Source organism: Peromyscus leucopus, chromosome 2 (genome assembly GCF_004664715.2).
Source record: "Peromyscus leucopus breed LL Stock chromosome 2, UCI_PerLeu_2.1, whole genome shotgun sequence".
Lineage (NCBI taxonomy): Eukaryota > Metazoa > Chordata > Mammalia > Rodentia > Cricetidae > Peromyscus > Peromyscus leucopus.
In genome coordinates this window covers 72,328,325-72,400,413 of record NC_051064.1, presented here as the reverse complement: position 1 = coordinate 72,400,413, position 72,089 = coordinate 72,328,325, and the positions used below count along the sequence as shown (strand labels likewise).

General features: G+C 44.1%; 1 protein-coding gene across 1 annotated transcript; it reads left to right on the top strand.

The window, feature by feature from the left end:
- Positions 1-37,917: 37,917 nt before the first annotated feature.
- On the top strand, positions 37,918-61,695 carry Tnfsf15 (TNF superfamily member 15). Its single transcript, XM_028892658.2, has 4 exons — positions 37,918-38,215; positions 52,987-53,029; positions 54,116-54,154; positions 57,794-61,695. The coding sequence occupies exons 1-4, from the start codon at positions 37,967-37,969 to the stop codon at positions 58,246-58,248; spliced, it is 786 nt and encodes a 261-aa protein (XP_028748491.1). The 5' UTR covers positions 37,918-37,966; the 3' UTR covers positions 58,249-61,695.
- The last annotated feature ends 10,394 nt before the right edge of the window (positions 61,696-72,089 follow it).

Sequence of the window (72,089 nt, the reverse complement as noted above, 5' to 3'; positions counted from 1 at the left end):
CAATAGTGCCTGCAGGAGGTGGAGTGCTTTGACTACAAATAGCTTAGTTACCATGCAGCTTCCTCAAGGTGTCCACGGGGTGTTCAAAGCAGGTGGTGCTGCCAGAAGGGCAGAAGAAGAGCAACTCCATGGCCTCTCCAGCAGCTCCTGCCCCAGGTTTCGGTTCCTCCCCTGACTTCCTTTGATGATGAACAGTGATATGGAAGCATAAGTGAAATAAACCCTTTCCTCAGCCAACTTGCTTTTGATTGTGGTATTTCATCACATTAATGACAACCCGAAGACAGATACGGTTTTGGATTGTTCTCTATGCATAACTGCCTCTAGATCAGTGGTTCTCAACCTTCCTAAAGTTGTGATCCTTTAATACCGTTCCTCACGTTGTGGTGACCCTCAACCATAAAATTACTTTCATTGCTACTTCATGACTGTAATGAGTCACAATGTAAATTTTTTTGGAGATAGAGATTTGTCAAAGGATTTGCAACCCACAGATTGAGAACCCCTGCTCTAGATCGTAAGTTTCCTAGAGCTACTCTTCCTTGGTTCTCTTTGTGTAACCCAATTATCAACCTCACAACTACAAACACAATGCCCCTTAAGGTCTACATGAAACTGACTTGAAATTCCATCAGTGTCCCTCCTAAGGAACTGGCATCACCATGATAGCCTGACTCCATGCTAACACCAACTCCATCAGTTGAATTACACCTTACCCTTCTTTCCACTACCCACTCCTCTCTGAAAAGTAGCTGAAGGTCTGGAACTTTTATCCCTTTCCTTACTTGTAGAACACAAGCTCCCAGGCAAGTCTACAGGTCTGGATTCTGGATTCACCTCTATTCCAGTCATGGCTCCATATCCCAGGCAGGTGTGATCAACACTGAATGAAGACACCTGGGATAGCCGAACTCAATGATCAACATGATGAGATTTAGAATTATCATAGAAATAAATCTGTGGATATGTTTTGGGAGATTATCTAGATTGGGTTCATTGAAGAGGGAAGACCCAACCCAAATGTGGGTGGCACCATTCTATGGGTTGGGATCCCAGACTGAAACAAAATGAGGAAGTGAGCTAAGGATAAAGATCCATCACTCTCTGCCACCTGGCTATTAAAGCAATGTGACCAATCACCTTCTGTTCCCTGTCATGCTGGACTGTATCCCCTGGAACCTTAAACTAAAATAAACTCATGCTCAAGTTTCCTATGTCAAGCACTTTGTTTCAGTAATGAGACCAGTAATTAACACAGCATCCATTATAGAGCATTCCACTTGTATTCATCAGGAAATGTCTCAAACCAGGCCAAATCTTAACATGAAAAAGGGAGGTGGGCACAAAGTACTAGAGAGTCCAGTGAGTATCACCTGTGTCTAAAAATCAGCCAGCCCTGGATACACAAAGTAGCGATGTTTTCCTTCTCAGAATACCAATATACAAAAAAAAAAAAAGGTTTGAGCCCAGCTAAATACACAACATTCTATTAATACACATAAACTAGTTATTTTTACTCAAAATACTCAATTTACCTATTTTTAACACTTTATGTAAAACCCCATCCATGTCAAAATAGTGGTATTTTCCCACTCTATTATCTTGCAATAGTCTTACTCAAAAATCTTCATGTGTTTCAACATCTTTGCCATCATTAGAACCATTTTCATTTCAATTAACTAATTCTAGTTAGCGTGTATTCACTGTAGATTGTGACATTTTCATGCAATGCTGCCATGTGCCCTGATCATATTCACCCCCCTTAACCCACTCTGGTTTCCACTTCCTCCTCAGTTGATTTCCCGCCTCCTCAGAGAGCCCTACTTCTAGATTCATGTCAGGCTTGTATACATCCTTCATTAAATTCTTCCTATGAGAAAAAACATGCAATGTCTGTCTTGCTGACATGATCTCCAGTTCAGTCTTTTTTTTCTGGAAATTTCACACTTTCTTCTTTATGGCCAAATACAGCCCTGGTTTGTACATGTGTTGTGCTTTCTCTGTGTATCTGCTCATGAACACATAGGATACTTCTATTAACTGGATCTGTAGAAGCCTTTTGTTTTATTTTGTATTATTTTTTAGCTAACATCAAAAATAATCAGTTTCATCATGATTTTCATACACATACACCCATTGTACACGGTTTTTATGTACCCCCACTACATGCTACCCTCCCACACAATTCCCAGTCTCTTTTCTCCCTCTGACTCCTGTCAGGTACATGCATGTATTTATTGATATACGTGTATGCATATATATGTGCATAGATAGACATAGTTACACATACACATTCTGCATATGAGGAAAGGGTGTGATGCTTTAGCTTATCAGAGCCATTTTGAGTTATCTTATTTAGTCTCTTAAAGACTAATCTACTGTGTTTCTGCTTAAGAGTTGAGAGAATCATGAACTGGCTTAATGCTACAAATACAATCCCAAGCAGCGAGTGCCTATTTTCAGAATAGACAACTATATTTTTCTCACTTGTCTTCTCTCATATATTTGAATCTCCAAAGCATCACCACTTAATTTTATTGTTTGAAAAAACCATCTGTTAACAGCACACTCATGGTTTCACTATTTACATTTGGGGAACAGCCAAAGGAGGATGAGAAAGAAAGGGGATGGGAGGGGAGAGGGAAGGAAATGGAAGAAAGGGAGAGGAGAAGGGAGAGAAGGGAATGGGAGGGCAGAGGAGGAGGGGGAGGGCAGGGGGGAGGGCAGAGGAGGACAGGGGGATGAAAGGAGGAAAGGAAGATGACCTAGCTTAGATTCCTTCATCTCAATCAAGCTGACTGTTTCAGGCCATCACTCTAATCACCTAAAAGGAGCCATGCAGGCTGAGGATATAGCTCAGCAGCGGCGCGCTCTCTCGGCACTGGCCATGTCCTGGGTTTAATCCCCAGTGCTGAGATTTTTTTTTTTCTACTAAAATCAACAGGACCTGAGAAGTTTCAGGCTAATTGTGTTCCTCCAAAATGACATCAAAGATGAAAGTAAGTAGCAAGATCAGCACATCACCTGAGATACTCCACAGGGACCGAAGAAACTCACTTTTCTCAAAAGCCATCAGGAAATTCAGTGAATAAGGATCTTGCTTTGTGTTTGAACACAGAAGACATGTTTTTAATGTTTTGCTCTATGACTACCATAAGCATATACTAAAAATTTTAGTACTGAAAGTTTTATGTTGTTTTTATATTTAAAATGATTTATGTAGATTCTGCCATTCATTTTTAAAGTGTTTCATCTGTGAGTGTGAGGGAGAGGGAGAGAGGGGTTATGGGTGCACACACATACCACAGCTCACGTGTGTCAGAGGACACACGTGCAAGTTTCAAGTGTGCATAGCTGCCTTCTGCCTCGTCTGAGATGAGGTCTCCTGCTGTTGGCTGCTGTGTGTGCTGTGCTGGCTCCCGACCTGCAAGCTTCCAATTATCCACCTGTCTGTCTCCCATTTCCCAGCAGCGATGCTGGGATTATAGATGCATGCTACTATATCTAGCTTTATATAGGTTTGGGGAAATCCAAAGTCAGGCCTGCATGCTTGTGTACTGTAAGTGCTTCACCCAGTGAAGTAAAGTGTCTCCCCAGCCCAATTTGTATTTGTCTTTGTTATTTTTAAATTTTCATTGTAGTGGTTTGAATGATAATGGCCCCATAGGCTCATAGGAAGTAGCACTATTAGGAGGTATGGACTTGTTGGAGGAACTGTGTCACTAGGGGTGGGCTTTGAGGTTTCAAGTGCTCAAGCCAGGCCCAGGGTCTCGGTCTTCCTGCTGTCTGCAGATGTAGATGTAGAACTCTCAGTTCCTCCAGCACCATGTCTGTCTGCCTGCGTACCATCATGTTTCCTGCCATGATGATAATTGACTGAACCTCTGAACTGGAAGCAGCCCCAATTAAATGTTTTCCTTTATAAGAGTTGCCATGGTCATGGTGCCTCTTCATGGCAGTAGGACACTGACTAAGACTCTGGTGTTGGGCATGAGCCATGTGTGCACACGTACATGTAATGCGTATGTGTGTATGTAGAGGTGTGGAGGCCTGAGATCAGGCATCTCTGTTCAACTGCTCTCTACCTTTATTTTTTACTTATTTATTTATTTATTTATTTATTTATTTATTTATTTAAATTTTAATTAAAATATAACTACATATCTTTCCCTCTTCTATTTCCTCACTCCAGCTCCTCCCATGTTTCCTCCCTTTAATCCTTCCCATACCTCCCTCTCAAATCTCAAATTTATAGCCTCTTTTTCACACACACACACACACACACACGCACATGCACACACACACACACACCACACGCACAGCACACATGCACACACATATCCCACTGAGTCATTTTTTATCTATGTACAAATGTTACAACTTTGTGTTGGATAACCAATCAGGGAGCTCACCCACAGGAGAGGCTAATTCTCCCTCTCTCAGCTGTTACTAGTTGCCTGTTGTTCTTTGTCTAGGGATGGGACCCTGTGAGATTCTCCCCCAGTCACACAGCAGACCTCCTGGCATTCTGGCTCTTACAGTCTTTCTGGCCCGTCTTCTGTGATGTTCTCTGAGCCATAGATTAACAAGCTGTGCTGCAGATGGGTGCCCTTGAATCCAGTGGTCTTTGCTTTGTGTCCAGTTGTGGTTTTCTATAACTGTGGCCATTTGCTGTAAAGAGGAGTTTCCTTGATGAGAGATGGTAGCTACACTTATCTGTGGGTATAGGGTTTAGGGTGTAGTTAAGGAATTTTACCGCTCCAGGAAAATAGTGGTAGTGGACTCACTTCTGAAATAAATGGTCTCACTAGCCTCAGGTAGTTGCTTAGGTTTCTAGTACCAGGCATGATTTCTCTCCTGTTGGGTGGACCTTACGTCCACTTAGACAGCTATTGGTTGCCACCAACATGTGAGTGCCATTATTGAGAAGCATCCAAGGGCACCATCAATAGCCAATATTATTTTAAGAGTCACTCAAAAGGAGGTCTCTTGTTGCTTGATTCTGGGGTTTTTGTTAGTTTACGATTTTTGTAGGGAATATTGCAATTTTTTGAAACAGGGTTTCTCACTGAAAGGTGAAGCTCATCAAGTTGAGTAGGTTGATGGTCAATGAGTTTTGAAAACCCACTTGTCTCCACACATACCCCACCATGACACCCACACAAGGTTTTGATCAGAGGCACATGCCACCACACCTAGTTTCACAGGGGTTCTGAATCCAAAGTTGGGTACCAGTGCTTGAGCAGTAGACACTTTCCAACTGGGCCATCTCCCCAACCAAGCTTTAACTTTTTAATTATTCTAAAACCCATAAGCCTGTGAATATGTTAGTGAAGCCTACCTACAACCTTTCCTCTCCATGTGTAGAGGAGCCCTCCATTCTTCTTGTCTTTCTGCTTTCTCATTTATCATACTGAAATCCACGCATTTGCAAACTGCAGCCATCTTCAGATTCTGTCACTTATGAATCCAAAAAACCCAGGCTGACTTCTGGTTACCATAAGCCATGGCATGAAATGCAAACCTATTTCACAATATTTGTCATTTGTATTTGTCTTAGTTACTTTTCCTGTTGCAGGTGACGAGCCGACAATTCACACCGTCACACCATACAACTTACATTTTTTTTCTTGTTCTGATTTAAGGAGAACTAGGTAGTTTCTTTTGTTCTCTAGACCAAGTGTAAATCAAGTTTCTTTAGTAGTCTCAACTTTCAAATCATTTTCAGCATGACCAAAAGCAGAAAGATTGGAACCAACCAAGTATTAAAGGGGAATTCAAGAGCCTGGCCTGGCCCAAACCACTAGTTCATGCTATAAACTGGCCAAGGAAAACTAGAGAACTTAATATGGATATGTCTTTTTATGTAATGAAAAGTCATGGAGTCTTTTTAGCGACTGACAAACGATGATGTTATAATTTGAAAGTCTGTGTCCCCGCCAAGCTTCACATTAAAGCGCAATCCCTAGTACAATAGTACAAACATGTCCTCTGAAAATAGAAGAGGAAATGTTGAGAGTGGTAAGGCCCAAACAGGGATGAGCTGGGAATTTGGGGAAGAGAAGAAAGATAGAAGAAGGTAGAGCCATCAGGAATAGGATCAGTGCTCCTACAAAATAGTCTCCAGCAGCCAGCTCCCTGATTCTACCACATGAGAACACTTGGCTCTGTCCAGGAGCCAAAGAGCAGGCCCTCACAGGAGCTTGCTGGCATTTTGATCTCAGACTCCTTTTCTCAGCCTTCACACCACCACCACATTTACCACCCAGATTATGCCATTATGTGACGTTTTGTTTTTTTCAATCTGAGTTAGCTAAGCAAAGGAGCAAGAAGCTAGAGGCAGAAAAATGATTGTAATCTACAGGAAGACTGAGATACGTCTTAGAATCCTTCCAGAATTGATGATGAAAAACGGAGAGGAGAAAACAAAGGATAAACTGAAGATGATCCAGAAAGTCAGGCTAGCTGAGCAGTTAAGCAAGGAGTGATCAGCACCATTCAGAACGGATGATAGGACAAGGCAAGGAGAAAACTAAGCTTCTTCTGTACACTGTGAGTTTACAAGGATGGTGGCACAACCCTCATCATGGTCACTGAGAAGCCAGAATCGGGGAAGTCTCTAGAGGCAAGTCACATGATAAAAGGGAGCTTTGGAAAGGCTTTCAAGAAATGAGTGAGGGAAGATAGTGGGAGCAGAATTTTTCACAAAGTGGAGTACAGAAACCACATGGAATCAGTGGGGCAGGTGCTTCCACAGTGCTCGGTGTACTCTGATTTGATCTTCTTCCCTGCTCAATGTGAAGATCCAAGAGAATCTAAATTGAGCAGGAACATTGGTCATTGCATTCCCAGATAGAATGGATTCCTTTGACTATTTGCTGGGTGCATTTGTTGGGACCTCAGATAATTGCATACACTTTGAAAGTTCTAGTTACCCAGTATGTACCTCAAGTGAAGTAGGAAAATACGGTTAGTGGAATCCATCTTCCAAAACAGAGTTTTTCAGGCAGACCAATTGTGGAACAGTAAAAATGTCTCTTATGGAGGGATTGATGGCTCTTTATAGAAGCTAAGCAGCCAAGAGTAACACAAAGTCAGGAGACCTAGAGAATAGAGACACTGCTGCTTTCTGTGTAGAATTCTAACTTGGGAGCATCCCACTGTCCGGGATTACCAGAGTAAGACCTTCTTCGGGGAGCTCTATCAAGGAAGATCAAGCCATGTCCATGATGGGAGTACGAAGAATGCTGGCTTACCTTCTCCACTCTGCACCCCTCCCTCGCCAGTTGGGGACTCTCCATGCTCACACCTCACAGCCTCTCTCTTGGGTGCTTTCCCCTGTGACATTCTAGACTCCTGGCGTGACATTTCCTACTGCCAACGTGAATTTCTCATCATCCCACTGGAATGGATGCCATCTGCTGGGCATACTTTCCAAACACAATCAATTATCACCTCCCTTGCAAGTGGCAAGAGGAAGAGAGAATGCAGCCATGGAATGTCCAACCTTCACAAAACTAGAAACCAATCACATTTGAAAATTCCATGGTCAGACATGGTCGATAATCAGGTTTCCCAAGGGACTTTCCTCTGTGGGCTCCCAGGCTTCTCAAGAGGTTTCTACTACCATCATGATATGAGGAGTAACTCCAGCTAGCCTAAGCAAATCAAGGTGGCATAGATCTGCCAAGAGAGTCCCACTGTCTATTTCCCAGACAAAGTGAAGGCTCAGTAAGTATCACCACCCGGCAATCTGAGTATGAGTAGAATGTGGTGTTCTAGAATGTCCTGACATTTCTCTTGAAAAAGTAAAACAAAACTACTGGCTTTGATTCCCCTCCCTAAGACAAGGATGAAATTAGATGCCTCCTCTCTAGCATCAAAGCCAGGTCATGAAAGGAATTCATCACATGCTTGACTGATCTATGGAAGAGGTCTGCCAAAAAGAAAAAAGAAAAAAACAGGAATTTAAGCCACACAGCTAAAGAAAAAGCCACAACTTGAGGAAATTATGTAAACCCCTCTCTCCATCCCCTTTACCCCAAAGAGGAAATAATCCCTGGGCCTAGCCCAGGACCATGTTTCCTTTCTTACAGAAGTAGTAACTTAAACAGCTAATGACCAATCTTACTAAGGAGACGAGAGAAAAGACATTTTGTTAACTCTAAGGGTGGAGATTGCCAGGTCCAGACAAGGTCTGGTGATGACAGGAGAGGACATGATGGTCCCTCCCTCCCAGGTGGTTCACCCAGTTTGTTGAACATAATCTCCAAGCATGCTCTGAGATCTCTGGGAAGGTGCCAGCTGTTTAGATGTCTCATCAAGCTTAAGACTCCCTGACAGCCCCAAAGCAACTCAGAAACTAAGGATCTTGTCTGCTATGCCTGCTTCTGGGCTCCAATCACTTAAAGTAGTGCAAGGTACACAAAATAGGGACAAAAGTATTTGAATAAATAAGTCGCCCAAATCTGGCTTCTATTTGGAATTGGCGATTTATTTGGACAAGAGATAACTGACCCATTGTTTATCCATGGCCATGAATGAGATTCTGGAGCCCACGGTGCTATTAAATAACTTATACCATTGCTGCCTTTATCAGCACCACCAACGTGGAAAAAGGGAGGCGTGAATCACTTCCTCTCCATTCTCCAGTAGATACCATTCTCTCTCCTACCCAAGTTCATGCCAGCAAATAAGACAGGAAAGTAAGGCATTCAACTCTTAACCACAGTTCTTTAGCCATAACTGGGCTGGTAAACATTTAACAGATGGCTGCCTGAGGGAGAAAGGAGGCCTGTGTTCATAGCTTTTGCCAATTTCCAGAGTGTAAATATTTTTCTTGTAGCCAATTCCAACTCCCAGTAGGACATCACTGGACTCAGATCTAGGAAGAGGTAAGCAAGAGGACACAAATGTTCTTACTTTTTCTGCTCGCATACTACATGTCAGCCACTCAGGACTACAAGAGGTCATAGTGGCAGTCATAAATTATAATAAAATAATCAAGAAATAGTGAACTTAAGATACCTCTGATCTATGTTCTTAAAATAATTCAATTATTTACAAATGATTTGATTTTCAGAAATCTGCTTTGTTCAACCAGCAGCTCACAAAACTCCTGAAAATCTAACAAATGAGCCAGGTAATGTTGGCTCCAGACTCTAAGCCTACCTACCTGTATGAACAGTGTCATATCCTAATGGTCTTAAACATCAGATGAATTCAATGACTTAAAGGAGGGCTTCCTCATAATTCAAGATAAGTTTCAAGAAGAGAAATACTCCTTTGTTGTTCTCTAGAAAATCTTCTTAGGAGAAAGCAGCTATTCTCTGGGGTCCTTGAACACAAAGAAGGTTTGTTCCCTATTCAGGGAAATGTGCAAGTTGTCATGTTTGATTCCCTGTGACTTGTAAAGTTGGAAGGAAAAAAAAAACACAAGACACCATCTTGCCTCTGCCTCCCCATAGCTATGTGGCTTCAGGCAAGTGATCTCATCCTTCTTGGCCTCTGTTTTCATCATCTGCAGAATGGGGACAGCACCGATCTCCATGTGTGACTGTGAGGTTGATGAGATCATATATCCCATTTGGCTTTGTGACCTGTGAAACATCATAGAAGTGTAAGGCTTTGCTTCTATGTGGGGAATGAGACAGGAACCTGGAGTAAGAAAGAGCTGGGTGTGGAAGGAAGGAGGAAGAAGGCAGTTAGGTACATCACAATGGGAGAAACTAGGAAGAGGTTTGGAGTAGGAGGAGGATAAGGGAAGCAGGGCTGACATAGCCCATCATGCTTAAAGTCATCGCCACAATGCTTTTCCATGCTCAGGTCACAGTCACTGCTACAAGTTCCTTATTTCTTAACTGTTTCCATGTGTATACCATTGAGAATTATCATGCATTCTAGCAGTCATGAGTATATCCCTGTTCATGCATTGACATCACACACACACACACACACACACACACACACACACACACACAAAAAAAAAAAAAAAAAAAAAAAATTGACTTTTCTCAGCCCAGGCCCTGTGCCTTTTCTGCCCACATGGACTCTTCTTTCTGGATGCAGCCATTTCGACTCCACCATCAGCATTAAAATTCTCTGCTGCCACAACACTATGCAGATGAAAATTCTTGAGTTCAGTTATGTTTTTGCTTTGTTTGACAAGCACCTTGAAACACTATTGAGCCTCGGATGAGAAAAAAAATTAAAATCAATTTCAATCTAGGCACTGGCTTGCTCTGATAATGCCATCATTAATCACTTATTTTTGTGCAAGAATTCTTAGACAACTCTTTGAAAGACACAGCTTTCTCTGGCTAAGACAGGCCAAAATTGGATTGGTTGGTGGATATTCAGTATTAAAAGTTTTCAGCACCGACAGTCCATCTGGGAGGTGGCCTTCTTCTTGCAACAGGAGGAATGTAAGCAAAGAGTGGACAGCTGTTTAGTGACCATGTGGAGAGGCATTGAGAAGACTCAATGTGAGATGGCTATCTCAGGCCAATCTGTACTACTATAACAAAATACCTGAGACTAGCCCATTTATAGAGGCCAGAAATCTATTTCTGAGAATTCTGTACATTGAGAAGCACCAACAAGTTCAGATATCTTATAAGGATGCTCTCTGCTTAAAAGATGCCCCTTCACCAATGCTTCCTCTGGAGAAGATGGACTCTGTATCCATACATAGTGAAAAGCTGAAGGGCAGGAGCTGAAAACTATGTGAGACCTCTGTGGTAAGCCCTGCACCCACTCATAAGGAATGTCTCAAGATTTAATCATATCTTAAACAATCCACTTAACTACCACGCTGACCTTTAAATTTCTGTAGGAGGGGACACCAACATTCAAACCATAGTAGCTTCCAACACTCTTCCACATCTGAGGTCATTTTGCCAAGATCAAAATCTCCAGCCTCAGGCCTCATTCCTCAAGTTCCTTAACTGAGTTTCCCCATCTTCAGCAATTCTCTTACAGAGATTGTAATATTCCTTGCTACTAAATACACCCAGTTGTGTTGATTAGTATTATGTCAAATTGACACAAGCCAGAGTCATCTGGGAAGAAGGATTCTCAATTTAAAAAAAAAAAAAAAATGTTTCCATAAGATTGGCCTTTGGCAAGCCTGTGTCTTGACTGATGTGGAAGGAGCCAGCTCACTGCGGAAAGTGCCAGCTCTGGGCAGGTAGTCTAGAGTGTATAACAAAGCAGGCTGAGCAATGTAAGGGGAGCAAGCCAGTAAGCAGCATTCCTTGAGCTCTTGCCCTGAATACTCTCAGTAATGAAGTGTGACCTAAGACTTTTAAGGTGAAATAAACTCTTTCCTCCCAAAGTTGTTTTCATTGCAGCCATAAAAGCTCTAAGACAACAGCCAACCGAATTATAGAGAACTCATAAAATGGCATTCTCCTTGAGGTCTCTCATTTCCCAGAGCATCCCAAATCCCAGCCATGGCTATGCTCCAATACTCATCTTTGAGGCCATTGTAGAACTATTCAGGAATTTTAAAATTAAATATTTGAGATACTTCTTCCTTCTGTTTTGTTTGCTGCCTCTCCCACATCCCAAGCCGCAAGTATCTGCATGGATCAGGTCTTGACTGGAGAAGGGGATCAGCTTTACACAGGGAGCATCACTCCAGCCTCTCTCACCACCTAGTAATTGCTACAGCTGCTAGAGTGACATGTTGAGATGCATCTGTCATCCATCCCAGTCACCTAGCATGTTCCCGGCTTATTGCTGACCACAAGGACAGAAGTCCTTCTGAGCATGATCCATTGGTTCCTAGGGTCTGGACACCATCCTACTCCCTTTGTCCACTCTCTTCTCCATGAAGCTCTCCGTTAGCTGTGCCAAGGCACAGTCTGCTGCCTGATAACTCAGGCTGCCTGTAGACATGCCATTCCTTCCTTTAAGAACAATGTCACCTGACCCTTGTAATTCCTCTCCTCCTTGTCCAGGTCTCTTCTGTCCCCTAAATCTCATCGCAAACACCATCACTTTTGTAAGACTTTCAGTTACACAAATCTACATGATTCAGTGTAATCATTTAATACCTGTATGTAGTATGTAATGGCCAATTTGGGGTAGTTGCATTTCCATATCATTTTCCTAGATTTTTGTTAGCTTGAGGTAGTTAACAGTTCATGGTTTATCATTTCTTTAGCTTTAGAGGCTTCCGACTGCTGTGGAATAATGCTTTTGTGCACTGGTTTAATAAAACGCTGATTGGTCAGTAGCTAGGCAGGAAGTATAGGTGGGATAAGCAGACAAGGAGAATTCTGGGAAGAGGAAGGTTGAGGCATGAGATGCCAGCCTGCCATTCAGGGAGCAGCATGTAATGGCACACAAGTAAAGCCATGGAAAACATGGTGACATATAGATTAACAGAAATGGGCTGAGTTTAAGTGTAGGAGCTAGTCAATGGTAGTCCTGAGCTAATGGCTGAGCAGTTTTAATTAATATAAGCCTCTGTATGTTTACTTGGGTCTGAGTGGCTGTGGACCCAGCAGGAAACAGAAAAACCTCCAACTACATCCAACTCCTTTTTATTTATTCCTAGTCATTCATTGAGTATAGCATAGATTTCTACAAACCACACTCCCCTTCCCCAGTTCTAAATGACAAAGCATGAAATTAGCTCTTTTGTCTAACTGTATTGGCATCTAACCATCACTACCCAGGTCTCCCTCCTCCCTGCCTCTAGGAGTGACTGCTGTAATCTATGTGAAAATTATCTTTCTCTTCCTGACATTTCACCTAACATAACATACTTCACTTCCATTCATTTGCTGCAAATAATGAAATCTTTCTTTTTATATGTGAATAATTTTCTATTGTATATACAGACCGCATTTTCTTTGTCCATCTACCTATTAATTAAAAGCTAAGTGTATTCTAAATTTTAGCAGGTATAGATAGTGCAGTAACAAGCAGGTCTCTCTAGTAAACTAATGTCACTTCTTTTCCATGTGCACTCCAAAGTGAGGCTGCTATATTCCATAGTAGATTCAGCTTTAGTTGCATAAAGAACCTCTATACTGTCCTCTGTAGTAGCTGTATAGATTTACAACCTCGACAAGAGTGTGTGAGTTCCTTTCACTCCATGTCCTCACCAGCATTTGCTCTGTGTATGAGTGTGTGTGTGTGTGTGTGTGTTGTGTGTGTGTGTGTTAGAGAGAGAGAGAGAGAGAGAGAGAGAGAGAGAGAGAGAGAGAGAGAGAGAGCAATAGGAGCCTTTTGAAACTGAAGTAAGATATTATCAAATTATGGTTTTTGACTTGTATTTCTCTAACAGCTAACAAAGTTGAACACATTCTGTAATGTATTGGCTACTTGAAATTAACCCTTCAATTAGTGTTCAATCATATCTTAAGTATATTTTGTTGTTATTTCTAGATTGCTTGCATAGAGTGTTAATCTATTGCCAGATAAATCATATGAGTTTTTCTGTATCTGTAGATTATTTATTATTTCTTTATTCTCATGAATGTTTTTTCTTTTCTTTTTTTGTTGTTTATTTTTTTGGGATGGGGGTTAAATCCTGACCAAAGTTTCCCCTCCCTCCTCTCCTCCCAATACCTCCCATCCACTCCTCCTCCTCTGTTTCTCTTCAGATACAGATGGGCATCCCATGAATATCAGCGAGCCATGGTATATCAAGTTACAGTGAGACTAGGCACCTCCTCTTCCTTAAGGCTGGATGAGTAACCCAGTAGGAAGAATGGGTCCCAAAAGTATGCAACAGAGTCAGGGGCAGCCCCTGTTCCCACTGTTAGGAATCCTGGAAGAAGACCAAGTCACATAACTGTAACATATATACGGAGGGCCCAGGTCAGTTCCATGCAGGCTCCCAGGTTTTTGGTTCAGTCTATGACTTCCTATGAGTTGGTTGGTTCTGTAAGTTTTTGTGCGGTGCCCTTGACACTCTGGCTATGAATGGTTATTTTAACAATATAGTCTGATTTGTTATATGTCTACTTTTTCTTTCACTTCTTGCATTTATATTCTTATTCAACTATTTTATTGCATTTATCTATTTTTGAGTGTGTGTGTGTGTGTGTGTGTGTGTGTGTGTGTGTGTGTGCGCGGCGCGCCCGCCCCCCCCCGCGCGCCACAGAGTACATCTGGAGGACAGAAGACCACTTTAGGGGCCTATTCTCTCCTTTCATCATGAGAGTTCCAGAAATCAAACTCAGGTCACCAGACTTAGCAGCAGGCATTTTTATCCACTGAGCCATCTCACTATTTTGATACTTTATTACTTTTGCCTGACCTGATTTTCTCCATGTTTTCTTCTAGCAGTTTCATAGTTTCCAGTCTCACATTTAAAACTTTGATCCATTTTTTTCTAATTTTAGTTCTTTGAGAATGTCATACAATGCATTTTGATCATATTCACTTTCTTCTGACAACTCCTCCCAGAACCACACACCCCTTCCCTACTCACCCAACTTTGTGTCCTTTTTTCCTATCATCAAGTCTACTTTGTGCTGCCTATACAGTCTTGGATATATGGCCTTCCACTGAAGCATGATCAGCTTACCAGAGGCTCCACTCTTAAAGAAGACTGTCTCCCCCTCTCCTAGCAGCTATAAATTGCTATTAGCAGCTCTACTCAGGGTGAGACTTAGTGCCTACCTACTCATTCCATACTGGGATTTGATCTGTCTTGGGCTTTCAGAGGTCTTACACATGATGTCATAACTTCTGTGCATGCATATAGGCAGCTGTCCTCCTGTGTCTAGAAGACATTGTTTCCTTGTGGTCATCCACTACTTTTTCTGCCTTCTCTTTCATAACAATCCCTGAGCCTTCCGAGGAAGGGGTGATCAATTAGCTATAAACATGCTGCTCTTGGACCAATCTTGATCATTTGTCTTGTTGTTGTTGTTTATTTTTCTATTGGATGAAAAATAAAGGTCGGATTTCAATACTCTGCATGTAAATATCTAGTTCCTACATACACAAACTGTTTATTAAGAGGTTGTCTTTATTCAATGTTCTTTTTTGTGTTTTTCAGGAAATTAGCTGACTATAAATATGTGGGATGAGTTCTGGGTAAGCTATTCTGTTCCATTAATTCATGTTTCTATTTTTGTAATAACCCTATGGCATCCAATCACTATAGATTTTCAGTGTATTTGATGTAAGATGATGTGATGACTCTAACTTTGTTCCTTTTGCCTAAGATTATTCTGGCTAGCCAGGGACCTCTGTGCTTCCATGGACATTTTAGAGTTGTTTTAAAAAAAAAAAACTGTGAAAAATGCCAGTATTTTGATGCCAAATGTATTAAATCTATAAGCTGCTTTAGGCATATGATATATTAATAATGTTGGTTCTTCTGGTCCATGACTATGGGTGTGTGTGTGTGTGTGTGTGGTGTGTGTGTGTGTGTGTGTGTGTGTGTCTGTGTCTGTGTCTGTGTGTCTGTGTCTGTTCCTCTTCAATTTCTTTCATCTGACTTTTGTAATTATAGAAATATTTCAATTTCCTTGGTTAAATTTATTCCTAGATATTTTATTTTATAGCTACTTGTGAACAAGATTCCATCTAACAAACCCACAACCAACGTCATAGTGATATCTAATCTACTAATCTAAGATACAAAACAAAGAAAAATGTCCTCTATCACTATTTCTATTCAACACAGTACTAGAAGTCTTATTAAGAGAAACTGGACCAGAGAAAGAAATGGGGGGAAAGCATGGGAATGATAAAAAACAAATTATCCCTATATGCCAATAATACAATTCTATAAATAGAAAATGTGTTATACCCATTTTTGTTTCCCAGAGAAACAGAAGCAGTATTTGGTTCTTATAGTAACATCTTATCCAGCATCACATAACTCTAAGAAGTCAAGGGTTAAGCAGTTCCTATAAACTCTTTTTTTAAAAGCTGGTTCTCACCAGCCTTCAACCCCAATATTCTTTCATTCTCCATTTACTTCCCACCCTTTGTGAATAATTTTGGCTCAAATTCTCAACTTGCAATCTTTCCAAGATGTTCATCCAGAATAAGACTACCGGCCCAGCAGCTCTCTCGTAGCCTCTCTGTACATGACATGGGTAGTACCTACCACATCAGAGAAGCACACACACACATCACTAGTCTCAGTGTAAAGTTCTTGAAAACCCCTCCACCTTGGCCACTGGACACATATGTAACCGATCAGTCGTCAGCCACCCAACAGTGGTGAATTTGCCTTGATGAAAAGTTTACAGTCCAGTGCTTTGTATGTGCTCCATCTCATGAAGCAGGCCTTAAGTTCATTTTTAAGTGGTTGGTTACTCCCATAACATCCATGTCACTACTGTCCCAGTGAGCATATTTTACCAGGGGCTTGCAGGATTCACAGCTGGATGAGAGTGATGATAACCTCCCAGCACTATGGACGCTACTAGTCAGAAGGAACAGAGTTTCCAGCTAAGTATCAGCTAGGTTTCTCTGTGGTCTATGCTTTAGGTACCTTCAGCAATATGGTCTTACCAGTTGACAGTTCACTATTATCCAGAAACAAATATCTCCAAGAAAACTGATGAAAATGTTATCATAGGCTTTTTGGTCTTCAATCCTCTTTATAGCTGGTCACCCCACTCACATCATTTTGCAGATGAAGTAGTAATCCAGAGAGGATAACTATGATGGCTCTCTTCAACTGTCAACCTAACTGGATTGGAGTATGTCTGTGAGGGTGCTTGAATAGCCATCCTGAATGGAGACGGCACCGTCCCCTAAGCCAGGCTACCTGACTAAATAAAAATGAAAGAAAGAAGAAAGCCAGATGTGCACAAGTTCTGTGATTCCTAGTCTTCCCAGATGTGTTGCGCTTTCCCATAAGCCAAAAGAAATTTCTTCTTAAGTTGCTGTCCGTTTTCTTGTCATAACAATGTAGAAAAATGACTAATATAATTACTATATTTGCTTACTGGCCCTGAACCTTCTTCCCCTTTCAGACTCTGATTAGCTCAGCCCTGAAAGTCACAAGACAGCAAGAGAGTCGAGCTGAACTCAGTTCTGATATGCCACATTGAGTCAGTATTTGTCAACCCAGCACTGTATAGGTATCAGGTTCTAGATCACCTTCTATGAAAAGGAAACTAAGATACTACTGTTGACCACCATGAGACTAGACATTTTTTCCCTCCCAGAGCCTTAGTTTCTCTTTTTATGACTGGGTAGGTGTCATCTCAGCTGGGAGTTAAACATTCTGCCGGGCAAAATATTTCTGGAGTTTATATTCAGGTTTTTAGGAGGTATGTGTTGGCTACTGGCTCGCACCTGTTGCTCTGCCAAGTGATGATAGAGGCTCCACTGAGATTGAGGAAAAACCATCTCTGCCCTCACAAGCTAACTCCCACATATTTCTCCCTGAAGCACAACAACATCTTCTTCTTCCTAAAGTTGTCTGCTCTGTTCATTCACAAAATGGCAACTTACCAATCAAGTCTATGAAACGTGTTCTGGGAATTCAACATTTGAGTCTGTTCTTCAAGCCTCCATTTTTCAAGCCCTCAATTGACAGGAGGACACACACGGAGAACACACACACACACACACACACAGTGAATCACAGGCAAGCTAAAAAGTGTTCAGTGACTTAAAAAGATACAGTAAGAATGACATACAGATCAAAGAAGAGCAGCATGTAGTAAGCCTCTGTCCACACCTCACTGGGATATCATGGTGCTTTTGTGAAAAGGACCACTGTAACCTTTAAAAATCACATAGCTTTTCACAGTTCACCAACAACTGAGGCTCAGAAGGGTTTGCTATAATTTGTCCAAGATCACAAAGTTTATAAATACTGGGAGCCATACCTATCTGACTCTCCAAAGCACCTGCTTTTATGTGACATGGAGTTTTCTGATCTTTCCTTAGGTGACAAACCACACCTGCTGTTTGGGGGCACCATGTTGGCCTGGTACAGATACAAAGAGAATTGGCTTTCAGTGTTGAAAGTTTTGATCTGCAAAATATGACTATTGATGCCGTATATTTCCCATGGTGCAGACATGGCTTTGGAGAGAAGAAATGTTTGAATCAGGTGAAGACAGGTCTAGAAATGCCAAACATGGGAGCCTCCTGGATTAAAGAAAGGAATCTGAAAGTCAGGGAAGCTATGAGTCATTAGGGACTTGTGGAGGGGAGGGCATAGGGAAACTGGAGCTGGCTGTGTGCTTTGGGGCCACACCAGGAAAAGCTTTAATAAGATTTTACCCCATTTTCACTGAAGATTAGTCAGAAGTTCTAAGGTCATATTGGGGCATGGTAATAGAGATATGGATGTAAGTCTAAATTAGAAATCACCAGGAATAAAAAAAAAAATGACTTTAGAGTCCTCTGGGCTTAATAGAAATCAGATGGCCCTCAAAGAACTAGCCTCTAAAGCCAGAAGAGGTCTGAGTCAAATAAACATTCAGCTTATTTTTATTTGTAAAGGTACAAAGCATGTTCAGAGAAGACTTAAGAATCTGAACAATTCTAAAGCTCAAGTGAGGCTTTCAGTACGTAGAGGATAAAGTTCAGCCTGGGAACCAGTGGGCCCCTTTGGAGTCAACTATGATGAAAGCAAATTCTGGCTCGGCAAGTCTTTGATGTTTGAATTTGAGTAGATCACTGACTCTTTCTCTCTGCCTCCAGTTCCTCCCTGGAAATGAAAACAATACTGATATTGCTTTGTTGTATGCTAAATCAAATGTAACAACATCTATATGTCCACTTATTAGTTTGCCTATACCAACATCGCACTTAAGACATCATAGTTGGTATTAAATTCAATGTGTTGAAGGAAGGAAAACTGAGTATTTGCTGGACACTGAAGGGTGCCAAATACTACCCAAGAATTATCTTTAGCCTCTGGGGCTGTAGAGATGGCTCAATGGTTAAGAACACTGGCTGCTCTTCCAAAGGACCAAGGTTCAATTCCCAGGACTCTCATGGTGTCTTGAAACCATCTGTAACACCAGTTCTGGAGGATCCAATGTCCTTTTCTGGTCTCTATGGGTACCAGACACTCATGTGGTACACAGACATACATGTAGCTAAAATACCCATACACATAAAATTTAAAATTTTCAAAATATTTCTAAGAATTATTATCATTAACTCCCACAGGGAGGTATCATTAGCTCAACTCAATAGACTAAGAAATTAAAGCTTAGAGATGTTAGGTCACACCTAAATATTTAATACAAATCTCAATTTAGGTATCTCCAGTGTGGAGTCAGATGACCTGTGCTCTACCCTGACTCTTTGACTTCCAACTCTGTTCCTTATTATCCCCTTGTGTTTTAAACTCTCCATAATTCAATGTTCTCATCTAAAAATTGGGGCCCCCCCCTCTTGCCATAGTTGTGAGATTGATCATCTAGATAGCAGGATCAGCCCACAGGGAGCATTCAGAAATGGAGCTATCTCAGTGGTGAAGACATGAAGTGGGAGAGCTAGATTTGGAACTGGAATCCAAAGCCCAGTTTCATTCCTCTAAATCACATGATGGAAACAACCCCAGTGCCCAACCCTGCATGATAGAAGACTGCATGTCCTCCAGACCCAGGGGAGTTTCCCAAAGGGTCTAGCTTCTCCACAAGTCTCTTTAGGTCTAGCCCAGTCCCTCAAATTTCTTCCTATTAGTTTTATTTCATTAAACTACATCTCAGTCAACAGCCACAGTGTCATTTGAAAGGTGACATTAATATACCATTCCTTTCTTTAATTATTTCTTTCATTTTTGAGATTATAATATAATTACATTATTCCCCCTTTCACCCAAATCTTTCATATGCCCCTGCTCACTCTCTTTCAAATCCATGACCTCTTTCTCATTAACTGCAGTTACACACACACACACACACACACACACACACACACACACACACACATATATATACTTGATAGATATTTATATATATATACTTGATATATATATATATATATTGCTAAATGCATAAATTCAACCTACTCAGTCTGTATAATGCTTTTATGACTGACCAATAAGTATTGAATAGCCAATCAGTATAATATTCTTGGGAAAGTTTATTTCTCCTGCCTTCAGCGTTCTTTAGCTGACTGAGGTTCTTTGTGTAAGGGGAGCATTCCCATTTCCATGCTAACATGTTTATTGTTGTCATCCTTGTTTAATCTCATGTTTTAGGGAGACTTAACGGGTGTAGCTTCTGACATCCTTAGGAGACACAGTCTCACAGCAAACTCCCCGATCCTCTGACTCTTACAGTTTCCCCCCCCCTCCCAATGTTCGTGAGCTTTAGGTGTGGGAATTACACCATTTGCTGATCTGTCAAGGTCCTGCTTTTGTGTAAGCTCCCTATAAGCAAACAAAAAGCAAGAGGCAGGATGTGTAACTGAAGTAGCTTCAGTGAAATAAGATGAAACACTAGCAGAAGTTCACAACAGGGTTCAGCCGAAGCCTTGATAGATGTGAGGTGGACTGTCCTGGTAGGAAAAAGAATGCCAGAAACAAGTTAACAAGGATCCAAAGACGATATAGCCTTAGCCAAATCACTTCACTTTTCTAAGCCTAAATTTCCCTCAATGTGACAAAGGGCTCGAATCCTTTTCCAGGTCTAACAGTCTTAGCTGCTGGGAAAAAGTACAGCTAAAAAGAGACTGAATGAGACAAGAGTCCTTCCAAGAACCTCTTAAGCTCATGGGAGACAGTGATGTCAGTCTATAGAGAGAAGCCATGCCAAGCAAGCAAGGGCCTCACATCTTATCCCCTTATCACCCAACTGTGATTGCTAAGTAACTAGTCCCTGACCCAAGGTCTGGGCTTTCCCATCCTCCATCTCACTCCTAAGACCAAAGCTGAACTCAGAAGAACCCACACACTCTGGACTTGCATTCTTCTATTGCTTAAAGAAAGAAAGCTATAATCCATGGGAAAGGAGGGGAAAGTGCCGAGCTATTTTTATTGAAGTCAAATTCAAATAGATCTTATTAAAAATAATCTTCAGTGAAGGGCAGCCCAGCTCTCCCTCGGTGCTCCTACAGCTACGTCATAGGGCCCCACTTCTAACATCTCTAAGACAGAGGCTCTCGGTTAGGACATCTGTATGTGTCTGAACATACACATGGTTGTTACTATTAGAGCAACGAGGATACTATTGGCATCTAACAGGTAGAAGCTGAAGATGCTCCCGTACATAGACTAGCTCTTATGGGGAATTCTCTGACACCAGATGCCATGCTGCCGGCTCTGGGAAATCCTGCTCTAAAGCATTGCGAACACCTTTTCTTCAAGTTATTTCATCAAACAGATTTGCCAAGCTAACGGCTAAACCAAGCATGACTCATAGGTCATATGGCCCGTGGTTCTTTGGCCCTCCCAGCTGACATTTAGGCCACAGAGGGAGAACACGGTCATTTCTTATCTACCTTAGTATCAAAGGTAGTTTACCTGAGTCACATTTCTACTGAACAGGATCACCTTCCAGTTAAGTTATGGAAGATCTCATGTGGGGAGAGGGAGACCTGAGCCATTTCCAGAGTTGACTTCAGTCACTCACTTGCTGTATCCTGAAAAGCTTGAAAACAACTGGTGCCTTGTTTCCACCATCCTTTCTACAGTATCTTTTACATCATGCAACACCAGCTGCCATTCATGTGTGCTGTGAACATTTATTCTAACAAATGTCAGTGCTAAGTATGAGGAATTATCTATTTATTTGTTTATTTCTTATTTACGGTGTGCCCATTATGGAGACATGATGGAGGCCAGAAGACAATGCTCAGGAGTCTGTTCTCTACTTCCACCCTAGGATGAACCTCAGGTCTTCAGGCTTGAAGACAAGTGTCTTTACCTACTGAGCTATCTCCCTGACTTGGGATTATGTATTTTAAAAAGGAATACTAAATGCCTTTAAAACATGGCAATATGGTGAGGCAGACAGACAGATCAAGAGATAGATGAGCTCAGAGCAGTATGTGGAGTAACCCTAGTGAGTTGCCATACACAAACTTAGGGATCAGAGGGTGTCCCCAAGGAGAAATTACTAGTAACCTAAACCAAACTCAGTGTCACAGAGAGGTATTCTAGATGAGGCAAAGACAAACTCAAATGACCAAAGAGAATCATGAGCATGGTGCCTTCAGAGAAGTCTTGAGTCATTACATGGGCCTAACATGGAGAAAAAGAAGAGCAAAGACAGATGTGAGAGTGAAGAAAGATTGAAGACTGAATGAAAAGAGCTTCATGTCCTACTTAGGAAGATGAGCTTTATCCTAAGGACAGGAAGTTGGAGGCACAGCAAGGATAATCTTTCTAGATGGATGGGCAGAATAGATGGTTAAAGTCAAAAGTCAGTGAGGAAGTAAGAGGTGTGGCAGCCCAGCCTAGAGGAAAAACAATAGGGATCAAAGAGGCTGAGACAGCTTGGCAAGTTGGGAGGACCAGTGCCTGGTAACTGCTTGATTATAGGAAGCAAAGAGCTTGGAGAAGCCAAGAATGACCACTAGATTTGTGCCAGGACCACTGTGGTGGCCCCTGAGAAAGGAGACATAAGAAGAATTGCGGATGGGGTCAATGTGGTTCTTCCAGTCCTCCATGTGTTAAGTATAGGTTTTCCAGCTGCCTGCTGTTCATACTGGACTTTAACTCAGAAGAAAGGTCTAGAAATCCAGGAAAACGTGAGACCTGGGATGAGGCGATACTTCTGTTCATTCCATAGCATTGATGCCATATCCAGGGCTGCAGGGAATGAATGGAAACCATAGGTTCCAGGTCTGATTCTGTCTCCAGCCCATCCTAGCACAACTTGTGTGGCCAGTATTTCCCCCACTATAATGATGGGAAAAATAAGATCACTCTGGAGATAGAGATGAGCTCATAGGTCTCTGAATCAGCTCTGCCAGGCCTCAGATCCAGTGCTTTTTTTTAGCAAATAAACCCCATTGTCTTACTCTGCAAAAGATTATTCATCTATTACATTGAAAGTAGTGAAGCAATCAGGCTCTGGAGTGGTGAAAACTCAGGTTTATATCCCAGCTTTATGGTTTATTAGCAGTCTATTGCCCTCATCTGCAAAATGGAGGCTATCATGCGCACTTCAGAAGGATACCATGAGGCCTGACTAAGATGAGCACATGGGATACTCTTACACAGCAGTGGCATGAAGTGCTGGATAAAGGCTATCAACACTATGGTGTTTAGTGCTCCTAAGGCATGTTTTTCATCCAAGTCAGTGATATTCTCCAGGGGATAGGTGGCAATATCTAGAGGCACTTTTGGTTGTTACAAGTTGAGAAAGGGATGTTACTGGCATCTAAGGGGAAGAGACCAGGGACATTGCTAGGTAGTCTCTATACATGGGACAACAGAGAATTGCCTTGTCTGAAAATTCAATGGGAGTTCCTTGTTACATAAGCCTGAGGGACAGAGTTGTATCTCCAGAATCCACGTAAGAAAAAAGCCAGGTATAGCAATGTGCCCTTGAAATCTCAGCACTGGGGAGATAGAGTCAGGTTGATCCCTGGGGCTTGATGGCAGCCAGCATAGCTGAACTGGCAAGTTCCAGGTAACAGTGAGAGACCCTGCCTCAAAAAATCAAGGTAAACTGTGTCCTGAGGAACAACACCTGAGGTCGGCCCTTAGCTTCTATGCACATGTGGTTGTACACACACACACACCTACACACTTGTACCTATGCACACATGTGTACACACATGCATGACACATACAAAGTCAATTAGTTAGTAAGAGACTGAGAGATCCTGCTTTAATTGAGCACAGAAAATCTAATCTAGGATGGGGCAGAAGTCAATTATGTTAGAGATGATTTCATCTTGCACTTACTGGTTTCACAGAGGAGACTATGGAAACTAGAGAGTGGAAAGAGCCGTGTCTTGAAGAGAGACAGGATGGAGAAAGAGGTCAGTTGCCTCGCCAGCAGCGCTATAGAGTGACTCAGCCATCTGGAGGTCTTCACGGCCATGGCGAGAGACATCGACTGTCCATGTCCTCATTGTGACCATCCATTTTTTTTGAAACTCACTGGGATGTGGGGTCAATTGTTAATTATTCTCTGAACTGATGTCTAAGAGAGAAAAAAAAAAAAAAAAAAGAAGAAAAAGGACCTCTCAGTCAGTCAGTGGCCACGGTGAGGGCACCCAGGCTATGTGAGCCGAGGCTGCCCCATTAAGGGAAGAGATGAGAGGCATGCATTGTACAGTGCACTCAGCACTTTATGAACATGATGCCTTTTGTCTTCACAGCATATGGCCATATTGTTGTCACCTTGTCGCTGTCTAGAAGAACACATGGAGGCTACAGTAGGGATCAACAGTTAGGAGAAGGTCCCATACCTGAAGGTGGTAAGGAACACATCCAGGAGCAGAAGCACTCCAGGTCATATGCTTTGACCCACTAACCAAGACTGCTACCAGCGGGATCCCAGGATGGGCCTCCACATCCATGCTTAGAGGAAACAACCAGTTTCTAAACATCGGGCTTGGTGTCACCACAATCAGCCAAGCTCACCAGGAAACACATTTCCCCACAATAGCCCACTCCCTTCATGCCCACATGAGAACCCTTGTTTTCCTGGAGATGGGTGCAGGGTGGCGGGGAAGGAGTAATGCTGATGGCTTGAAGTCACACAGCAAGTTTGTGACTGGTCTCCTGACATCTTGACTGTTTCATATTTGGAAATAGAAAAGCAAAAGTAAAAACCACCCACTCTGCATGCTGCCTTCTCAGGACAGACAGACGTCTGGGGCAGCGATATTTGCATCAAGCTATTCCCCCTGCAGACCTTACAGAAGGCGTTTTCTAGTGTTCTTTCTTCCCCAGCTAAAACTGGTCTATGGGTTGCTGAACAGCAATGGAAAGGGACTGAGTATAGAGTACACAAAAGCTGTCTGAAGGTCCCAGGCCCTAGTGGTTTCAGTTCTTTAAATCTTCAAGCCTGAACCTGAAGCACCACTTTTCTTTTCAGAGAAGGAAGGGATCACTTCTCTCCCACTGAATTCACGTGCTGGCCAGAAGGCTTTTCCTCATTCATGGCGTTTAAAGCTCATCCCATTCAAAGACTATTAAAGAAACAGACAACAGTATGGCCACGACAGTAAGACAAGGTTTCCAACTGTGTTTCCATTGGTGGCCACTTTTTGCCCAAGGAGAAGGAGGGACTTTTAACCATTCTTATTTAGTGTTTTATTAATAGTCATGCACTCATCAATCCAGCTAGACTTGGAGTAGAATTGAGAACAAAAAGATTATGGGAAATTGAGAACAGATAGGGTGGGAGACTCCCTCCTGAGGGACAGAAGAAAGAGAAACTAGTGGTTAAGATGCAGGCAGGTGAAGGTATCCAAGCTGTCCACAGTTGGCAAGGGCAATCTCCATGCCAGTCTTACTGTTCCTGGACCCAAAGAGATGCAAGGCTTTGGTGATGCTCACGCCATCTTTTACTTTCCCGGAGACCACAGACTTGCCATCTAGCCACTCAGGCTTGTTAGTGGGATGGAAAACTAGCAAGTATTTGTGTATGGTCCAGCATTTGCCATGGATTGAGACCTGCCAGCTTAAGGATGAAGTTTTCTGCCTCAGGATTCTCCCTGACATGGACTTGTAGCCAGTAACATGATGGCATGTGACGTCACCACCCTGGCACATGAATCCTGGAATGAAAGGAGTAGATCTTACAGGCAACTCTTTTCTCTTTAGTACTCAGAGCACCAAAGTTGTCTGCTGCCTTTGGAAGTGGTCTACAAACATCCAGGAAGAGACGCAGCCAAGGGCTTGCCATCAGCAGAAATATAGGGAAAACATGGTGAGGTTGGCCATGGTTGAGAGCAAACAGCTGGAGGGCACAGTGGCATCTGCAATGGGTGCCTGTAAAATTTTTTATGAAACCCCAAGTGTTTATATAAGCATATAAATCAAATATCTGTTCACGGTAAGACATAATTCGTGTGAGAACAATTCCTTGCTATGCCTATAATTTTACCATTTATTAAAGGTGAAAGAAAGTTTGCCTCCTGACAAGATGGATATGTTTGCTTATTCTTAGATAAATCATTAAATCTCAGCTGAATGTGTGGCACCGCGTGATGGAACATGTCTCCAACATTTTTCGAGGTTGACTGACATTTACGGCTGTCAGTGTTGAGAAGGTCATTTCACACAATGTTACAGCACAGCAGAAGCACGTCTAGGGCCACTCCAGAAGTTGCCCAAAATTCTGTCCTAGTCCTGAGCCAAATTCATTGAATAGTTTTTTTAATGAGACTCACCAGCAATTTTTTTTTTAAGTCAAATATCCTAATACAGCATAACCCAAAGAATACCAGTGTGATACCTACAAGCTGAGGAATGATGGCAGGAAAGTATTGAATGTCTGTTTTCTGTAATTAAGTCGTCCTGCTTCTAAAAGCAAAACACCTTTGTAAGTACAGCAACAACACAGTAACTCATCACATACAGCTCTCGACTCCGAGCTGAGCTGCTTCAGGCAGAGCTCGACTCAGTTGCCCGTTGTGATGGTATGCACAGTGCAAAGTGCACGCATGTTCAGAACCAAGGCTCCAGGGTTATTAGCAAGTTTTTTGTGACCCCCACTCCCAAGTTCAGTTACCTGAGCCTATGCGGGGTTGGAGCCAACAGTTTTAGAAGCAGTGTAGCTAGCGAGGCGGCTCAGTGAGGGAAGTGCCTGCTGTACCGAATGAGGACCACACACACCGCCGAGTTAGATCCCCAGAACCTAGGTAAAAGCTGAATGTGATGGTCCATGCTGGTAGCCCCAGCACAAGGGGACTGGAGACATGTTGAGTTCACTGGCCAGCCACTCTAGCCAATCAGTGAGCACTGTCAGCACTGGCCAGCACTCTAGCACAATTCAGTGATAGACTGTTCCAAAAAAAAAGAGAAGGAAGGAAGGAAGGAAGAAAGGAAGGAAGGAAGGAAGGAAGGAAGGAAGGAAGGAAGGAAGGAAGGAAGATCAATTGAGAAAGATACCCAAAGTCAACTTCTGACCTCTCCACATGAGCTCATACAGGTCAGGACATCCTTATGAGCAAACACACGAGAGAGAGAGAGAGAGAAAGACAGACAGAGACAGACAGAGACACAGAACAAGTAAATTTTTCTTTTTAAAAAAAGCTGTGTGGTAAAAGGGAACGGAGAGCCGGAGTGGAGGAACTCATAGGCAAATGAGAATCAAACGGTGAGACAAACCCAAGAGCATTAGTAAAAGGCAATGTACAGTTGCTTTCACACTCCAAATCGGTGAGAACAATCGCCTCACGGCCAGGCCTCTGAGGTCTGTAATAGAAATCTACTTGTTAGGAAAACAGGTGTTCCCTGATGTGATATGAAAAACAAACTTGCATTGGTTAAGACACTTACGTTAGGGAGTACAACCTAATGTAAGTGTCCACAGCAATCAGCAGACAAACCCCCGCCCCTCACTTCCCCCCAAGTTCAATAGGCTCCGGGGTGTGTTGAATGGGTGAGAACCCTCAGCTGGGAGTGCGAGACTTCCTCATACTTGACTCACAAATTCAGACTGCAGGCGCAGGCAGCAAGCTCAGCCTAAAGAAGGGTGTTCTGAGGGAACTTCAGTCTCCCTCTCAGTGACCTTTGACCCAGAGGATTCCACATCATGAGGGGCTGTGTAGCCTGAATATTAGTCCTCCCTCAGAACATTAATATGGTTTAAAAAAAAAAAAAGCATCTCAACACAGTACTACAAAGAGGCCATCCAATCTCTGGCCTTGTGGGGGAGATTGGTACATTTATAAAGAACTCCCAAAGAAGTTGATTTGCCCCCTCTACCTTGTGAGGATGCGGTGCGAAGGCTCCCTGTTTCAGGAGAGAGTGAACCTTCACTAGGCATCAGCAGATGCCCTAGCCTTGGGCTTCCCAACATCCGGGGCAATGAGCAGTGCACCTATGTAAACTACGCAGTCCGAGGTATTGTGCTGCAGCAGCGCAAAGAACTAAGAGGAGGCAAAAGCCTAGAGGTGTTGGAGCGCAGGCGCGTGTTGAAGCCATCAACCCATCCTGCTGAGGGGGCCCAGAAGCGAGTGTGCCATCCCTCTCCAGAGTTCTTCCTGTCTTCTCTAGTTATCATGATTCCACAGTGGTCATCCGCACCGCGGCCTCCTGCGGCCGGTTGCTGTCAATGCCTGTCTCTCCATCTCTGACAGTTTTCCCCGGGTTCCACTTGTGCCTGCACCTCCGGCTTGTTATCTCAGCCTGTGCCACCGTACTTGTACTTCTTATCGTTAAGCCTTTCTGCTCCCTTCACCCCCATCCCCATCCCTCCCCCCCTCACACGTACTGCCTCCAGCAATGTGCTGTTGTAACTCGTGAGTTTTTATGAAAATTGGCTCCGGGTAAGCCAGTCCTTTGGGTCCTCAGTCACCCCTGCCGGTATTAAGCTGACTTCTTCACCTGTGTCTTCAGTTTCTGATTAGATAGCCTGTTGAGCCCTCTTTGAATCACTTCCTCTTCCTCTAATAGTGGAGCTATTCCCTGGTAGTTACTCATCTCCAGCCCCAACTGCTGAACACTTGCACTCCAGCTTGTCTCTCTAAATTCCCAAACTGTTGCCTTTGGCAGGAGTTCTAACACATTTCCTTCTCCATGGCCTCAGCTTTGTGACCAACTACAGAAGTATTCCATGGAAAGGCTGCGATAAGCTTGTGACCCTTGGAAATTTTGATAGTTATGAAAAGTAGATGTTGGGAGTCCAGACAGACTATAAAGACGATGCTTCATCAGCCCTTTCCAGAGGAGCTTCCCACTCCCCTCTGCTGCCTCATCTCCTACTCATTTCCCACACCCTTCCCTCCCTGCATGGAGCCCTGCCTAAGTACTCTGACCTCTGCTGGCCACAACCTCCAGAAGGAACAGAGTGCAGGTCCAGCAACCTTGGAGCCGGAGTTCAGCTTTAGCTTCTACCCTACCACTCACTTCTTCTGTGGCTCTGAGCAAGTGAGAATTGCTTTTATAGCTTTGCTTCCTGCTCTTCAAAATTAGAGTAACAATGCCTACCTGCCAAGGTTGTGTGGGATTCAAGAAAGATCATAGAGATGCAGAATCTTAGGGCTGAGGGGATAGCTCAGTTGGGAAAGTGCTTGCCTTGAGACCATGGGGACCTCCTTGAGTTTGATCCCCCAGAAGTCATAGGAAGAGGTAAAGACAGGAGGACTCTTGGAGCCTACTGGCATGCTTGCCTAATTGGCAAGCTCCTTGTCAGTGAGAGATTCTGTCCAAATGAACACGGTGAACAGCTCTAAGGGATGACCTCTGAAGTTGCCTATGGCCTCCATTAACACGCATGCCCTACTGTACACCTAGGTGCATGAGTGTACACACACACATGATTATGAGAACCATCCAGAATATGGGCAACGATGCTGAGACATTTGTTCTTATTTTCCCTCTTCCGTAGACCAGCCAGTATCAGGTCCCCGATAGTCTTCTAGGCTTCCCTGTGGCTAATCACCACAAGAGTGGCAATACTGACTCTTCGCAGCAATGGCCCTCAGCTCTATTCTTATTCTCACTCTCCATCTATGAAATCTATCAGAAAACCCAGGCCAAACCACTCCCTCTTGTTTGAACTGTCCTGAATCCTCCCAGCCTATGATAACCTGTCTCAACATTTGACGTCTGCTCACTGAGCCCTGGCCACGTGTAGTTTCCCTGAAACATTTATTTAGCAGCTATATCCTGAAGGTGAAGTGTTTATCAGTTTAAAAAGCTTATCTAGTGCCTGCGAGCTGTTTGCAGGCTAGTGGGCAAGAGTGATGTGCAAATGGGTCACAACAGTGCTACGTGATTAGACTTCTTCCATAATTGAAGCGTGGCTGGACACATGAGAAGAGTGAGCTTGAAATCTTCACAGAACTGCCATGGCAGATGCGTGAGCTGGACAAGGACGACAACCATCCATAACAACATAGATGGGGAAAAGCCCAGGAAGCTTCAACCTTACAGAAAGAACTACAGGCAATTAAGGATTCGAAAAGTGGGAGCAAGTCTTCCCCAGGGAAGAGCTCACCAACCGGTTACCCCGTACCAAATGTCCCGCCCCGAAAACACACATGCCAGGAACAATACACAGACTGAGCAGGTTGGATTTACATATTTAGGAATATATATGGACATACAGATATATATATATGTAGTCATTATATATATATAATATATATTATATATATATATAATGACAATTAAGGAAAATGAGGTCATGAATCTGAAAAAGAGCAAAGAGTGGTGGTATATGGGAGGCTTTGGAGGGATGAAAGGAGAGTGATAAATGATATAATTATACTATAATCTCAAAAAATAAAATAAACGCTCTTTAAATTATAAAAAAAATTACTTTTCCCAATGAAGAAGCAACAGGGCAACCATCTGCTAACAGCTCCCAATGGTCCAGTCTCATTCTTCACGGCACACCATGGGGAGCTTTCCACAGTACACCCTGGGAAAAGTTATTCCTGAACTAGGATGCTAAAAGGACCATGCAGAGATGGAGGGAAAGCAAAAGATGAGCGAAGGAAGGGCAGAGAGAGTCGCGGAATCCCTGGACACTGTGCCAAAGTGTCCCTCACAATCGCAGAATTCTGGCCCCATCCCATTTCCCAGTCCCACACGGTGGGAAGAATGAGATCTGAAGAGTAGAAATGATTTGGATCACCTCTCCAACCACTGAATTTCCTCTCAGTGTCTTGCCCTGGAAACAGTAAGCTCCTGCCTCTGTGAGCAGTGTGATGTATTTCTAAATGACGTTGACCCGGGCTTAAAACTGAGCTGAACACACCTTTTGGTACCTTCCATTTACTGTCCCAATTTGACAGCTGCCACCACGACTTCCCACGACAGGTACCACACAACAATGACAATCTGAGTTCTGCAGTACATCATCTTTATTCTCAGTATGGCTGAATTGAAAATCACTAAGAAAATCATCTGGACATGTCTTGGGGGGCGGGGGGGGCGCCCCCCCCACGGTGCCCAAAGTAGTTTAAGTGAAAAGGGACCCTGTACTGAGACTTTTGCCTTTGTCCAGCTTTGTAAGAAAGGACAGACACTCTCCTATTTCTTGAGACCTTAACCATTGACACTTTCTCCAAAATGTCAGCACACTCCTCCCAGACAATCAGAAAAATGTTCAAGCTTGCCTCCCTGACTCTCCATTCCCTTCCCTTAAGCTGCTTCCCAAACAGTAGCCACCAAGATCTTCTCATAATAAAATCAAAACCCAGCAACTTCTTTGCCCTGTGCCTTCAAAGACCCATGCCTCACTGGAAGAGAAATTAAGTCTTACCCCCGCCCCTGGAAGCCTACCCAGTCAGCTGTCTCAGTTACCACCCAAGCCCAACCCCTGTTCTTACCCACCACTCCATCTAGGTGCCTTGAGTTTTACACTCTTTGAACACACCCCCATGCCTTCTTCAGAACCAGAAACTCTCTTTTTAAGTCGCCGACAGCCTTCTAGCCTCCTTTAGGTCCTCGCTCATGTGTCTCCTCTCAAGGCTTATTCTTTGCTTTTTTAAAATTGACTTTTTAAATCAGTGTACAAAACATGAAGTTTGTCATGCCATTTTCTCGCATGTGTGTTCTTGGATTTTCTTCATGTTTTCTCTCACATTACCCTTCCTACTCCTCCACTCTCCACTTCTTGGCCTCTTTTCAGTGATGTTCTTTCTAACCACATTATTAAATTAAGATCATTCCCCATCTGCTTTATTTTCTAAACCACTATGAGCATCCTGTGTGCTATTATTCAGCTGATATAATTCATTTGTGGGCCATCATCCTGACAAAATACAGTGGGGGCCCCTCAACCAGTCATGCTTTTATGATTTCTACTACCTACAGTCAACCATGGTCCAAAATTATTGAACAGAAAATTCCAGAAATGAACAGTTCCTACATTTGAACTGATTGCCATTCAGAGAAATGTGCAATTTTGTTCTGTCTTACCCAACCCTGCACAAGACATGGATCATTGGTGTAGAATGCTCTAGTCCATGCTCTAGTCCATGTTCTCCATGCTCTCCTACTGTGAATCAATTAGTCGCCGTCTTGATTACCAGGTCACCTGCCACAGTATCATAATACTTACAATTATGTAGCCCTTGTTTTATTTAAGGGAGGTTTCAAAGTGCACCAGTGGTGACGCTGGCAATTCTATTAGAGCAGCTCTTCTATTTCACCATCAGTTATTGCAGACGCCTGAAACTACAAGTAACCAAATCCCATGACAACATTCCTCCATCTATGGTGCAGCTTATGATAGGGTGACACCCAGACAAACCTACTGAAGGCAAAGATGTTGTAAGCTGGAATCGTGTCTAACACATTTAACCTGATCTTTAAATTAATATTTGTCACTGGTACATGAAAAGGAAAACCATTGCCTCTATAGATGGTCCCCAGTGTATGTAGTTTAACTTACAACTTTCCCCTCCATGATGGTACAAAAGCAATGCATAGTTTTTATGGTGTCCTTCCCAGCAATCCACTCTACACATACTCTCCGGGGATTCTCGGCAGCTGCAGCAGGCTCCAGCCCTCATCAGCCACTCCACCAAACCTCTGCAGCACCCCATGGCACTAAGCTGTGATGTTTGAGAGGTTAAATGTGTTAGACACGATTCCAGCTTACAACATCTTTGCCTTCAGTAGGTTTGTCTGGGTGTCACCCTATCATAAGCTGCGCCATAGATGGAGGAATGTTGTCATGGGATTTGGTTACTTGTAGTTTCAGGCGTCTGCAAGGGGTATGCAAACATATTCCCTGTGGACAAGAGGGGACTGCTACATGAGCTTTATGAAAGTGGGTTTTTTCTTCTAGTTTTTGCTGTTTCGTTAATGACTGCATTGACTCCTTTTTCTACAAGCTGATGACCATTTGCCTTTTAATCTATTGAGAATGCAAAAAAAAAAAAAAAAAGAAAGAAATACTTGTAGCAACCAAAATAGATGTCAGTGTCACCAAAGAGGATTTTACAGATGGCAAATAAACACATAAAAAGATATTCGACATCATTAGTCATTAAGGAAATGCAAATCAAAACCATTGTGAGTTACTATTTCACATTTATCAGAATGGCTAAAACATGCTGGGTTTGGGGATGCACACCTTTAGTCCCAGCACCAGAAAAGTTGAGGCAGATGGATCTCTGTGAGTGCGAGGCCAGCCTGATATAGTGAGTTCCAGGATAACCAGGACCACAAAGAGAGAGACCCTGTCTCAAAACAAGTAAACAAATAAACAAGACTAGCCAAAATGAGCTAGGGAGATGGCCTAGTGGGTAAAATGTACAACCTAAGCATGAGGAGCTGAGTTCAAATTCCTAGAACTCACATAAAGCCAAGTGGGGTGGTGCACATCTGTAATCCCAGAAATCCTACAGGGAAACAGGAGGCAGAGACAGGAGAATCCCAAGAGGCTCTCAGGTAAACTAGTTAGTTTAGTAAACATGTTTACTAGGTAAACATGGTATTCCTATCTGAAACAAAATGGAAAGCAAGGACTGATATCCAAGCTTGTCCTCTGACCTATGCATACATACAAATACACATGATACATACATAAATAATTGTGGCACATGTGTGTACACAAACATATACACACATCATACATACATACATACACAAACACCTGTAGCTAGAGTTTTCCTACCTGGCCCACAGTTAGGACAAATCTCTGTCACCCGCCAGTCCCACAGCCACTCAGACCCAACCAAGTAAACACAGAGACTTATATTGCTTACAAACTGTATGGCCGTGGCAGGCTTCTTGCTAACTGTTCTTATAGCTTAAATTAATCCATTTCCATAAATCTATACCTTGCCATGTGGCTGGTGGCTTAGCCGCATCTTCACATGCTGCTGGTCAAGGCTGGCAGTGTCTCTCTGCCTCAGCCTTCCACTTCCTAGAATTCTCCTCTCTCCTTGTCCCACCTACTTCCTGCCTGGCCACTGGCCAATCAGTGTTTTATTTATTGACCAATCAGAGCAATTTGACATACAGACCATCCCACAGCAAACACCCATACTGTGACCTGTATATATGCACACATACACATCATACATAGGGGTGGGGATGAAAATGGGTTAAATAAAAACAAGTAATAATACCAATTCTGGAAAGGCTGTTGGATCTCTGACATGCTGCTGATAAGAATGAAATGGTCCAACATTTTTGAAACAACTACAGAACTTTTTTACACAATAAACCTGTGCTGACCATACAGCTCAGCAAAGTCATTGATATAGCTCTTGGTCATTGATGCCACAGAAACAAAAATGAATTTGCACAAGATCTGTACATGAGTATTCATAACAGCTTTATCCATAATAACTAGGCATAACCTGAATGCCCTTCAGTGAGTAAGGTTAAACAAATTAGAACATCTGTTCCATGGTACAGTGCTCTGTCACCAAAAGAAATGTTAAGTTACAATAGCAAAGACTTGGGCCAGTCTCAAAGATCCATTTCTTAGTAGGTTTGTTAAATTGAGCGTGGGCAAACAGGGGACATAAGAACCACCCTTTGCTTGGAATTCACCTCAATGGATGTTAGCTCTGAGTTCAGTGTGTAACCACTACCATGTTAGGAGCAACAGGCACAGGGAAGGGGCTTAGCCCCGGCCCTCCCAGTGTTGATGCCGGCGCAGTGAAAGTAACCAAGACAGCCAAACCAAGTCGAGTCGGAAGCACGCCATGCCAGGAGAAGATGGGATGAAGCACTGAAGACAGTATCGTAACCAGCTAGAGCAAGGGGGTGCAAGAAAGGGTTCTAAGTACAGCTGAGGAATACAGGATGCACGGGCATAAGAAGAGGAAAATGGAAGCTTCCACAGCAGAGAAAATACCACAGGTAAGCACTAGTCTGTAGAGGGTTGGAGAAGCTACAGCTTGAGAATGTAGGAAGAGATGAGGTTGGGCCCTAAAGAGGATGACAACAGGCAGGGTCCAGGCCAAGAGCTTCCCCAAAACTCAGAAGGTTTGGGTTATGATCACTGAAGGGGCCACTGAACAGGGGCAGGCCATCTAGTTTCCTGGTTTCTTTTTTCTTTCTTTCTTTCTTCCCCCCTTTTTCATTGTTCAGTCATTCATGTATTCTGCATGTGTGTGTGTGGTGCAGTGTACACATAGAAGGCAGAGGACAACCTGTCAGTTCCTTCCTTCTACCACGTGGGTTTCAAACAGTAAACTCAAGTGATCAGACTTGGCAGTAAGCACCTTCAGCCACTGAGCCGTCTCACTGGCCTTGGATTCCTGATTGCTGTAGCCCACCTTTATATGGGCTCCTCTACTCTGCTCTTCTCTGCTTCACCCCTTCCTAGACCAAGACCAAGTTCAAACCCACATCCCTCTCCAGAAGCCTCATCATACCCTCACTAGAGGGGATTCAGTCCTCCAAACAGAACAGAGACAAGAGAACTTATGTGTGTGCACCGAATGGTGTGGTGATGTTTTACAGTTGGAAGCCAGTCTGCCAGAATCCTGACTCTGTCGTAGTGACTCCCTCTCTGTGCTCAGTCACCCATCTGTGGAGCAGAAGTACCTGAAAAAGTCATCTCAGGACCAGGTGTGGTGCTGCGAGCCTTTAGTCCCAGTGTTCTGGAGTCAGAAGCAGGAAGATCTCTGTCAGTTTGACGCCAGCCCAGTTCACCTAGTGAGTGAGTTCTAGGAGAGCCAAAGCAACATAACAAGACCTTGTCTCAAAAGACAAAAACAAAACAAACAATTGTCTCAGCATGGAATAAGTAGATTGACGTGCTTCACTCCCAGCAATGAGTCGAAAGGCAAGTGCTTGGTGTCACCCCTTGTCCTGCTGGCTGTCATATCCCTCCCCCATCCGTAGCCAAAACGGGCAAGGTCAAACATTGGTCGTGAGTTCACTTTGGGACACAGGAGCACAGAAGTCCGTGTCCTTATCTCTCTGACAGTCACTTCTAACTATGACCAGACACCTCTTCTGGTACATGGACTACTCTCACCAAATGTGAGGTCCAACTACAGGCCTTGTTTACATCTTGCTTCACAAATGAACCTGCCAGATACGCTGAGCCTATAGGCCGAAGATGATGCCCCAACATTGCGGAGAAACCTCGGGTGACTGTCCAGGCCGCTGACTGTTTCTGTCAACTCACATTTGTTTTGGGAGTCCATTGTTTGCACTTCCTGTTTTATTAGGTAATATTATTTCCTTCTTGGGTATATTATTATTAATATTCCTCCTTAGGTAATATTATTTCCTTCTGAAGGAATTAAGATTCGATAGTCATAGTTGTTATAGAAGTTAAAGATTAGATAGTTATAGTTTTCCTTGTTAAGAATTTCAAAAAAGAAACTCACTAAAGAGGTGTAAGTGTATAAATTTAAAAGACATTATAAAAGAGTTCTCTGTTAGGATAGAAAGTGAATCAGGTACATTTTGGACTTACCAAAATAAGATAGATAATAAAATACTTTCTCTGAGTTAGTCAAATGCAAATGGACTAGACATTGTTTAGGTATTTATTGCTTGTATATATTGTATATAGTTATTGTACTTACTGTATATAGTTTTTCTTATATTAGTTATAACTTTTTCTGTTTTCTTTTTATTAGAATAATAGGAAGAAATGTGGTGCTATTTTAATTTTGCTGAAATGTGACTTTATTTGTATGTTAATAAATAAGATTTGCCTGGAGATCAGAGGTCATTAGTGAGCCAGGAATAGAAGTCAGGTGGTGGTAGCCACAGCCCTTAATCCAATCACATAGCAGGCAGAGTCTCTGTGTGGTCAAGGACACAGCCAAGCTTGCTGACCCTTGAGTCTTTAATCCCAATACCAACCATAGAGACCAAGAGGTCTGTATAGACAGGCAGTGACAAGGAAGTTATGTGGTTGGGCTTAGAGCCAATGAGAAGGCAGAACAGGAAAACAATAAAACACAAGACACACAGAAAGAAGGTCTCTCTCTCTCTCTCAGGGAAAGGATGGCAGCGAATGGTAAAATAAGGTGGTCTTGGCTGTTCACTAGTGCTCGGATCTCTTGGGCTTTTAACTCTATATTTGGCTCTGTGTTTCTTATTTAATAAGACCATTTAGAATTTTGTCTACAACTGTCCCCAACAGGTTACAAATATCCTTATGTGAGCCTGGTGGTGGTGGTACATGCCTTTAACCACAGCATTCCAGAGGCAGACGGATCTCTGAGTTCAAGGTCAGCCTGGTCTAAAGAGTGAGTTCCAGGACATCCAGGGATACACAGAGAAACCTTGTCTCTGAAAACTTAAAAAAAAAAAAAAAAAGAAAGAAAGAAAGAAAGAGAAAAGAAAAAAGAAAAGAAAAGAAATATCCTTGTGTTTCACAGGTAACACCCATCTGGGATCATGACTTAGAATAGGTATCACCTGACTCTGCTCTCTTACTCCCAGAATGACCTAGGGCAGGTACCTTTACCTTTCAGAACCTCCAGGTTTCCAGCTGTACAATGACAGGGAGTTGCTGTCGGAGCAAGAGGCTCAGAGGCACTTGGCAAAGGGCTGATGTAAACATGATTTCCATTTCCTGTTGCAAGCCACATACCTCCCAGTCCCTCACTTTCACTTCCAGAAGGAACACACTCCTCAGTCCAGCTCATCTGGCAGGAGTCCAGTGCAGGGAGCAGGTGCATTTTAATATGCCCCACCTCCTGACTTGATGCATTCTGGTTCTCCTCCTCCAGGGACTTTCCTGACTTCCTTCTGTAAATGAAGGAAAGAGCACATGAGCATACTGTATATAAATATGCTTGGGAAAGCTTTCTCCTTCTTCTTCTTCTTTTTTTTTTAAACCAAACTTGGTTTCTGTTGTAGGCGGCACATTCCCTAGCCGGGCAGGGCGGGCTGCAGCAGGCTGTCAGGGGGAGGGGGGAGTAAAAAGGGGAGGAGAGGCAGAGCATTAACTCAGCCAGTGTGCAGCTGCTCTCTTATTTAATGGGGGGGTCTCTGGTCAGAAGGAGTCAGAAGTGCCTCCAGGAGAGCAGAAGCATGACGGAGGAGCTGGGGCCGGGTTTCGAGGAAGCAGGCAGAGAGGAAATGCCAGAGGCCAGGGCCAGGCTCGCCTCCAGGAGCAGAGCATGCTTGGCTCTCATCTGCTGTGTGCTGTCAGTTCTCATCGTCACAGGACTTGGTACCTTCCTGGTGCTTGGCCAACTCCGGACCCCAGGAAAAGGCTGTATACGGGTAAGTAAGCTTGCTTCTGCCTGGGGAATCAGTGGTCTCTCTGCAGGCAGCCACATATCCCAGCTTGGGACCTATGGCAGAGCTGTTCATGGACAGCATTGCTAGCTTTCCTGTACAAAGAAAATACAGAATGAGAGGGTGAGAGGTGGAAAGGTCCCATCTGGTTCTTAACTCTGTATTTCCAGGGAATTGAATTGTTTCATCTCATGTTTATACAAGAACAACTTCACACTCTGTATTTTTTTAGATAATTATAATCATAGTGTACTAATACTTTGGAAACATTCCTTGTCCTTAAAAACACAAAGCTCTTAAATTGTATTACATAATGCATGATTATTGAGGGGAAAGAAACAGAAATCACAGACAAATAAATGAAGAAAATGTCTTACTTATAAATCCTTAGAGGTGAAAACTATTAACAATCTAAAGTATATAATTCCTTTCTATTTGGGGGGATTATTCTGAGCTTTCTACATAGTATAAAACTGTTTTGTTTCTAAGGTAATGAATGAGGCCTCGCACGGATGGGGACGAGCAAGTGAGTGATAATGAAGGGATAGAAGATTACAGTTGATGAATGCACAATGTGTGACCGTAATATGTCTGTAGCTCCAAGATTAGTACTTAGCGCAAAGTTCACGTCTATGGATTGTAGGACAATAAATTCTTCAGTGCTCAGATCGTGACAAGACGCTGACTGACCTAAGGCTACTGCTTACCTGAGCTACTGAGTAGCAGAAAGATTGATCGCATGTAAGCGTCCATGTGGAAGGTGGGTTAGAGAGTGTAGTTCGGAGCTCAACAGAGTGCATTGCGCCAGTAGATTCGAGTGAGATGCAGAGATCACTCAGACTGGACGGAATACTGCCATGGGACACATCATGAAACTGGCATCGGAACAGTTTTGTTGCTCTATTTAAAGATTTCTAATCTCCTTCCAGCGCGGAAAGAGTATGACCTGCAGGGCCAAATGATCATAGTGTCAATAGTCAGAACTAGAGTTCCTATGTTGGTAAGTCCAGGAAGGATTAGCTATTAGTTGAGCAACTTTGGTCGTCCATTATAGATGGCCTGGCATACCCAATGCTCCAATTTACTCTATCTTCGATGCAAGAGTCTACATCGCCTCTAACTGCCATGGCCAGCTTTCGCTAGTTAGATCAACGTCGTAGAGCAAACTCAGTTTGGGATCATGTCTTGCCACGTCGTCTCTGGTGTCATAACAATGCAGCCAGTGTGCCACAGTTACCTATGATCTGCGATGGAAGCTGCCTGACGGCTAGCAGGCTCTTCCATGTCAAGACAGGGCATATGTTTACTATTAGTGAATGCGGAAAATTGTGAGGTTCTGTTCTTTTGAATCGAACGATCTACAACGAACAGAACTGAGAGAGAACGAGAGATTGTATATATAGGCATTGAGATGATAGATAGTAGCAAGATAGACTGGGTGTTAGAGGTAGGAGGCCATTTCTTGATAGCTAGTGTCGAAATCAAAGCACATCTGTTCATTTGAGTAACTATCATGTAACCTACTGTAGTCGACCTAGTGGGAGTCATTCTCAGTCTAGTGATTTACATATGTTTCAGTATCATTGCTGACTCGGTCCTCTACTCTAGCACTACCTAGTGCCATCCCTGACTGTCTAGAACGGGATCTTACTAATCATACAATTCAAGGAACATACCATTTAGATACACCACTACATGGATGCTTGCTCTCTTGTAATTCCTCATGTGGTGCAGGAAGCGCAAAAGAAAGCCGTACTATGTCCACCAGTGGGAATTGGCAGCTCAGTCTAGTTAAGGAGACTTGGCCAGAGAAGATGACCAGACATTGAATCAAGACACACTAAAGGCGGGTGCTAGAGTTATCAAAACAGCAGCTTGAGTACCCTCTTCTGACCTTTCCCCACTCAGGTGAACTTGAGTGTACTCAAACCAACAACATAATAGCCTATACCCCATACCTCTTCTGCGCATCATGAAAACCCAAAAGCAATCTCACTGGAGTCGATGGGCTTCTCGGTAGGGCAACCTATAGTGTGAGATGCTGATATGAGGCTGTTTAACCAGGACGTCTGGTAGTGCATCAAACAGAAAAGAAAAGGGAGGGTGAAAACAGGATGCAATGGAGCCAAGACCAGGTCCGTGAAAACGACACGCGCCATGCTCTAGGTCATGTTCAGTTGAGTTGGAGGCTCACAACAGACAAATATTCATAAACAACTTCATAAGGCTGTAAAGAGGACTGACACTCTATTTGCTGCAGATATCTACAGCAGTGAACAGATATCGCTAGAGCTCATCATGAAGAGCATTTTCAAGGTCAGAGCAAGCCCTGGTGACAGCAGCTACACACCAATCATGGTGGATGGTAGACTGAAAGCAGGGGTTAACTGAGGAGAGATTTTCTCTAGGGTAACTGTTTGTCAACCGTGTGGTGTCACGTACCCCCACATGGAGTTCATGTTCTCAGATTATCCTGTCCACACTCAGGATGCTTGTAACATGTGTATAGCATTTCGATGAGTTAATCCTATGTGAGTCGCAACGACATATTACATAGTAGTTAGACAGTTACACAACATGATGCTATGGTTAGGAGGTGCACCACTAGACGAATCGATGGACGCCATTATCTTTAGATAAGGGTCGAATGACATTCAGAGAATAGATTGTAGACCACATGTTGAGGAATCATAAGTAGTCGATGGCTTAAGACCTTTCTGCGACAAGGGTGACCTAGGAATCGGAGAATCTCGTCCATAAAGTTTCGCAAGAGTCAACAAGTACAGGTCAGCAGTGGACGATATATAACACGTGGCATCTTTGTTCCCCTTTAGATCCTTTTGACATTGCTCCAGCGTGAGCCAGACTTAAGAAGCCCTAGGCGGCGTCTATAGAGACATAAGTCCTCCATGACATGCAGAGCCATACCATAGAGGCTAGCCTCACCGGTAGAGACCCACATCCAAGAGAAGCCAGACATCTGGAACTAGGAGGTTTTCTAAAAAAGCTATATTTACCGGCTTACATGAGTGGATGATGCGGCCAGAAATTTGGAAAGGCCAAGGAAGGGGAACAACCTAATCCAATAAATATGCGTCTCACGACCCCTCGGACTTAAATGACACCCAGCAGTCTATACATAGCTCTTTGCCAAGTGGAGATATAGACCTGCTCTCATTGCTCTCACGGCTCTATGAGCTGTTTGGTTCGCTTATTTCAGCTAGAAGTAGGGCATCAGTGTATAGCCTGATGAGAGTTGATGAGACATCACAAGTTCGAGCATTAAATAGGCATGATCATCGGTATGATGCTGTGTACCGACATCTGCATGCCTAGCCAGATAGCCGCGGGTAGTATGATTACCAACCATATCTCCAAGCACCGAGAAAAGCAAAAACCACAGGAAGACCTTGAACCTTGCTGGCGCTCTACTGGCGCTCTCAGTTAATTCGATGACATAGGAGTACTTGATATTAAAAATAAGATTATAGGTAGTGAGTAGAGTATGTGAGATATGAGTGGAGCGAGGATGTGATGATAGTGATGTAGTAAGGAGTGTGTGTGAGTGATGATGGAGAGAGAGTGTGGTGAGCGTGTATCAATTGAGGAAGAAGAAGAAGAGAAGAAGGGTAAGATGTCCAACAGAAGAGAAGCATGAAGAATGAAGAAGACGCAGAAGAGATAGCTAGCATCTCGCGCATCAGGTCGTGGTCTATGCCTTATTGTAGTTCTTCAGGCCTTGTCCGAGCCTTACAGTGTGTGTTGCAGATGGATAGGTACGTGCGTTCTAACAGAACAGCTTGCTTGAGCAATATGAGCCAGCTGAGACAAACCGGGCATCGCTATCGGCATTTTAGCATAGGTCTGGTGGACCTGCTAACTCGACTGCTCAGCAACCCACTTCTGAGCGCAGTTATAAATAGTAAGAGCTATCATTCAATTATCGCAAAGCTCAACAGATCTCGCACTGGAGCCTCTGTGGTTTGTAACCAGATAGGAAGAATGACCAGAGGGGCTGAGGGGCGCGTAAAGCAGACGTTTCCTCAAGACCACTAATCCAGCTTTACTTCGCTCACGAACGCGCAAGAAATCAAAGCTTAAAGCATGGCGAGCCAACTCCTAGAAGCTGTGTTCGGGCACTTCTGCTAACGCAGGAGTACAATCTCTCGAGTAACGATCTTTGCACTTACGTGTTCTGAGAATATCACACCAGACAGAAGTGCTATTATCTTCAGTGGGACGCCGCTGCAGAGAGATAAGAGTCGACAAACCAACTTCTAGCCTAGGCACCCACTGATGGTCGATGTGAATATCGGCCAGTGAGGAGAATAGTTCAAGCAGAATACGAAAGAATCAGTACAGCTAGCGAAACCAATGTCTAGACTGTCCACAGCCGAGCCAGCCTCGACGCCAGTCCGAGGCAGGAAATAGGGAGACTCGGCAGAGATGGGAAGACGACTGTGACTGGGAATGAGTATGAAGTTCAGACGAGTAGCACCGTGGCACTCTGTAAACCTCGAATGAGGAAAATGTATACATGACGAATTAACAAATTTATCTATCCAATCCCTCAGAAGACTGCATTTCTTGCTAGCAAAAGTGTGTAAGTTAGATAAATGAGATTATTCCCTCATATCTTGATTAGAATGCCATTAAAGCACCACACACAATGGAGATTTTGTTGATAGTAATAGCCATATGCAAAGAGAAAGCTCCTCAAGATGCTCCTGTACTAGAGGTATCCCATCTAGAGGCGCGAGTGCTCACCAAAAGGATTTAAAACTCGTGTTAAGTCATACATGGTCGAGTGTGGAGTCGCCGGGGCCCAGGGGGAGCCTAGCCTGAGAGCAGTGGAGGCGAGCGGTATACAAAGAGGTGTGAAGAGAGCCCAAAGTGAAAGGCTGCGGCAGGGCAATACCAATAGGCCAGCATATATGCTTTGGTAAATATTGCAACGGCAGGAGAGTGACAACCTAAACGATCCGTAGCTGACCCTTAGTGAGTCAAATCGCATAGGAGCTATCCAACAGGAGAGAGTCATAGCGAGGAGAAATGGTTAGTGCTTCGCAGGATGCTGAACACGAGCCGAAAGTAGAGGGGAAGAGTGAGGAAGATGATGCCACCAACCACTGTGGACAAAGAGGCCTGGAGCGCAAGTAGTTTGGTACCGAGCCAAATAACATCTCTGGGCTGGTGACACCCAAATAAGAATATGCGGATCCGCTATCATTAGAAGCGGAAGGAATAAATACATAAACAAGAGGGACAGTCTAGCGGAGGCGTTGTTATAGGGAATACCCCTCGGATGTATTGGGAAGGACACTAGTTAAGATTCCCATTGTGTATGTGCTGAGAGAGCGCGAGTGGGGTAAAATCCGTGAAGCCGGCAATCTGCATAACCAGCACCGGCCAGACTTTCCTTAAGACCCGCTGCCTCGCCTGACCTCGATAGTTGGTGTCACCATCCTCTACCCTCTGGTCTGCTTCTTTCGACCCTTGGGGTGGCCAGGTTTGCACTCAGTAAAGTGTGGACATGTGAGCACCGAAAATCAAGGTATAGAAACCAGGCTGTCTTGGCCGTTACTGGGTGTAGCGAATTCCATGCCAAGCACCTAATCATGCCCTCGCTGAAGCGGGAAAGAGTTCCCTCCCTCGGAAGGATGTACCGCAGGCCGAAGCCAAATACTTTTCCCCAATTCTTGCTGCTGTTAATGGTTCGGCCAGGTGGCAGGCAGGGTAGCCAGTGCCTTGAGTCATGGTACCATCTTAAAAGAAGGATATGCGGTACATAAGTGGCATAAGCCAGAGCACCCGTGGCTGGCGAGCGCCCAGAGGCGTTTAAAACTGTCGCACCCCGATTCACTTACCAGCCATGGATCCCTGGCCAAAGGCGCCCTAGCGTCCCATGTTCAGCGTCCAGGTCCCTCTGACGCTGGTCTGCCACGATATCCGGTCACAGGCACAGGCTGAAATAAAGGATCACCGCTGCTCCAGAAAATGCAGCCTAGCGCCTGGGGCCTCCTCTGGCAGTGGCGCCCCTGAAAGAAAGCGGCACGGATGTCTTTTGTGTGGTCCTCCCCGTACCCCTACACCACTTACCGACAACCAGAAGTACCCCCAACGTGATTAATACATGCAAGAGGCTAGCAGTATGGCAACACAGCGAACCAAGGCATTCTGGGAATTTACGGGGCGTGGAGCTGGATGATGTCTAGCCGTCACTGCGCCGTCGACCGGCCCGTGTGGCTGCAGGGCTGTACACTAGCTTCTATGCTTGGAACCTTAGCCTGAACTGGTTGCGGCCGCGCTGCTCCCTAAGCACAATGTCCCTAACGACACCAACCCAAGAAGGCATAGTGAACGGCGGGATTCTAAACCCCTGGACATTCTCCTGCAGCCCCTCTCCCCCTACTAATTCTACTCATTCCTCCCAACGCTCTCTCATGAGTAAGTACGCCTGGAACAAGGACTGGCGCGACTGTTCCATAGTACGTCTCCTCCAACTCACCTTACATTCCCCTGACCCCCCACACCGCGGTGAACCGAAGTTCTGAGGACAAGCGAAGTTAAAGCTCCGACTCAATAAATCCGTAGCGAACGTTGAATTTTCCTGGCTTAGAAAAAGGTACCCCTAGCTAGCTGCCTGCAAAGCTATCTTGTGAACTGTGTACCTGCTCTGGATGAGGAACAGCGAGGGATAAGTACAGGACAACATCATCAAGACCATCCCTTGAAAGCGCTCAAGAACCTCTGTCCCTAAATGTGAGGAAATTGAATACACACTTTCTTCCCCAGCCACCTAGCTTAAGTAGAAAGATTCTTTGCAAGCCACATCTCAGAAAGAAGCCTCGAGATACCGCCAAGAAGGGCATGCTCCCCAGAAGGATATGTCCCTTAAACCCATTCCTACCCTACCGCGAACAGGAACTTTCTACCAGTCCAACCGATAGACGTTACCTGTTAACCTCTAGAAGGCAGACTACAGACTGGATACCAGTAAAGTCCTCAGCGATTGTCCTGGAGAGACACAATGAAATGATGAGATCAGAGGATAGCTGTTACGGAATCAGATCCCAATAATGACCGACCCCTGCTAAAACAACCGCGGAGGAACGAGCCCAGGACCCGGCAACGGTGAGACCCTCTAATAGCAACCCTTACCCTACAACCAATCTCGGCGCGTATAGGCCTCGTGGGTGAGCATCACGCCCAGATATGCCAGAGAGGGTCAAAAGGACCAGCCTCCACAGCATGGTGCAACGACGGCAATGCCAGGATAGACGCCGCAAAGCACAGATCCTCGAAACAAAAGCTGCGCCAACAAGGATACTATCCTTCCCCCCCTCGTGGGAGGTTACAGGCGCGGTAAGCTACCAGTGTGCAGAACGCCTACGCTGCCGGTGGAGTTCCCCAACTGCACATGGTCAAGCCCTCCAAACGACCTTGCTAAGAGATAAACCCCACTGGCCCAAAAAGGACTTCGGGCTCTGCCGGCCGAGTGCAAAGAGGAACCAGTCGGAGGACCAGACAAAGGCAGTATGGGCACTCGATTCCTAGGCTGTGCAAAAGAACTTCCAAAAATGACATCAAACCCACTGTGATGAGACAAACATTGCCAACCAGACACCACAGGCCCTTGCCCACTGCTAAGAGTTGTCTCCAGCCTAGAACCTCAGGCCCAACACCAATGCAGCAGTTGGCTAGACAGCCCACTGCGAGGCTGGGGATCATATGAGTGTGACGCTAGAGATCAATCATCCCGGCATTTTGTGGGTACCCTCACAAGACACTAAGGTGTCTCTAGAGATCCACAAATGCCATACCCGGTATTGAGCCATTGAAATTGCAAGAGCTGCATGGCTAACGATCCTACCAGCCATAGTAAGTGATCGTAGTTCTCGGACATAAGTGAGTAAGCCATAACCACCATGAGTACCAATTGATATGATGGCTTGTCTCCAAGATCTGTGCAGTTTCTCATAAAAAATACAGGCAGGCCGAGATCGGATAGGCTCCGTTGTTCACCATTGGCCAAAAGCAATTTAAAAAAACAAAATAAAAAAAAACTAGACACAAAGAGGTCTACCCCACGCTCATTTGACACAATCACATCTGTATCTGCTTTGTGGGTACGCACACAAGAAAAGAAGCGGAAAATTATCGTGAATGACAGTGACTGGAGTTATTTTGGCCTCTCTGAGAACCGACAAGGATTACGTCCTTCCACGACACAAAGTTACACAATCACCCGAGGGCATCAGCTGAATAGTTGCCAGAATATCAGGAGTCAGAGCTAGAGCCAAGTCTGGGATTTCCAATTCTTACCCATGCTGCATAATCCCTGTTACTCCTTCGTTCATGGGCCATGTCAGACCTGATAACCAGGGGCCAACGACAGAGGAATGCAAAGGCATGTGACTATGACCTCGGACTAAGCCATTTCACAGGTGGATTTTATTACCTGTGAGGGACATACACCACAAGTTTATGGAGAGGTAAGGCTTGCTGTTACTGCTCCTGATTTTTCTTTGCTCAAGTCGCATTACTGGGACATAGTGCGGAAGTGTTCTCGCGGTGCTTATTGAAAAAACAACGACAGACATTTTCTCTTCTTCATAGCTTGCAAAGCTAGTGATGGTCATAGCAAGCAATGAATATATGTAACCTTCACTGTTGTTGCAGAACAAGGAATCGGACAGAGAGGTGGACTACTGGGAGGAGAGAGGAGAGGCGGAAAGACTAATCTACACCCACCATGACCTAATGCATTTGCAGTAGTTATATCATACGACTGTACAGGGAGGCTAGTATTAACTGGGAAATGTACCAGAGCAAAATCTACACTACAAGACTCAACCACTGCTGTAATATACCCAAATTTAACTATATATTCCCTGTGTAGGATAGCCTGTAGAGGGCTTCCTGAGCTTAAAGCCATAGGATGCTCGAGAATCTGAGCTCACACTACGAGCTACACTCGATCCTGAGCAGGCCAATAGTGTCTCCTAGAGTGCAAGTACATGACGTGGTCAGCACTTTCCTTTAAGTCCTCAAACCCCAGTGAATGAAAATGCCCAAACTTACTGTCTTGTAAATAAATTAATCTGTATCTTTAATCAAAAGTGGCTTTGCACACTCATCAAATACCGTCTCACAAGTAGGCCAGAGTCGCAGCATGAAGGGAACAACTTGCTGACGTGATGCCTTATTCTCCGTCGCTTCCCCATTGCTTGCTTTGCTATCTGCCTTACTTTAGCGCAACAGGATAGACTTTTAGCACGTCTTAAGACCAATGTTGTAGCAACTTACCGACTTAATAGTGGATCCACTGTCAGTTTCCAAATACCACCAGGACAGGATTCCCGCAACCTACTAGTCATACAACAATCGACACTCGAGCAACTAATTCACAAAATCCGAATAGAAAAAAAGGAAAAGATCGCAGTTAGAACAGTGAATAGTGGATGGTTGCAGCCTTGTTAAAAGTAAGGTGGGTATGGAATGAAGTGCGGGAATGATGTACCAGATTCTTGTCCAAGGGTTAAGCATAGATGGTCGCAGGTCCTGGGTGACGAGCGTCGCTCGAGTGCTGTTGATAGTTCAGGACACACTTAATATAAGAGTACTTGGGTTCATTGAAGGGTGCACAATGATGCAAAGCTGTAGACTTTCGTGCTTTCTTAATCTATGTGTTGTGTGTGTTTGTGTAGTTTACCTATCCTCTATCGTCTGGTGACTCTCCTTACTGTTTTTGAACCAGACTCTTTCAAGGTGAGCTTTCTTCAACTAAGGACCAAAATCAGGTTCCCAGGCGCCTCACCAACTAATTCCACATCGGCCCTCTAGGAGCTTCAGATAGTCTGTCAACTCTTTGTCTGCTATTGAGACTTCTGTTCCTTTCTTCTATTTTTCTAGCTCTTATCTTACGACAAGGAACGCAGAGGCCTAAAGGAAGCCAATCTCACTATACTCTTTAGTCACTTTAGAGAGAATGCAAGGGTGATTTGTTACATTTAAATACTTGCTTTTGTGTTCTACGAAGGATGTTTTCTAATGCCTGTTTGAATGTTGCTCATGCCTATACCAGTGTGTAGTATTCTGCTCGGTGTCTCATAGAAGGCAATAGGACTACTAATCTACAGAGTCCCTGATACCTGTGTTGAAGCTTCTTAGGATGGTATGGAAGCCACCAAATTATATATTTAGGTGTCTATAAGGTGAATTACTGGAACCTGGTCATGTTATTGGTCAGAGCCGATAGCTATATGCGCAAGGCGCTTCGTGTTTAAGTTGCTGAGGCTAAATGATGGCCCTAGAGGGGCCTAACAAAGACATTGGTTAAACTCCTTAAGTCTGGTTAATTTCGAGCTCTGAAGCCCCAATGTAAGCCGAGCTTCCCTCTCACAAAGGCAAAGTTTCTTCACGCGTGTTGAACCACTTAAAGCCTACATGGCGCATTCAAGTCTCCCACCATGACTTACGCTCTGTAACTCTATCATGTCCGACAATCCGGTTTTGCACACCTCTTACCTTTTCAACCTTCGCTCTGTCGTGCTTCCTCCAAACTGGTCTTGCAGACATTTCTAGGCTACATCTTTCTTTTCGCGCTCTAAGAGATTTGAATACCTCAAGTCATATAGAATCCAAGAGATACAAAAAGTGACAAGATAGTCAGTTGATTGCTAAACATCTGCAGCCTGAAGCAGCCTACATATCCCAATGCCATCCCTCGCGGCGCTACCATGAGATAAAGGTACGAAACCGCATCCCAGTACATCAGGGATTCGCCCCTTTTCAAAGCCCCCATAAGTGCGGTGGGCTCTTCTTATCTGAACGTCCCTATAGAACCGGTCACGTGCAAAAGTAGACATGTTTGGATCGGCATTAGTTTAAAACCCTTGGAACCAGGTGGTAGAATTTCCCTGAGAGATCCTTTGCATCATCAAGACCTCATGTTTGAGAAATTTCCTGTTCCTGCTCACACAGGGCTGGGTAAAACTAGCTTAGGCGACAACTCCCCTTCGATTGTCTTGTTAGAGGCAGAAGGAGTCGATGTGCCGTTCCAGGCAGAATCCAGAGGACTCGCAGGTGTTGGATGGCCACAATGTTGGCACGAAAGAAGACTAATGCAACGACAGCCCATTCTAAATCGTGGAGGAGACTGTCTCAGTCGGAGTACCCCCACCAAGAAAATGCTGAAAGGATCACTGGTGACATGTTTGAGGGCAGAAGATTGGCCCGGAACCAGGCGTGAAAAGAAGGACTAAAGGGACACACATGGACAAATGCAAAAACGATGCTTTTCGGTTGACTCCCTGAACCCATGGTCAGTATAGAAGACCAGGCCCCACAGTTAAATTCCGGCACGAGCAAGGCAGGGACAGCTGGATAGGAATTCAGCCATAGTTGCTTGAGACTTCCCTGCTAGCTCGCGACAAAAGGACCAAACGTTCTTGACTGTCATATTCCATCATCAACCCACCACCCTGGTTGTTGAGGGACAAGCCTAACCAATATTTCATGGTCTCTAGCGGGACAACGCACATCCTGTTCTCCCAACAGCCAACGAGTAGTGTGCTCTTTCGCACCCTCCTAAAACAGTCTGCATAAGTGTGGCTGAGAGGATACCAGCCTCGAGGTATAAGGAAGGATATAAGTTATAGCATTCGAGGACCCAGCGTTCATGTTTTTCCCCTGTTCTATTGGCTTTTTGGAAGTGTGTGTTGTGTGACTGACTGCTATTCAATGTACTATCGATGAAGGGTGTTACAACGCGCTCCATAATCCATGTGCATGTGTGGGTCTTGGAGGCGAACCCAACTAAAAAAGCTCCATGGGCAAACCCAAAACATGGTGAATGTGTACAAAAATGAGAAAATCGTTGGGGTAGGATCCATTAGAGTTATGAAAGCTCTCAGACCCACTCCAACAGACCCTATATACACGAAAGAAGATGCCTGTGTGCACTATCCCGATTAAGGCATTTGCTGCTAGTTCGGGCATTCTATATACTCAGTGCCGGGTGCATTCCTAATTCTACAAGGTTTACAGGGATTTCCTCACGACATGGACATAATCTTGGCTACCTCTGAGGTCACATACCCATCTGGCTGTCGGTCGTAGCAACAAAAACACAAGCAGAGTGTGATTGAGACAGTTGTGTCTCTAGACGGAAAGTAGGGTGCCACGTAAATGAAGCAAGAGAAATCCAACTAAGGCAGGTACACTTTTTGTTTACCGTGAGGAGATTCAATCAAGATCTCCCCAGTTCTCTTTGAGCATCCCACTTCCCACTTTCTGCCTCGTCAAACAACAAATTCCTTTATCAACTCTGCCCATAGCAGGTCAGGAACCAGACAGACACTGAGACACTCTGGGCATGCCTCCGCCCCTCCAGCCAGCAAACTGTAGATGTGGGAGAGTTTGTCCCAGCAATTGTTTAGGCTTTCCCCAAAACCTGGGTGAATATGCATAGTGCCTTCCCTAGCAGGAAGCCTTGCCATTTTCCAGCTGTCCCCATGTGCAATTGGGCCTCTTTGTTCTTGCACAAGTCGTTAGCATTGTCCAGTGTGGCTATTTCCTCCTGCATCATCTGCCTAACATGTCAGGATCTTTAAGCATCTGTTCAGACCGGCTCCCACAGCTCCTCACAGTTGTGGACCTGTTTAGTGAACCTTGAGCTCACCCCACGGTCACCTTGCTGACCCTCTTGTCTTCTGCCTCAACACATCAGGAGCTTGTCCATAAGCTGTAAGAGGCAGGATTTCAATCTTGAAATCCTGGAATCACCTGACCAGGGTTAACATGCTACACCACTGCACGTGAGGTGTAGAGCGTTCAGTAAGCCCCACCGCCACTATGGGGATGTGAATGGCATCCATTATAGAGTGTTTCATGAGGCCGGAGGATGTGATGTCAGCACAAATGAGCAACAACTGCACTCTCTGTACTTTTGTATCTCTTGATTCATGCACTGTGGTAAACTCTTAGAGCTGGAAATGCAAGGGCCATAGAAAGAAGTAAACAGTTACCAAGACAGGTGATCAGTGGGATACAGGATGTCAGGATAAGATAGACGTGTGGGGAAAGTGAGATGGCTCAGTGAGTAAAGGAGCTTGCTTTAGGGCCCTCAGGGGCAAAGCAAATAACAGACTAGTACAAGTTGTCCTCAGACCTCTACCCACGCACTGCGCATATACGCACCTACACAAAAATATATAAAATATAATTTTTCAAAAATACAGAACTGTACCATGAAGATCATGAGGAACCACCAAAGGATTATGAGCATAGTAGGATCTTGCTCATAATAGAATCCCCTCTAGCTAGCCTTCTAGAGAAGAGCTAGAAAATAGAAGAAAGGAAGAAATCAAAGGCATGAAGATCTGCCAGAGGGTGTTAGGGGAGCCCAGGAAGCAGTAGGCCTGGACACCACCAAATCCTAGACACACTGGTGTACACACTCCTGTGTTGGAGCCAGTTCTCTTGCACTCATACAGCTATAACTCCTCAAGATCACACACACACACATGCACGTGCACACACACACACACACACACACACACACACAGATTTTAAGTTGTAGGCACAGATCAGATGTCCATGGTATGGAAAATAAGCTGTTAGTGGAGGCTATGTATCTACAAGATCCAAATCAGAGGACTGGCTTGTAACGGTGTGCAAACATGGAAAGACATTATTATTAAGAAGTTGAGGGCGTGTCTTGCTCCTGGACCTTGTGCTCAGGCCTGTGAGTGGTGAGTCTTGCATTTTTTCACAGGTTCTTTGAACTGACTAGAGTATTGTCTTATTTTATCTTCACCTCAATTCTGCAAATCATTTAGGTTTGGGGGTGTTAGTATGCCCAGTTTATGAATGGTACACTAAACTCAGAGAGAAAAGGTGTTTTTCACAAGATCCTAGCATTGGCAAAGGACAGAACCACAATCCAAATGCATGCCTATCTGATGCCAAGGCAATTGCTTTGCCTCTGTCATAGGAAATCTGGAATGACTCATGAACTTGGATTGTGATGGTGGAAGAATTCTTCATGTGTTCTGTGGAAACAAGGAAGAATGGCAAGACTGGGAATGGGAATGTGGCCATTACCTCTTTGTCCGGGTCATTTCTTAAGACTTGGAAAGACAAATATTACATGTTTTCTTTCAATGTGGATCCTCAATTATATGCAGTCATTTATATAGAGAGATGGATAAAATGATACAGATGTAGCTACAAATGGGTGGATTTCATGATAGCAAAAGCAAGACTATCTGGGGGAAAAAAAGTAGCTTCAGAGAAAGATGGAAGAAGAACAGAATGTAAGAATGTGAATATGGTCAAAGTCCATGATCTACGTAAGAGAGAATGTCTTTATAAAGTCCTCCATGATGCACAATTAGTATATGCCAATACAAACAATAGTTCAAATCTTCAAAATACAGTGGGAAAAACAAAGTAACTTTCACTGCTGGTTTACTACAAGCAATGACAGGATGCTGAGTTCTCCTAGGATACAGCAGGAAAGGCTCTCAAGCTAAGAGATAAAGATAAAAAGAGAGGGAGGATATTGTGGAGTCTCTAGAATAGGAATGCAGAGCTGAGATGCCAGATTCCCACCAACTGAGATATCCAATTCCATTTCCCTCCCAGGAGAGAACCAAGACTTAGACAGCAGCAGAGTCTTATGGGCATCTGTGTATGTATTGAGGTCAGAAGGGCCATAAGGACTGAACTGTATCTTTCTTTTTCAACAGGCAATACCAGAACAGACACCTGAACCTTCACCACAGCCAGTATGTAAGTGTTCATCTTTGATGCCTTTTCTTGTGGGGAATAAAAATATTTCTGATAGTTTTAGGATGTAGACAGCTGGAAGTGGGTCTTTAATTGCCACATTGCTAAGCCTAGGGATGCAGACAGACTTAAAGAATAGTGAGGCTCCTCACTCATCATTAGGAAGGCAAAACCATGCTCTGACTGCATGTATGGTCTGTGGCCTAAGTCCAAATTCCCAGCTCATGGGTATGCTGTACAATGAGGCCTTCAGACAGATCACTCCAGTCATCCATATGCCTCTGATATGGTTATCCTTTCTGGCAAGGCAAGAGTAGGTGAGATTGGTCAACTTCAATCAAGGAATGAGAGCAGGTCCCAAAACAGCAAAAGTACACAATAGATTTTGCTGTTTATAATCGATATCATCTTTATCACTGTAGAACCTATAGTATAGAACATGTTTAAACTTAATATAAAAGCCAACATGAAATTATAAGGTCCTTCTCAAAAACTAATGAGAAAAGGGCCCAGAACGCGAAAAGGCTCTGCCAAGGTCATGGAGCAACAGAGTGGATCCTTCTCGCTCCCCATCCCTTCTCTGTTGAATTTTCCATACTCTTCAGTGGACATAGTAAGAGAACCACAAAGAATATGAAAAGTCAACTGGCCCTCACAGAATAGCCTGAGAGAAAAAGCAATGAGCCATGGTTTATTAGGCCCTGACTAGGAGCCAGGAACCATGTGAACACAACATTGCTGTGCCCATCTCAGAGATAGGAGAATAGAGTCCAGGCTAGGCAACTTGCCCAAAGTCTTTTGCACTCAAGACTCTTACTCCTGAGTCTCCCATGTCCCCAGTGGTGCATCCTACAGATACCACATGCCATATCTAAGGCCCACAAGACATGAAGCTGAACTTCATGGTTCAGATGAATGGATCAGATTGATGTTCCTCTCCCATCACAGGTGCCAATCTAAGGCCCACAAGACATGAAGCTGAACTTCATGGTTCAGATGAATGGATCAGATTGATGTTCCTCTCCCATCACAGGTGCTGTCTTCGCTCTGTTAGCCATTACTCAAAGCATTTTTCTCCTTTTGTTACAGACACACCTTCCAGAGCCAAGCCAAGGGCACACCTGACAAGTAAGACTTCCTGTTCTTATTTGAACACCATGGGTCATAGACCTGAGATTTCTTTCATTGTATTTACCAAAACTCATTGTGGTGGCTTCCAACTGGCAACAAAATTGACAATCGAGGATGTTGAGCAGCTTCTTCCCTGTGACAAATCTAAGGCTTCATGTCTCTCGGATGCTGGCTCCTCTTCAGTCAACCTTCTACCTGTCTCTCCTGCTTTTCTATGGCATACACACACCCAGTCATCCAGAAGTGGTTTCCCTCTATTTTGGGTCCTCAAGTAATTCTGGATCTCATAACAGATGAAAGATCTCTGGATTGACTTTGAAGGGGCTGGGGCGATAGCTTGGTGAGTGCAATGCTGTTGTTTATGAACCTGGGTTCAGATCCCAGCACTCATGTAAAAAGCCAGGCATGGTGGTTTGTACCTGTAATGCTGGTGCTGGAGTGCAGAGTCAGTCAGATCCCAGAAGCTCACTGGACAGCCCGGCTAGCTAAGCTCCATGTTCTGTGAGACCTATCTCAGAAATTAAGGTGGAAAGCAATAAAGGTCGACACCCGGTGTCAACTTCTGGTTTTTACAGGTGGACACACAATTGAACACGCAACACACACACACACACACACACACACACACACACACAAGCACACAACATATACACACATAAAAAAAACATTAGGGAAACTCAGGCTCAGACAGTGACTTTGCTCCTAGTTGTACAGGCAGTGGAAGAGTTCAAAGTCAAGTTTGCCTTTCTGAACTGTGATTTCCACTACAACATGCTTCCTATCCCAACTCTGCTGCTGAGCTAACACAGCTTATTGCATTCAGTGCTATAGGGCTTGCCTCTCTGGAGACATAATAAGATTGGTTTATGCATCATCTGAGAAGACATGTCAATCACTGCATCATCCACAGTGAAGGGGCAGAGACCACCAGATGTGACTGACAAAGACGTCTATATGGAGGCTCCAGAGCTTTCCAAGAGCCACTTAATGTAGAGACTAGAGGAGTCCACATCCATTCAGGACATGCACTAAGCTTGCAAAAGAAACCCTAGTCCAGTCAGCAATGGGAAAGATACCTTAGAAGGTCCAGAGTCTCGATTTCCAGTCACCCACTGTATGTACAGGTTGTTAAATTGTTCCTTAAAACAGAAGTTATCCCCAAACTGTAGTGTCAGTACATAATGGTGATTGCTGTGAGTCTCCAAAGCAGTTAGAGGGAGTTACGATGTTTTTGTTGCCTCTAACAGTGATAGTTTTGTTGGGAATTATCCTATTTGACATCAGTGATTTGAAACAAGTTTGGTTCTATTCATTTCCTTTAACTACAGATATATTTCATAAAGCATCAGCTAATATGTTTTATATAATGTAGATTTAGGAGTGAGGCAAGTGTACGAACATATAAAATATATTAAATGACACAGGCTTACTCTTTAATATGTCCAAATGAAACATGGTGCTTTATTTGAACAGAAAGAAATGAGCCCACCTGTACCCAGCTTATTGTAATCTATAAAATGCCTAAAATAAATTTGTTCAGTCCTCTTAATCTTCAGAACAAGGCTCTGAAGAGCCTACCCTCAGCCTCCAGAGGAGACACTGAGGTGCAGAAGAGAAAACCAACATGCACAGTTGATTAAAAAGCTTTGCATGGTGCAGAATCAGAGTTGGTACTGGTCCCAAATGGCCCAAAGCCCAGCTTCCTTCCATTCCACAAGTCTATTTGCATTGACTTATATTTGGCCCTGTCACTGTGGGAGAAGAATTGCCAAAATGTTCTGAGTCTCTGGTCCCAGCATGTCCTCGAGTGATTCATTATTGATTACTGCCTGTTTTGTGACATTGGACCACAGCATTGTGATGTAATGACAAGGTTCCCCCACTCTCTCTGCCTCTCCCTCTCCCCCTCTCTCCCCTCTCCCTCTCCTTCTCTCACTGTTTCTCTTTCCTCTCCCTCCCTCCCTCCTTCTCTTCTTCACCCCTTCACTCACTCACTCCTCTCATTTCCTCCCTCCTTCCATCCCTCCTTCTCTCCCTCCCTCCCTTCCTCCCTCCCTCCCTCCTTCTCTTTGGAACAGATCTTTTTGAAACAAGAATGCTAGTAAAGATGAGAATGTTCTGCAATAGCCATGGATCTCATACCTCCTTTACTCTTCCTCACAAGTGCTATTTATCTTTCTTTAAAGGAAAGACGTGCCAAATAGAAACAAACACAGATTTAGTAAGATGACACATGTGTGAAAGGAATTTTTCTAGCGGAAAGAGGAAGGAGAGGAGCGTACAGTCATATATTCTGTGTTGGTGGGCAATTGTTTCCGGGATCTCCGGCAGACAGTCCAGTCTTCAGATTCTGAAGTCCCTTATAGAAAAATGATATAGCAATGACAAAATCAGCACAGCTCCTCCCCATGGGTGTCAACTACTTCTGGCTGACTTTTAACACCTAATACAACGTAAACAGTTTTACTGTGTTGTTTAGGGAAATGTGAAAAGAAAAGAGCCTGTATTTTCAGTAGATGCCATTTCCCCCCACTGTTTTTGTATCCTGAATTGGGGTGAATGATCAGGTGCAGAACTGTGGATGGGGAGGATGTTGGTATAATAATGGAAATACTACATTTGGGAGCAGGCTTTGACGTAAAGCCTGTCCGTTTCTCCACTTAAGCTAAAGGCTTTTTCCTTGTGTAGAATAAATGGGAAACGCTGGAATGAACTTTCCTAGGCATGGGAAAGGATAAGGAGTTGTCAGGGCTAATCAGAAAATGTCTTAGCCCAAAGTCAGCCTTGTCTTCCAGACACTGGGTGCTAGTCAGGTTAAGGGTGAGGGAAAGCTGCGGACCTGGAAGAACAAGCGATTCTGCGTGTATCTTTTTCCAATTGGGCAGTAAGGGTAGCAGTGCGGACTCATCATCCATGGGCCCAGGAATGAGGACTGGGATGGCCTGGTGTCAGGACTTGTCCCAGGTAAGCAAGCTGTTAGCAGTAAATTTTTTACGGTACACAGAAGAAGGAAGAGATTTTTTTAACTGTGTCCATATAAAACAGCAATTTATAAATAAGAAAAAAGTTTATACTGAGCCAAAGATGAATGACCACACCCAGGACACAAACTTAAATTATCAGGAATGCCACAGCTCTGTGAAAGAAGTTGCATGAGCTCATGGAGTCAGCAAGGGAAGTGAATTCGGGTAGCGGAGGCTGGGCTGGAAAGATGGCTCTGTCAGTATGTGCCTGCTGTTCAGGCATGAGGACTTAAGCTTGGCTCCCCAGCACCTACCAAAAATCTCAGCACAGCCACGCGTGCCGGTGTCCCTAACACTGGAGTGACAGAGACAGGTGGATCCCCACAACAGTCTAGCCAGCCAATCTACTCAAATTGGTTCAGGTTCAGTGAAAAACCCTGTCTCAAAAAAACGGGTGAAGAACAACTGAAGAGGACACCCCACTTCTACTTCTGGCCTCCACATGTACATGCATGTGTACATGCATGAGACACAACTCAAACACATGGGCACCACACACACACACACACACACACACACACACACACACACACACACGAAAAACAGCACAAGACTTTATCAAAGCCCACTGGTTCTGATCTGTGCCAATTAAACTTCTCTCCTATATTTGCAGTTCTTAAACAAACTCCAGGGCCACATCTGCAAAATCAGTACCCCGCTCTGCACTGGGAACATGAACTCGGCTTGGCCTTCACCAAGAACCGGATGAACTATACCAACAAATTCCTGGTGATCCCAGAGTCGGGAGACTATTTCATTTACTCCCAGATCACATTCCGAGGAATCACATCTAGGTGTGGCGACATCAGCCAAGGGAAACAACTAAACAGGCCAGACTCCATCGTCGTGGTTATCACCAAGGTAACAGACAACTACCCCGAGCCTGCCCATCTCCTCACAGGAACCAAGTCTGTGTGTGAAATAAGCAGCAACTGGTTTCAGCCCCTCTACCTTGGGGCTATGTTTTCCTTGGAAGAAGGGGACAGGCTGATGGTAAATGTCAGTGACATCTCCTTGGTGGATTACACAAAAGAAGATAAAACTTTCTTTGGAGCCTTCTTGCTATAAGGGGACAACAGCTATAATCATGCAGGGCCTCCTTGCCTCCTGCTTTCCAATATTCTTTGCTCACGGAACTATAATCAGGGGTGTAGGGGATCAGGGAGAGGGGACAGTGCTTTAGCTACATAATTTAGGAACCCAAAGTTGATCCTCTATATACCTTATGGACTGAAACGGTAAATGGAAAATTCAGAAGAGCTCATGTTTGGTAGAGACCTGCTGGGTTTTTGAAACACCCATCTCCAATGGTGCAATCTACTGCTCTCAAGACATGATGTTTCTGAGGTGCCCTCCTTCCTGTTCATTGATCATTTAAGGATGCTTAGTCAGTGACTCCAGTCTGGCTCCATGGTCAGAAAAGGAGAATGAAATGTTCTGCCTGCCTCTATCTCCATGGTGCATGAGAGCCTCGAGCAGCATGGACTTACTGGAAAGGACTTGAACAAAAGCAGCCAAAATGACCAGATCACCTCCTCCACTAAACCCAAGCTTTGTGTCAAGGGCCTTCAAAGCTGCCCATGGGGGATCTGGATGGCTTGGAAGTTTATCCAAGACAGGGATCTCCTGGTATCCTGAGGTGTTTGAGGCTCTGGAAAGGTCCCCACCACGTATTCATTTTGCCCCGATTGTTGAAAACTGGAACTCAAATTTTCTATTGATTTTGTTTAATATATATATATATATTAATATAATATATATGGACTCAAATCAGCACTTATGTTTCCAAGGTGCTGTTCCCACAGCAAGCATAAGGCTACTGTTTTTAAAAGCAAGATGGAAAAAATGCTTTTTAAAGACATGTGATGGAGTCAGGGGTGGTGGCACCCATCTGTAATCTGTAATCCCAGTACGTGGGAGGCTGAACCAGGAGGATTGCCATGAGTTTGAAGACAACCTGGGCTAAGTAGTAATTTTCAGGCAAGCCCGGGCTATATAACAGGACCTTGTCTTAAATTAAAATAAAAAAAAAAAAATAGAGCACAGGCTGGTCCTTAAAGATAAAGTAATATATTCAAGGATTTGGGAAAGAGGGCACGTGTTTTAGAAAATAGTTAATTTAGTGAGAAACATTTCACTGCTTAAATGTTTCTCAAAAGGCTACAGAACGCCAATCGATTCCATAAACATTTACTTAGTACTTGCTTGCCCTGGGGACAGAGACGTAAATTATTTCAGTCTCAGATACACTCGTTCTAACAGATTGGCATCTCCATCATCTGTGGAGCTGTAATCACGCTGGTTGTATTAGCTAATTAATTAGCTAACTTGAGACACATTGGTGTTTTCCTAATATGAATATGGGTACCATTTGATGAAGGACAGTCATTAACACAACGATTTGTATTTCCTCTTGAGTGTTTTTATAATAGCTATGCAAGGGCAGTTTCCTGTGAATAAATGAGAGGGGAATATAGGGCTACAATTCCCCATGGTGAGGTCCAGCATTGAAACAACAAACAGAAAGAGGTTGTTACTGACTGGCCTCAAATTTTGACACAAACACCTTTGAAAATACTAGAACTCTATGGATGGCCTAGAGGTGCTTCGAAAAGTCTATGTTCCTAGCAAGAGCCATACTCAGCATTCAAAGGTCACTTGAATTTTGGCCTTGGCTGGCTTTGGATCTGTTTGAGAGAACACAATGGCTAGGCTGTACTTTCTGAGTTGGTTTTGTTGTTTTACTAAGGTACAGCAGGGGAAAAGGAAAGTGGACTTCTCCCACCTCATCTCTTGGAACATATTAGGTTTCACACATGCCAGAGCCCTTGGGTCCGATGCGGTGCAAGCCACGTCACCCCAAAGGAAATTCCAATTCTGTGCTTGTCAGTAACTCCTCTGGATTATAGAGGCCCTTGAGTTCACTGTGCACAGGCATGACCATTGCCAGCACTCTCTTGCATATTTTTCTCAAGTGCTTACTCAGTTGGGTTTCCACAATTGTGACATTGGGGATTAATTTCTAGAGCAGGTTTGTTTATATTCTGTCTCTTGCAAAACACATGCAGATATGTACGGCCTCAAAATCCCCTGTTATTTTAGGGCTTAGGATCCTGGGAGTATTTTGCTGTTTTCAGTAGTATTTTATTTAAGCTTGCATAATTGTCCTGAATATTAGCAGTATTATAACATATTGGCTACTAGCCTTTGGAGAATTCAGTGAGCCCTTTAGTACTGGTGACAGTATTAGATCAGAGTAGCTACATTCATGCCTTGCCCTTCTTTATTATAGTTCAAACTTCCTGAGCTCTGTCACACATTTACTTCTTCCATCTACCCATCTTGAGGAGACTTGCAAACCCAAATTGCAGTTACTTTTCCAGAACCACACAGTATGTTAATTGAATAACCAGAGCTAGAAGTCTGTCTTCTAACTCTCTACTCTTGGTGAATGTCACTCAATTTGATGCAACTAGAGGAGAAATTGAAGAGAGCAGGAGAAATATCTTTGACTGCCTATGGGGCAATGCAGAAGAGTAAGGAGACTGCTTACACATGGTGTTCATACCTAAACCAATTTTCTACTCCAAATAGATTTTTTTCCTGGTAGTGATAGCTCATTCTCTGGAGCAAGTCAAGCAAAAGGAGAGTTTTGTAAAAGTCATTGCATCGTGGAGGTCAGGGGAGGGATTAGGCCAAAGGATTCCTTTTCCAATCTATAGCCCTGTGGCCACCCTTTGGTGGACTTCTATTTGCTCACAACTAACACGACAGCCCTGCCAAGAGTTTGGTGGTTCTCATTGAACTAGAAAAGTAATCTCCACCCCCCCCCCATTGACTCTGGGGTCTTGGCCAGTAGAGAAAATGGCATGAGATTTCAGAGCTGACATGAGCTTCCGTTCATCTATCCAAACTTACATCACTTCAACAACAAAGAACCACAGGCTCGGAGAGCTGACATCCAAAGCTTGGTGCTGGGCAGTAGCTTGATGGAGTGTTGAAACTAAACTAGACTTCCTGTCCCCTGACCATGCTCAGCAGCCTTTCAATTGTTGACTGGTTTTAGTTTTTGTATTTTTTAACTTTTTGAGCACCTGTTATACCTAGATGCTTTCACGATAAGAGGGTCCGTGACAGGCAAGTCCTGCTCCACTCTGTGCACACAAGAGGAAGGAGACTCATAGGAGTGAGTAAATAGAATAGTGAACTTCCATGATTTTAGTCTTAAAGTCATTAAGACACACCACTTTCCCCTCTTTTGTCTTGGAGGGTATCCAGGCTGAACAGATGTCGGTGTTCGCCTGACTTTAGTGATGAGCCCTATGTGCTTTCATTGATTGTATGTTTTATGTTAAAACGTCACATCACCCTGGTAAAATGCATATTGTATGTTGTTGGGTATTTAATTAACTAGTATGCATCCCGTGTTATGGATCTTAATCTCTATAAATGAAAAATTATACATGTTAACATATATAATAGTTGTAATTTAATAAACTGGCATTGAAGGCTGAAGGAATTTGACTGTGTCAATTTTTTATATATCTGTAATGTAATTCTTTATTGATTCTTGGTGAATTTCACATCATGCATCCCAATCCCACTCACCTCCCAGTCCCTCCATATCTGCCTCTCACCCTTGCAGTGTCTGCCACAAAAAAAAAAAAAAAAAAAAAAAAAAAAAAAAAAACTCAAAAAAATAATTAAAACACACAAAAAAACCACCTTGCTCCTCAATCTTTCCAACACTTCTTCATTCATCCTAGTGGCATTGGGTGCTGTAATGTGCCCAATCAGCCCCACCCCACAAAATGTTCACAGCAATTGGTCTTTGGTCAGGTTGAAGGCCTCTGGCACGCCATCATCACTGGACCCTCCACGAAACTCCTCAGATATCTTGCTGTTGCCAAGAGTCATGGAGATCCTGCTGCTATCATTTTGCAGGACCAGTCCCTTCATGTGCCCCAGCAGATCATAGATAGGGTAGATGTTAGGGTGGACCAACCCAAGTCCCAGGATGTGGGTCTGGATGGTAGCTGAGCTGGTCGGTCTAGGCCACTGGGAGCACACCACCCTCAATTGAGGGGCAGAGCCAGCTCTTGCCGGCCCATGGTGGGGGTGGGGTGGGCCATCTTTCCTGAGTACAGGGCGGGGCCTCTCCCATGAGGGTCAGGATCAGCTATCCTAAGGCCAGTGAGGGTCAGGGCCAGCTCAGCACATCCTTTGAATTTCAACACAAATGGTTGAAACACAGGCCATAGGTGCAGCAGGAACATGGACCCAGACATAGCCCTCGGCAGCTGGGTGGGACAACACCATGGCCCCATGTGGCAGCACAGCCCCCAGACATCAACAATGGACACAGGTTGCAGCCTACACCCCAGACATCTGTGTGGCCTTTCGTGGTACCAGGGGCCATGGACATCAACACAGACCCTGGCTGTGGTAGGACCACAGACCCAGACATGGTCCTTGCAGCAGCCTGGGCCTGGATGTCACCATAGATCCAGTAATGGCACAGGCCACTCAGATAGGCATGACCCCTGCAGCAGTATGGCCCTCAGACACCAACATGGCCCCAGGTAGTGACCCAGACCCCTGGCATTGACATGGCCTTCGATGGTATTAGGAGCCATGGACAGATTATGTCAATTCTTCTGTCAGTCAGTTCATCTACTTTTCTTTCTGAATTAGTATCCAAGGGTAAGCTCTTGGAACCTTTTTTAAAAATGTGTCTAGGAGGCTGGGGAGGTGGCTCAGCCATTAACATGTTTGCAACACAAACAAGAGAATCTGTGTGGGGATCCCACAAAGGTCAGGTGGGAGTGGCAGCCATCTGCATCTCCAGCTGTGGAAGGTGAGACAGGGATCCCTAAAGCAAGCTGGATGATGAGACTAGCTGCATCACTGAGCTCTGGGTTCAACTGGGAGATCCTGATACAATAAATAAGATGGAAGACAACTGGGGAAGATCCCAACATCAACCATGAGCCCCCACATATGCAAGCACATACATATACATGCACCCACACCCACACGCAGGTATGTGCCTTCACACATGAGAACACACACATATGCATGCATACTGTATACACACAGATATGAAAAAAATGCATCTAGTTGGTCATTCCCTCCGCATGATTACAACAGATTGTTAAACACAGATTGAGCCACACTGGTAAATGAGAAGAAAGGAGAACAGGGTGAGTCCATTGACTTCCATTAGTGAGTCTGGAGACTGCAGCTAAGTGGCTTGGCTGTATAGTGAACATTCTTGAAAGAATAAGAGTAGAATGGGACCTGGGGTGGATCTGGAACCCTGTGTCTGAAATTAGGCCTGTGCCTCCCATACAAACAGCAACCAAGGGCTGGAAAGATGTTCAGTGGTTAAGGGCTTTTGCTGTACAAGCATAGGTCCTGAGTTCAGATCCCTGGTACATACATAAAAAGCCAGGGTGTAGCCCCAGACACCTAAACCTCAGTGCTTGAGAAGTGGAGAGACAGAAGGAACACAAGGACTTGATGGTCACCAGCCTGTGGAGAAAACAGTGAGCTCCATATTCAGTAAGAGACCCTATACCAGGAGAAATGATAGAGAGTGCAGGAGACAGACATCCAATGTCCTCCTCTGGCCTACAGGTACACGCACATGCACACATCTATACACAGAGACGCACACAAACAGCAATCAAAACTCAAAAGAGAGCTAGGTATGGTGGTAGATGCATATAATCCCAGAATTCAGGAGCCTAAGATAGAAGGAACCCACCTGGGCTACAAAGTGAGATTCTATCAAGTAAATAAATAATCAAAAGATCTCAACATGTCCACTTCTGCCCATTTACCAGAGCAGTAGACCGGTTCACTTCTGATGCTCAGTCGGTATTAATGTGAACTATCTTAAATTGCCAATTGTTTTGGACGGGGTCTCTCTATGTAGCCCTGGCTGTCCTGGAACTCACAATGTAGACCAGGCTGGCCTCAAACTCAAAGAGATCCACCTGTCTCTGCCTCCCAAATGCTGAGACTGAAGGAATGTGTCACCATGACCAAAATTAAATTGGCATTTTAAGGGTTAAAATATCACATCTCAGAAAACCTATCTCCACCTTTACAGGTAGAAGCAGACACAAAGGGAAGGGGAGTGAGGCTTTTCTTGGAATCATCTGCCTCAAAAATCTCCTTCTGGCCAGCCTGGGAACGGCTCGAGGTCCTTTCCCTTCTCATTCATCTGTGCCCATCTCTGGGAGTGACAGAGAACAGTTTGTTCTTGACACTTGCAGCATGAAGTGAATCATTGGCCTTAAATGTGCTGACAGCTAACACCAATAAAAATTCATCATTTCAGTTTTCCAGAGGAAAAATAATGATGAAAGTCTAATGTGGGTCACCAAAAACAAGTTTTCCAACAGATTCTCCAAAGGACTCTCCATCCCCAGGAACTCTAGAGTATAGAGGCAAAGCGTTGGTCTAGTTACCTACAGGGGACACCCAGTGACAGATGTGAGTCCTCATCCCTAAAGCCTGATGCTGCCACTCTGGCTGTTAGCTAGTATCATCGCAGTCAGTATTTATCTGGCATCTCCCTACCCTACACACACATACATCATCACAATAATAATCAACACTAATGTTCCAATACAGAATCACTCAAAGTGCCATGGGTGAAGGGCAGAAGACCCATGTTTGAGGCCCTAGTCTGCCAGTTTGCTGAGGCCTTGGGCCAATACTTTTGTAAGTTTCCATTTCCTTCTCTGACTAAGAACAGGCATCAAATTCAGCCCTAAATGGAAGGTCTGTATCAAACCTTCCCCTAAAGGCTTGGTGATCTATGCTGAAGAGGAGGTTGAAAGACTGTAAGAGTCAGAGGTGGTAGATAGCTAGCTCCAAGGAAACAGCATTTCCAAACCTAACAGTGCTGATACACACATGAACTCAGGGGCTAGGACAGTGCACAAAACCTGCACAGATTCAGGCTAGACATAATCCCAGCAAGGAGAAGGAGAAGGGAAATGGATGCAAGTCCTTCCCCTAACCAAGAAGACATTTGCATTGATTCCCCCAAAATCCGTTTTCTCCAATGGAGTGACACTGGATATGTAAGCCACACTCCAGGGCAGGCAGGCCCCATGCTCAGGAGGAAGTTGACCAACACAAAACAAACTCCATGTTTTGTATGTACTTTGTTGCTGTTGTTGTTGTTGTTGTTGTTGTTGTTGTTGTTGTTAAAATTTGCTTTGTTTTCATGATTTTTGGTTTGTTTGGTTTTTGGTTCTTTTAGGGGAAGGGTTAAGAAAGAGAAAAAGAATATGAAGTTGGGAGGGTCAAGAGGTGGGAAGAACCATCAAAGATTTGGGGTAGGGGATAAATATGAGCAAAGTTATTGCACTAAAAAAATCATAAAAATGTAACCAAACAAATAACAAGGCTGACTAATTCTGTGCCTGTTGCACTTGAGTTTCAAATGTGCTTCCTTTATCAGGTATGTATAAGGAGAGAAGAGCACTTCTCCAAGAGAAAGCAGAACTCTGTCCCTCTTTGTGTAGGGACTTTTCTCCTCTTCAGTGCAGGAAACAGAAAGGTAACTAGAACTGAGATGTATATCCCAATGTCTGCACATGCTGTTCCATGTTAACAGAACTCTTTTACTCCCTCTTCCCACTGGTCCCCTTGACTTTCACTAGGCCTTGGTGGCCCACTCTCTACCCCACCTTATTGAGGAGACACCATCCTGACAGGCTACTACTGAACATTAACACTGGTAGTTACAGCTGGTGTTTCCCGTGCGCTGAGCTGATTCAGTCTTCCCATAACTCACCTTATTTCACAGTGCTATGAAGTTGGCCTTTTCTCACTGAACAGATGAGGGAAATGAAGCCTGAGAGATTAAGTTCACTTGCCCAAAATAACTGAGCCAGGATTCTAATCCAGCGAGGATAAAAGTATCCACCTCTCAGAATCCATAGTCAATAATCAATAGCAATAGCTAACTAGCAGTTAGGGCACTGAGGAGGATGAGCACTTTGCACACATCCTCTCATTTACTCCTCAGCGCATCATCCCTTCCTTGGATCCAGGTCAATAACACCCCTGCTCCTACAGCCACTGGCAACCTCAGGAATCAGCCGTGAAGTCCTCAAAGGGTGACTGTGTCTTCCACTCCAAGCATTGTTTGACCACTGCAACCACAGCAGGGATCCCACCCATGAATGCCTTCCTTTCTGGCAAGGCAGGTCCCCATCCTACTAACCTATAGGAGTATCAGCACCATGACTATGTTAGTCTTCACAACATTGCTCAAACTGGGAACCTCAATTCTGAGCCTCAGCAAGTCCTCAGACCAATTCCAACTACTAACCAGAGAGTGATCAGGGGTTCCTCTCTACTGGCTTCCAGTGCCTCTGAAATGTCACCATCTACCCAGGATGGGCTCTGCAGCCGCCTTTCCTTCAGGGTCTATAGTCTCTACTCAGCCTTAGTCAATGACTTGAAGATTGGAGCATCTACCCTGTGGTAAGCTTTCATGAAGTATTTTGCAAGCACAGTTTTCCTTCATCTTCACATCAAAACCTGGGGAGCAGGCACTCCTGTCATCAAGGCTCTTCCGAACATGTAGAAGGTCAGGGACACTGAGAGCCAGGAGCTTGCATGAAGCCTCAGAACCAGAATACTTTCTTTAGACTTGAGCCTTCCAATCAACATGATTCCAGCTTCTCATCCACGATCTTACTCTGCTTCTTTGGCTTTTCCACATCTCTGTGTCATTGTGTATCATTGACAAAGTCACCACCCTCCTTTGGACCTCAGAAGGAGCCTCTAAGTTCACTTACAGATCTAAAAGTCTAGGATTCGAGTGTAGCTTTAGCAAAACTGCCATCACTCCTATGTTAGGAGAAGTCTGATCTTGCTTTCTTAGAGGTCATCATACCCAGAGGCTTCTCCACTCCAGGTTAGCATTCCACCCATGAATGAGACCGTGAAACACCACTCCAAAGTCTTCTCCAGCAAATTGCACCTGGAGCCACCCCAAAGGAAAGATGCCTCATTAGCTGTGCTTATCTCACTGAGTTCTCAATTTGGAACTCATACTAGTGGAAGTAGAGGCTAGGGATAGATTATCCCGGGTGAATCCAATCAGAATCTCTGTCTTACCTACTGTGCTGGCTAGTTGTATGTCAGCTTGACACAGGCTAAAGTCATCTGAAAAGAGGGAACCTCAATTGAGAAAATGTTTCCATAAGATCCAGCTGTAGAGTATTTTCTTAATTAGTGACTAATGAGGGAGGGCTTAGCCCACTGTGGCTAGGACCATCCCTACGCTGGTGGCCCTGGCTTCTTTAAGAAGACAGGCTAAGGAAACCAGAGAAAGCAAGCCAGTAAGTAGATGGCCTCTACATCAGTTCTGGCCTCAAGGTTCCTGCCCTGCTTGAGTTCCTGTCCTGACTTCCTTCAATAATAAACAGTGATGTAGAAGCATAAGCCAAATAAACCCTTTCCTCCCCAAGTTGCTTTTGGTCATGGTGTTTCAGCACAGCAATAGTAATCCTAACTAAGACAGTTACCATTCTACTGCTGTGAAGAGAGACCATAACCAAGGTGACCCCCATTTTTAAAAGCTTTTAAGTGGGGGCTTGCTTACAGAGGGTTAGTCCACTGTCATCGTGGCAGAAAAGAGATAAGCATGGTGCTGGATCAGTAGCTGAGAGCTTTACATCCTGATCTGCAGTCAGCAGGCAGAGAGAGAGACAGAGAGAGAGACAGAGAGAGAGACAGAGAGAGACAGAGAGAGAGAGAGAGAGAGAGAGAGAGAGAGAGAGAGAGAGAGAGAGAGAGAGACTGGGCCTGGTGAGGGCTTTTAAAATCACAAAACCTACCCCAAGCAACACACCTCCCCAGCCAGGACACACCCCCTAATCCTTCCCAAACAGTTCGTCAGCTGGGGACTAAGCACACAAATATATGAGCCTAGAGCAGCCATCTGGAGCTGGAAGATTTCCTGTGTCCCAGGCTGCCGGTGGTCGGACAAATCTCTTCCACTTGCATCCCCCAAGAATACACACAGAGACTTATATTACTTAAACTGTTTGGCCTAATGGCTCAAGTTTCTTGCTATCTAGTTCTTATATCTTAAATTAACCCATTTCTATTAATCTGTAAGTTGCCACATGGCTTGTGGCCTACCAGTCTCTTACACCTTGCTTCTCATGGTGGCGGAGGCTGGCAGTGTCTCCTGACAGCTTTCCTGTTTCCAGAATTCTCTTCTCTTCTAGTCCCGCCTATACTTCCTGCCTGGCTACTGGCCAATCAGCATTTTATTTATCTATCAATCATAGTGACACATTTTCACAGAATACAGAGTTATATCCACAGCAGCCATCCTCATTCAAACCACCACAATCTCTAAGGCTGAACACAGGGAAAGTATTTTTCAAAATTCCCATCTATTTCATCCAAGCTGAGTGCTCAAGGCACTGATCTGGAGGGAAGGGCAATATTTTGAGGTGGATAGTTGTGTGATCTCTCCTCTGCCATGTTCCATCTCTGAGACCTCAGACAGATGAACTAGTCTATGTGAGCCTTATTTTCTCCATCTACAACACAGTAAGATTAGGGTGGATGCCCCATGATGCCCTCGAAGGGTCAAAATGAGACAGCACACATGACAGTGACTGATGATGATCCTGTCAAGGTCCTTGGTCCATGTTCAGTAAATACCAGCTGTCACTCTATCCAAAAATGACCTTGATATTCTGTAATCTTCATTTCTTCTCTTCTACACCTATAAAAGACGTACTAAACTAGAAACATTACGAAGCTATAAGGCCACAGTGGCATGTCCGACTCTGCCAAAGGCCCTGTGTGAAATGATAAAGCTATTGGATTCGCCAAATGTTTGCACTCTTGGGTTGAAGTGGAAAGTACAGTAAAGGAATTACTAAATAATTGCTAAGTGATTATGACAAAGGATATAAAAGAAAGAAAAAGGCTTTGGAGATTTAAAACAAAGATAGGGGACTTTACCACAAAGTGACTCAGGGTCTGTCTCCTAGATGCATCTCTGCACACTGCTCAGTCTAAATCACAACTGGACTTGTGATTTCATAATATAATCATCAGCTAATAAGTGTGACTCACTCTAATCTCTGGACCTTTGGAGTCAAAGACAAGAAGGCAAAAACACTGGCTAGCTACCAGCTGTCCCTGGGCCAAAGCAGACAGGTCATACCTCTGGCTCTGCTGACATGCTCCGCTCCGTGCTCTCAGATGGGAAGTATTTCTCTTAAAGCTGCTGCAAGGAGATCCAGCATCATTCTCATCACACAATTTTTTCAAAAATACACCCAACTAGGCTTTATTTCTTGTGTCAGGGAGCTCTCTTAGTTTTTGCCTTTGCATAAGGAAACGTCATCTAACATCCAAGGAAAACAGTAAGCTATGTCCCTCTTCCCAAGAGCTTTGTGGTAGGCAGGGTTGGGACCCAGATGACAGTGTCTGTTTAATGGAAAATAAAGACAGGTTCAAAGAGGAAGCTGAAAGAGTCATAAAACAACAGGGACTGAGCAAGTCTGAATAGCTATGACACCATGTCCCCAACCCTTTGATGCTTTTCCAGGAGGAATATGGCCCATGTGCTAAAAGGTCAGAGGAACCCCGATGTAGAGGCTACATGCTAAGAATAAACCCCTAGAAGTAAATATGGATCTGATGCAGACAGAAGCAGGGGAGTGTGATCCAAGGACTTTGGGACTGGCCCTTCTCCCAGGATAGTCATACCTTGTCTCACTGTCCAGATGTATTTTGGAGATATCTATAATTCCCACCAAGTGTGCCAAGACAGGGCCTGAGGTCTTAGACAGGTCCCTTCACCCCCACATTCAATAACTCACTAAGGCAAACTTCTGAGACTCAGCATTCTTGGGTTAGCTCTCTCATGCTGTGACAATGCCCCCGAAGGAAACCAACTTCAAGGAAAGGCGTGATTCGGGCTCATAGCATCAGTCACTGGCCATTTGACCCTGTCACGGTGGGTTCTGAGGCAGACACCATAGGCGGGTACAACATGAGGTGCTTCAACTGGGCTAATTCCTTCAACCTTACCTAGAAGGTAGATATAACTACCACAGATGTGAATAAAACTGAGAAAGCTTGTTTAAAAAAAAAAAAACCACTGAGCAATGCTGCTAATTCCTAAGCAGCCGAATTCAGCTTCTAGGGGTTCACATTTCTGCCCGTGATAAACTCTTGTGACTCCCACACCCCATGCAGCCATTTCCAGGTTCAAACACAAGTCAGTAAGCCATCCTCAGCTAGAAAGAAGGAAAGAAAACAGACAGTTGCTACCAGGAAAGTAACTGCTCATTAGGGTCGCTCAAGAAAACAGGAAAGGGGGCTGGAGAAACGACTCAGCCGTTCAGACCACGGGCTGCTCTTCCAGAAGACCCAAGGTCAACTCCCAGCATCCACATGGTAGCTCATAACCCTCCATAATTCCAGCTCCAGGGGATCTGAAGCCCTCTTCTGGCCTCCACAGGCACCAAGCATACCTGTGGTGTCCAGATGAGCATGCAGGCAAAACACCCATGCACATAAAATAGGAAATAAAAACAAAATTTCTTTTAAAAAAATTTAAAAAGTAAAGTAGTCGCTGATTTCATCAAGCAGCTCCTCCAAGCATTCTGTGGCTTTGTTAAATGAAAAGGGAAACAGAGAGCCAATGAGATGGCTTAGTGGATAGGCACTCGCTTCCTAAGCCTTGGCACCTCCGCTTAGTCCCTGCTACTCACCAAAAGGTGTAAGAAGATAGCTAACTCCAAAAAGTTGTCCTCTAACGTCCACACCTGTGCCACGGCGCACACATGCGAGAGAGACACACACACACACACACACACACACACACACACACACACACACACAAATAATGATGATGATGATGATGATGATGGTAATAGTAATAATAATAATTTTTCATTTAAAAAAAAAAGAAAGAAACCAAAAAAAATTCATACAGAAAACTCCTGGACATTTCCCTGTGCTTCCCCACAGTCCCTCAAAGTGAATCCCAAAAGGTTAGGTGTGGTTTCGTTCCAAGTGTGGGTATCAGTTTCATAACGGAGGGAAGAAAAGGCCATTCACGATGAACTTTGAGCCTTCACTCAAAACCACAAGAGAAGAAAATGAAAACCATGAAATACAGCATAGCAAACCCCACACTAAGAGACTCGGGGTGTATTTCCTTCTGCCTTGTTTCTTTGGCCAGTCTGTATATCAAACTGATTGACTGTTCATTCAGCTAACCTGGGTCTCTGAGGAAACAGATGAAAAGATCCTGGGACTTCGGGTTTTATCCATCATATGGTAATGACTAAGCATCTTACTTTCCCTGTTACCTTGTCACTAAAAACTAGACAACATATATGAAGCAAATACTATGGTCACTAAATAGCAAGCCACAAAGAACTGTGATCTTCAGAAGAAAAGAAGTATATGGTGTGTGTTCCACATTTACCTCTGTTTTCTGCCCATCCAATTTCAAAATAGGAATGAACCCTGGGAAATGGAACCCAAGACAGCACTGAGCTTCTACAAGGTGAGAAGCTCACCTCAAGTTTGCAGGCTGTGATGGTCAGTTTTAACAGTGAACTGGACACAATCTAAAGTCACCTAGGAAGGGATTTGCAATGAGGTGCTGTCTAGATTAGGGTGGTCTGTAGGCATGCATGTGAGGGATTTTCTTAATCTGGTTAATTGAAATGGGAAGACCCACCTTGAAAGTGTGTAACACCATTTCATGGGCTGGGCTCTGGACAGAAAGTAAAGGAGAGAGCTTGCTAAGTCATGGATGAGCTCATTCATCGCTCCGTGCACTTGACTTGTGGATGTGATGTGAACTAGTCTGTGTCAGTTTTTTT

Bases quoted from the DNA above. Each gene is read 5' to 3' on its own strand.
- Tnfsf15 (XM_028892658.2), top strand. From the start codon at position 37,967: ATGGGGGGGTCTCTGGTCAGAAGGAGTCAGAAGTGCCTCCAGGAGAGC. The intron at 38,216-52,986 runs GTAAGTAAGCTT...CTTTTTCAACAG, and splicing joins CAGGAAAAGGCTGTATACGG to GCAATACCAGAACAGACACC. The intron at 53,030-54,115 runs GTAAGTGTTCAT...CTTTTGTTACAG, and splicing joins ACCTTCACCACAGCCAGTAT to ACACACCTTCCAGAGCCAAG.